The sequence below is a fragment of the Oryctolagus cuniculus genome, chromosome 8 (genome assembly GCF_964237555.1).
Source record: "Oryctolagus cuniculus chromosome 8, mOryCun1.1, whole genome shotgun sequence".
In the NCBI taxonomy this organism is placed as follows: Eukaryota; Metazoa; Chordata; class Mammalia; order Lagomorpha; family Leporidae; genus Oryctolagus; species Oryctolagus cuniculus.
Genome location: NC_091439.1, coordinates 112,114,719 through 112,186,807, shown reverse-complemented (window position 1 = coordinate 112,186,807; position 72,089 = coordinate 112,114,719).

Here is a 72,089-nt window from a genome sequence, read left to right as displayed (position 1 = left end):
AACACCACCAAACTTAGTGACTTAAAATTGCACATCTTTACCTGACTCCATACAGCATCAGAAGGAACGGATCTGCAAGAACGTGGGAAATAAATCAGTGTCATGACAGCTCACTTATATGGCTGGCAATTGGTTGTGAACATCTGTAGCTGGAAGAATTACAATCAGAAACATGTCCCGAACATTACAAATAGGCATTTTTGCCCCCAGAAAACAGGTTGGTCAATGTTTTCTAGTCCATCATTGCAAGTGGCCTCAGCTATTCTCCACGGGGGTCCCTCCGTGAGATACTTGGGCTTCCTTACACCATGGTGCATGAGACCCCTTGTGACTTTTGTCATAGGTCATCTCGGAGGATATAGCAAAATGCCTTAGGGTAGGAAGTTTTTGAACAGCACAGTTCTGGGCACTGGGAAGTCCATAATGAGAGAGCCAACAGACCACCGTCTAGTGAGGGCCTGTTTCCTGCTTCCTAATGGGCGTCTCCTCAGTATGTGTTCACATGGTGGAGGGACAAGGACAAGGTCTCTGTAAGGCCCTCTTTTGTAAGAAACCAATCCCATTCACCCAGGTCCCGGCATGCACCCTCAGCTGCTCTTGTGTACACAGCTACGGCAAAGATCTGGCCCAGAGAAAGGAATTTCATTCCTGCTGGTAATGCCGTGGTCTCCATTTTCTGATCAGTAAGAGTGAGAGGTGGGACCAGCGCTGTGGCACAGTAGGTTAGTCCTCCACCTACGGTGCTGGCATCTCCAATGGGCACCAGTTCGAGTCCCAGATATTTCACTTCTGATCCAGCTCTCTCCTATGGCCTGGGAAAGCATTAGAAGATGGCTCAAGTCCTTGGGCCCCTGCACCCCTGTGGGAGACCTGGAGGAAACTCCTGATCCTGGCTTCAGATTGGCGCAGCTCTAGCCTTTGTGGCCATTTGGGGAGTGGGCCAGCGGATGGATGGAGGACCTTTCTCTCTGTCTGTAACTCTATCTCTCGAATAAAATATTAAATGAAATCTTTAAGGAAAAAACAAGAGTTATAGGCAGCCAAACCTGCTGTGTGGCAGAGAGCAGTGGCTGGGTGCCACTGCCCACAGGCTCAACACTGCAAGGTAAGGCAGGCAGCTATGCTCACAACCCTTCCTTACTTCCTTACTACTCTGTATCTGCTGTGTGAAAGATGAAAACTCATCACTCATGGCAAGGAGACACTTCAATATAAATTGTTTTGGTAATTCCTTTAGAAGAAATATATGCACAGTGAAAAACTACCACATTGGTAATCAATATTACAAATTAGTTATGGCAGGTCATGGAAATATGTAATATTACACAGTACATATTTCTATAAAATTATATTGATATAATAATTCTGTATAATGTATATGCATTGTTTGTATAATATTATGTAGAAACTCCATATATTCATGTATTATAACATATAATGTATCTAATTACTTATATATAATATGATACAAAAACATCTAAACTACCACCTAAAATAGTAAATTATTGCAAACATTTAGGTCATTATAGTTTGCAGTTCTTTTGTGTAAACCTCCTGAAAGGGAAGAAACTGAATGATACCACCACAAGTAAAAAGAATCACAAAATCCACAAGTGACCTAAGGAATGAGGCTCTGGACAGTGGGGTGTCGCTCCCCCTCTTCGTGGAGGAGCAACACTAAACCCTGCGCTGTTCTTTCGTCCTCTCGGCCCTCCCCAGGTTTGCTGCTGGTCCTTCCCGGGTTGGCTACTATCCCTTCCACCTCCGTGGAAGGGCAGTTCCCCCTGGCCACATTCCCCACTTCTGCAGGGGAGCGGCACACTGCCGGCCGGCTTTCTCGGGGGGCTGCACAGGTGTTCCCTTAGGTGTTCCCCTTAGATGTTCCTGGTGCATGCCGTCTCTCTCCTCCTTTATAGTCCTCCTCTGCCAATCCCAACTCGGCTGCCCACACGCCGAGTACGCTGCTCTCCTCCAATCAGGAGCAAGTCCTACAGTTTATTGGCTGAACTGGAGGCAGCTGTGCAGAAGCTGTTTACTTCTCTCCCAGCGCCATATTGTGGGAGAGCAGATGCATAGAATAAGTCTTAATTCCAGTAACTCAGTCCAGTCCGGGCTGCTCCCCACAGTGGGGTCTTTGCTGGCTGTCCAGGGTCTGCCCAGACAGTCCCCATCCTCCTGAGAGGGGCCTGCTCCCACAGCCCAAGCAGGGCAGACTCAAAGGTCTGTGGCCGAGCTCTCACCTTGTCTCCCCTCCTCTCTACAGTGGGCCCAGCCCTGTTCATGATCCTGGCCTAACACCTTCTCTCTCTCCACCTGTGAAGGGTCCCACCTCCACATAGGGAGGATCCCTTATTTGTCCCCTGAACTCTTCAGCTCTGATTCTCTTGATCAGGAGGCAGTAAACACGGCTCCAAATCAGAGAGAAATGTCCTGATATTAATCCAAGTACAAACTTAAATGCAAACATGTCAAGTAGAAATGTATCTGTTTGCTCACTTTCCAGCAGTCAATTGTTGTCCAAAGAGGTCATCAACATATTTACACTTGAAATGTACGTTTGAGTGCTCTCAAATTGCTTCCTTCTGCTTTTTTTTTTTTTGACAGGCAGAGTGGACAGTGAGAGAGAGAGAGAAGGTCTTCCTTTTGCCGTTGGTTCACTCTCCAATGCCCGCCACGGCCAGCACACTACAGCCAGCGCATCAAGCTGATCCGATGGCAGGAGCCAGGTACTTATCCTGGTCTCCCATGGGTGCAGGGCCCAAGCACTTGGGCCATCCTCCACTGCACTCCCTGGCCACAGCAGAGAGCTGGCCTGGAAGAGGGGCAACCAGGACAGAATCCTGGTTATTAATTAATAATCCTGATATTAATCCAAGTACGGGGCGGAGCCAAGATGGCGGAATAGTGAGGGCACGCACCGATAGTCCGGGAAAATTTCGTTTAATAAAATGGGAGTTACGGTAGCCTCAGAAAAAAGAACCAGGAAAATATTGCAGAGGAAACTCTTCTGGATCGAGTGGCTGTGAATCGGAGGACCTACTGGGAGAACAAGGTCGCCCACCACGCGGAAGCCGAGCCGCGGACCGAGCCGCGGGTGCTGCAGAAGCCGCAGGGTCTGCGCGCCAGTGCAGGAAGGGGAGTGCATATCACACAGACAACAGCGGGGAGAGTTGGGACGTCCAGGGCTCCGAGTCCACACATTGGCGCTGGAAGGGGAGGTGAGCTCAATAACCCGAGACATTGGCGGGGAAACGGGGGTCAGAATCTAGAGGGGGGCCGGAAAATGCATCAAACTCACTACCAGAAAGAAGGAAAAAAAAGCTTGGGGGTTTCTCTTTCCCCTAACCTTGGAAAGGTTGCAAGGCGGCAAGGCTGGAAGAATTCCCAAGAGACAAAGTGCAGGCCTGCTCTCTGGATTTACATATCAACAGGGGAGAGCTAAGGAACTGAGTCACTACAATTCAGTAGCCTAGGCAACCCAGTGGGAGTCCAGAGGAGCCTAAACAGACTCTGGGTAGAAGGCAGAGACTGGAAGCTAAACACCATCAATTCTGCACAGCCGTGCCATGCGGTGTTACTTACCCCCTGAATAAATAAAATAAATAAATAAATAAATAAAAAGAGAGAGATTTACCACGCATTACCTAAGGGTGTCACCTTTGCACACCCTTAACCAGGAAGAACCAAGCAGAGCTCTCAGGCAACACCCATCTCAAGCCTCCAAGGCTCCTCCAAGACAGTCCACTTAACAGGGACATAGTATAAAATAAAAAAAAAATGCACAGTGACGAAAGAAGAATTAACAATGCCAAGTAACAAACACAGAAATAGAGGGAACAAGATCAACGATGACACTATGATGCCTCCAAATAAACAAAACACCCCAAGCCAAGATTATGAAGATGATGAGATAGAAGAAATGCAAGATACGGATTTCAAAAAAATTATGATAAGAACATTTAGAAGTCTTCAAAAGCAAATCCTTGAACTACAGAAATCCTTATTGGACAAGGTTGAAAATCTCTCTCGTGAAAATGAAATTTTAAGGAAGAATCAAAATGAAACTCAGAAACTAGTAGAACAGGAAAGTGTGATAGTGAAGAGAAATCAAAATGAAATGAAGAGCTCAATAGATCAAAAGACAAACACATTACAAAGCCTTAAAAACAGAATGGGTGAAGCAGAAGAGAGAATATCGGACTTAGAAGATAGAGCACAGGAAAACATACAGTCAAACCAAAGAAAAGAAGAGGAAATTAGAAATCTAAAAAATATTGTTGGGAATCTACAGGATACTATTACAAAAACCAACATTCAGGTTCTAGGAGTTCCTGAAGGCATGGAGAGGGAGAAAGGATTAGAAGGCCTTTTTAGTGAGATACTAGCAGAGAACTTTCCAGGTTTGGAGAAGGACACAGATATCCTAGTATAGGAAGCTCATAGAACCCCCAATAAACATGACCAAAAGAGATCCTCACCACGACACGTGGTAATTAAACTAACCACAGTGAAACATAAAGAAAAGATCCTAACATGTGCAAGAGAGAAACGTCAGATTACTCTCAGAGGATCTCCAATCAGACTCACAGCAGACTTCTCATCAGAAACACTACAGGCTAGGAGGGAATGGCGAGACATAGCACAGGTGCTAAGAGAGAAAAATTGCCAGCCCAGAATATTATATCCTGCCAAGCTCTCATTTGTGAATGAAGGTGAAATAAAGACCTTTCATAGCAAACAGAAAATGAAAGACTTTGTGGCCACTCGTCCAGCCCTGCAAAAGATACTTAAAGATGTGCTACACTCAGAAACACAGAAACACGGCCATCAATATGAAAGAAGGGAAAGGAAGAACACCTACCAGTAAAAGAGCATGGGAAGCTCAAAGCATATACTAGAAAATATTTCCGGGAAAATGGCAGGGCAAAGTCACTACGTATCAATAGTCACATTGAACATTAATGGTCTGAATTCTTCAGTTAAAAGACACCGTTTGGCTGACTGGCTCAAAGAACACAACCCAACTATTTGTTGCCTACAAGAAACACATCTCTCTAACAAAGAGGCATACAGACTGAAAGTGAAAGGTTGGGAAAAGATATTCCATGCCAACAGAAACCAAAAAAAAAGCAGATGTAGCGATATTAATATCAGACAAAATAAACTTTAATACAAAAACTGTTAAGAGAGACAAAGAGGGACACTATATAATGATTAAGGGTTCAATTCAACAGGAAGATGTAACTATTATAAATGTATATGCACCTAATTACAGGGCACCGGTCTATTTTAAAGATATGTTAAGGGACTTAAAGGGAGATTTAGACTCCAATACAATAGTACTGGGGGACTTCAATACTCCACTCCCAGAAATAGACAGATCATCCGGACAGAAGATCAACAAGGAAACAGCAGATTTAATTGACACTATTGCCCAAATGGATCTAACAGATATCTACACAACTTTCAACCCTACATCTACAGACTTTACATTCTTCTCAGCAGTGCATGGAACCTTGTCTAGGATTGATCACATACTAGGCCATAAAGCAAGTCTCAGCAAATTTAAAATAATTAGAATCATACCATGCAGCTTCTCAGACCACAGCGGAATGAAGCCGGAAATTAACAACTCAGGAAACCCCAGAAAGTATGCAAACACATGGAGACTGAACAACATGCTCCTGAATGAACACTGGGTCATTCAAGAAATCAAAAGAGAAATGAAAAACTTTCTGGAAGTAAATGAAGACAACAACACAACATATCAAAACTTATGGGATACAGCAAAAGCAATATTGAGAGGCAAATTTATAGCAATAGGTACCTATATCAAGAAATTGGAAAGGTACCAAATAAATGAGCTTTCAGCGCATCTCAAGGACCTAGAAAAACTGCAGCAAACCAAACCCAAATCTAGCAGGAGAAGAGAAATAAATAAACCAGAGAAGAAATTAACAGGATTGAATCCAAAAAAACACTACAAAAAATCAGGCAAGCAAGAAGCTTGCTTTTTGAAAAAATAAACACAATTGACATCCCATTGGCCCAACTAACTAAAAAAAGAAGAGAAAAGACCCAAATCAATAAAATCAGAGATGAAAAAGGAAACGTAACAACAGACACCACAGAAATAAAAAGAATCATCAGACATTACTACAAGGACCTGTATGCCAGGAAACAGGAAAACCTATCAGAAATGGATAGATTCCTGGACACATGCAATCTACCTAAATTGAACCATGAAGACATAGAAAACCTAAATAGACCCATAACTGAAACAGAAATTGAAATGGTAATAAAGGCCCTCCCAACAAAGAAAAGCCCAGGACCAGATGGATTCACGGCTGAATTCTACCAGACATTTAAAGAAGAACTAAACCCATTTTTTCTCAAACTATTCAGAACAATCGAAAAATAGGGAATCCTCCCAAATTCTTTCTATGAAGCCAGCATCACCTTAATCCCTAAGCAGAGAAAGATGCAGCACTGAAAGAAAATTATAGAACAAAATCCCTGATGAACATAGATGCAAAAATCCTCAATAAAATTCTCGCCAATAGAATACAACAGAAAAATCATCCACCCAGACCAAGTGGGATTCATCCCTGGTATGCAGGTATGGTTCAACATTCGCAAATCAATCAATGTGATTCACCGCATTAACAGACTGCAAAAGAAAAACCATATGATTATCTCAATTGATGCAGAGAAAGCATTCGATAAAATTCAACACCCTTTCATGATGAAAACTCTAAGCAAACTGGGTATAGAAGGAACATTCCTTAATATAATCAAAGCAATTTATGAAAAACCCATGGCCAGCATCCTATTGAATGGGGAAAAGTTGGAAGCATTTCCACTGAGATCTGGTACCAGACAGGGATGCCCACTCTCACCACTGCTATTTAACATAGTTCTGGAAGTTTTAGCCAGAGCCATCAGACAAGAAAAAGAAATCAAAGGAATACAAATCGAGAAGGAAGAAGTCAAACTATCCCTCTTTGCAGACGATATGATTCTTTACATAGGGGATCCAAAGAACTCTACTAAGAGACTATTGGAACTCATAGAGGAGTTTGGCAAAGTGGCAGGATATAAAATCAATGCACAAAAATCAACAGCCTTTGTATACACAAGCAATGCCACGGATGAGAAAGAACTGCTAAGATCAATCCCATTCACAATAGCTACAAAAACAATCAAATACCTTGGAATAAACTTAACCAAGGACATTAAAGATCTCTACGATGAGAATTACAAAATCTTAAAGAAAGAAATAGAAGAGGATACCAAAAAATGGAAAAATCTTCCATGCTCATGGATTGGAAGAATCAACATCATCAAAATGTCCATTCTCCCAAAAGCAATTTATAGATTCAATGCAATCCCAATCAGAATACCAAAGACATTCTTCCCAGATCTAGAAAAAATGATGCTGAAATTCATATGGAGGCACAAGAGACCTCGAATAGCTAAAGCAATCTTGTACAACAAAAACAAAGCCGGAGGCATCTCAATACCAGATTTCAGGACATACTACAGGGCAGTTGTAATCAAAACAGCATGGTACTGGTACAGAAACAGATGGACAGACCAATGGAACAGAATTGAAACACCAGAAATCAACCCAAACATCTACAGCCAACTTATATTTGATCAAGGATCTAAAACCAATTCCTGGAGCAAGGACAGTCTATTCAATAAATGGTGCTGGGAAAACTGGATTTCCATGTGCAGAAGCATGAAGCAAGACCCCTACCTTACACCTTACACAAAAATCCACTCAACATGGATTAAAGACCTAAATCTATGACCCGACACCATCAAGTTATTAGAGAACATTGGAGAAACCCTGCAAGAATTTGGCACAAGCAAAGAGTTTCTGGAAAAGACCCGGGAGGCACAGGCAGTCAAAGCCAAAATCAACTATTGGGATTGCATCAAATTGAGAAGTTTCTGTACTGCAAAAGAAACAGTCAGGAGAGTGAAGAGACAACCGACAGAATGGGAAAAAAATATTTGCAAACTATGCAACAGATAAAGGGTTAATAACCAGAATCCACAAAGAGATCAAGAAATTCCACAAAAACAAAACAAACAACCCACTTAAGAGATGGGCCAAGGACTTCAATAGACATTTTTCAAAAGAGGAAATCCAAATGGCCAACAGGCACATGAAAAAATGTTCAAGATCACTAGCAATCAGGGAAATGCAAATCAAAACCACAATGAGGTTTCACCTCACCCCGGTTAGAATGGCTCACATACAGAAATCTACTAACAACAGATGCTGGCGAGGATGTGGGGAAAAGGGGACACTAACCCACTGTTGGTGGGAATGCAAACTGGTCAAGCCACTATGGAAGTCAGTCTGGAGATTCCTCAGAGACCTGAATATAACCCTACCGTTCGACCCAGCCATCCCACTCCTTGGAGTTTACCCAAAGGAATTTAAATTGGCAAACAAAAAAGTGGTCTGCACCCTAATGTTTATTACAGCACAATTCACAATAGCCAAGACCTGGAACCAACCTAAATGCCCATCAACGGTAGACTGGATAAAGAAATTATGGGATATGTACTCTTTAGAATACTATACCGCAGTAAGAAACAACGAAATCCAGTCATTTGCAACAAAATGGAGGAATCTGGAACACATCATGCTGAGTGAAATAAGCCAGTCCCAAAGGGACAAATATTGTATGTTCTCCCTGATCGGTGACAACTGACTGAACACCAAAAAGGAAACCTGTTGAAGTGAAATGGACACTATGAGAAACGGTGACTTGATCAGCATAGCCCTGACTGTTAATGAACAACTTAATACATCATCCCTCTTAGTAGTTTTTTTTGTCTGTTCTACTTAATATGACTGGTTTAATTCTGTAATTAATACACAGTTATTCTTAAGTGTTGAAATTTAACTGAAATGTGATCCCTGTTAAACATAAGAGTGGGAATAAGAGAGGGAAGAGATGTACAATTTGGGACATGCTCAAGCTGACTTGCCCCAAATGGCAGTTAGAAACATACCAGGGGACTCCAATTCAATCCCATAAAGGTGACATGTACCAATGCCATCTCACTACTGCAAGTGATCAATTTCAGTTCACAATTGATCATAATGAAAGGACTAAGAGTCAAAGGGAGCACATAAACAAGTCTAGTATCTGCTAACACCAACCGATAGAATAAATAAAGGGGAGAGTGATCCAACATGGGAAGCGAGATACTCAGCAGACCCATAGAATGGCAGATGTCATAAATAGCACTCTGGCCTCAGAATCAGCCCTAAAGGCACTCGGATCTGGCTGAAAAGCCCATGAGAGTATTTCAGGCATGGAAAGCCAAGACACTCAGGCAAAAAAAAAAAAAAAAAAAAAAAACAAACCACCTAAATGAAAGATCTCTATGAGTGAGATCCCAGTGGAAAGAACAGGTCTTCAAAGAAGGAGGTACCTTTCTCTGAAGAGAGGAGAGAACTTTCACTTTGACTATGACCTTGTCTAAACAAGATAAGAGTCGGAGAACTCAAAAGGCTTCCATAGCCTTGGAAACTCATGACTGGAGCATAGGGAGATTACTGATGCCATGAACAGGAGTGTCAATTTGTAAAGTCAACAACAGGAGTCACTGTGCACTTACTCCTCATGTAGGATCTCTGTCCTTAATGTGCTGTACATTGAGATTTAATGCTATAACAAGTACTCAAACAGTATATTTCACTTTGTGTTTCTATAGGGGTGCAAACTGTTGAAATCTTTACTTAATGTATACTAAACTGATCTTCTGTAAAAAAAAAAAAAAAAAGAAAAGAAATTATCAATTCCCAACTTGACTCTCACTGGGATTAAACATGACAATAGGTCTGATCTGATTTCATCATCATTTAAAAAATCATCTATTATTTTTCACTTTATGTTTCTGTGTGGGAGCAAACTGTTGAAATCTCTACTTAATGTATACTAAACTGATCTTCTTTAATTAAGAGAATCGAAAATGAATCTTGATGTGAATGGAAGGGGAGAGGGAGTGGGAAAGGGGAGGGTTGTGGGTGGGAGGGACGGTTTGGGGGTGGAAGCCATTGTAATCCATAAGCCATACTTTGGAAATTTATATTCATTAAATAAAAGTTAAAAAAAATTATCACAATCTAGAAGTTGGAACACTCCCTTCCAGAGGAAAATGGATTCTTAGCATGACAGTTTTAACACATTTGGTTGGAACAATGCTGAAAGGTTTTGTGCTTTTATTTTAATTGTTTGAATTGTAATTAAAATTGTTATTATTCCAGACGATTCCTTCAGTTAAAAACTGATGTACAGTAACACCAAACTGATCATGCACACTGAATTGTGGAAACATAGCAAGAATATTGAGCAACTGCTACGTTTCTTGTGTTTTTTTTTTTTTTTTAAGATTTATTCATTTATGTGATTGGCAGATTTTCAGGGAGGCAGCGTTAGAAACAGATAGAGAGGTTCTTCATCCACTGGCTCACTCCCAGAATGGCCCGGACCATGCTGACCTGAAGCTAAGAGCCAGGAGCTTTATCTGGCCTCCTGCATCTGTGTAGGGGCCCAAGGACTTGGACCATCCTCCACTGCCTTCCTAGGCTATACCAGAAAGCTGGATCAGAAGTGGAGCCACTGGGACTCAAACCCGCATCCGTATCGGGTGCCAGCACTGCAGACAGTCTTTACCTGCTATGCCGCAGTGTTGGCCCCAAGGAAGCAATTTGTAGAAAGATGGAGGGAAGGTGCTGGACATCAGTGTTCAGACTTAGAAAAAGTTTTATCTTGCTTATAAGAATTGAACTCAGATTTTCAGGTTAACACTGAATGTTTCCACCATAAGAACTGATAAACGTTGGAGAAGGCAGATATGTTGGATTCAATTGAACATTAAACAATGTATTCATGCATGCAAACATCACATGGTGCTTCATTAATGTTCAATCTTTATGTATCAGGTAACAATACGGATTTTTTAAGGAAAAAAAGTTTCAAATGGAGAGAACTATCTACTCTGCTTGCTTTTAGTCCTGTTTCCTTAGTTCTCATTTCCTGTGATTCTTTTCTGATTAACACAACATGACCAATTCTGCTTGGCATCTCTATGTCCCACTTTCTACAAAACATAGCTTCTGTTGTGGATTTCTCTGAAAATGGAGTTTCCCATCAATATGTCCATGCTCAAAATCACGCCAAAAAAAATTAGTCAGATGCTAAAGCCCAACAGCTCTGTGTCAGTGGAATATCCCAATGCTGACACAGAGCATTAGTTTCAGAATCTCACAACACAGTTTTACAGTAATATTCCTATGACACACCTTCTTTGTTAGATGGAATAGCCTCTAGGTATCATATACATTAGTGTAAGAACATGGGTGTGTAGGTACAGACAGGATAAGGCAATAGGATGACCCTCTCACATTTGGTAGCTTTGATTTTCCTAGAAACAGAAAGCACCTTTCTGTCATTAACGTACTGGAATCTCACTGTTCTGGTCTCTTATCATTTCCTTTCTGTATCGAGGTGAAGGCGTATTGGGTGGATGCACATTTAACGTTGTTATTTTCTTCTGTTGAATTAAATCCTTCATCATTATATAATGACCTTCCCACCTCTTTATACCAACTTAATTTGAAATTTATTTATCTGGTGGAAATCTGATTATTGCTTTCCTTTGGAATCAACCTGTGTGGAATATCTCATGGTATTTGTCACTTTCAGTGCCCATGTGCCCCTAGATGTGGAGTTATGTTGTAAGCAGCATAGAATGAGTGCTTTCATCAATTCACTTAGTCACTTGACATATTTATAACTAGAGATTTTACTCCATTTACATTCAAGTTAACTGTTGATACACAGTGGCTCACTCATGTTGTCTGGTATTTCTTTTCTAGTGCCATTTCCTTCACTTTCATCTCAGAGAGTTTGGGAATGTTGGCACACTTGAGTATATTGATGAAAAACTCAATATGCTTTGATATACAAAGAGGTCAGATATCACATTATGGGAAAGTATTAGTGCACACTAATGTGTACATTTGTTGACAGTAGTTAGATTTGGACAGAACCGTAGCTGAGTTCAGGGAAGGGATCTCATCAAACATGTTTTTTTAATTTTTTTAATTTTATTTTTATTTTTGACAGGCAGAGTGGACAGTGAGAGAGAGAGACAGAGAGAAAGGTCTTCCTTTTGCCATTGGTTCACCTTCCAATGGCCCCCATCGCCAGCGCACCTAGCTGATCTGAAGCCAGGAGCCAGACACTTCTCCCGGTTTCCCATGCGTGTGCAGGACCCAAGAACTTGGGCCATCCTCCACTGCACTCCTGGGGCACAGCAGAGGGCTGGCCTGGAAGAGGGGCAACCGGGACAGAATCTGGCGCCACGACCGGGACATGAACCTGGTGTGCCGGCACTGCAAGGCAGACAATTCGCATATTGAGCCGCGGCACTGGCCTTCATCAGACTTTTGACATTTGACTTTGTCCTTCTACGGATATAAAATTTTCCAAACATAAAAGTTTTAGGCCACCGAAAATGTTAAGGATAATGGTGTTCATTATTCTGCTATCTCTCAAAGCAGAAGATGTATCTGGATCATCCTCCGTGTGATGTGCTCAGATATACGTATCTCAGGAATGAAAGTGCCTCTGAACAATTTGAACATCTCTCTCCCTAGAAGCCTCCTGAGCTAGTGACAATGACAAAATGAGGACAGCATTTTTCCCCTCACACTGGCACAAATGGACATAACACCCCACAAACTCACTCCTCCTCCAAGGGGAGGGCTACACCCTAGAACATGTTAAAGAATTTCACTCCTCTGCATTGGGCTCCAGGTATGGCTTCAGTGTCTAAAACAAAAATGGATACCAGGCTCCATGTTTGGAAAATAACAAACTTTGCTCCCAGAAATTAACAAATGAAATGACTCTTCGTTTTCTTTTTATTATTCTGAAGTAAATATTCAAGCAGATGGGAATTGGAGGGAAATATCCAGTCCTTTATCTCGATTATCAGCATGAAGCATAGATGGAGGGAAAACACACAGATGCCTGCCATAATGCAGACGGTGAGAACAGAGCACCAGCAGAGGCACTTTGAAGGCATGGCAGCCCCCCCCCCCCCCCGGATCAAATACAGCCCGTCTCTAACGGCAGCCTTTGTCACAGAGCCTGCTCCTAGCACTATATAATCAAGTCTTGTCTTCACTCACAGCACACTCAGAACCCTGCTCTTCCTGCCTCCAGCTCACTCCCAGACATGAGGACGTTCGCCCTCCTCACTGCCATTGTCCTGGTGGCACTCCAGGCCAAGGCTGAGCCTGTGCCACCATCAGATGAAGAGATTCAAGACCAGGAGGGGACAGATGTGGGTGGCCAGGTCATGGCCATCTCCTTTGCTGAGGATGAAACCTCTGCTCTTCAGGATCCAGGTGAGAGAATCCAACATGGAAGAACTACCGAAACTGAAGAGGAAAGGTTGGAGGAAGGCTCTGGGGTTGAGTCTTCAAAGGTCTTAGTGACTCTGCTGAATTTACTTAGGTTCTCATAGCCTTGAGTTTTTTCCAACAGGGTTCAGTTCAACAGGTATGTCCAGCTAGTAGTTCCTAGTGTTCCCCACCACAGCAGGGCAACCATAGATCTGAATACTCTGGCATTTCCTATAGAGAGACTGCAAAGCAGGGAACATTCAACAAAATGGTTCAAGTGTGGACTACAGAGGTTACTAGCTGATTGGATCCAAGTACACTCTGTGCTTTGTTAAGGTATTGTGTATACCCCAAGAGGTACAAATGTATTAAGAGTTAATACTAAATGTTACAAACAAATAGAATGAAATAGAATAAACATTGAAAGTCAAAAACCTCAAAGAGATGTTCCTCACAAAAGACTGTGTATTCCAACATATGTCTTTGGAATAGCCTTGTCCAAATTTGGAGAGTCTTAAGGGAAGTCACCCTGGGTCAAATGTGTAATCCAGTTATGAGGACAGCATTTGACACTGCTTAGTAGAGAAACGTTGAGAACCTGGAGACCCAGCTAAAGCTGTGTTCAGATGTGTTTGACAAGGTCAGGAGCACAAAGACTCGGACAAAGGAGAAAGGGTCTCAAATCGTGTTTGTGACCACACTTGCTGTGTCTGTTCCTTCCAGTGGCTGGGTGCTCTTCCTGCTGCTGGCTGTGATGTAGTCCATATGAGACCCTCTCATCTAAGTGTGGAATGGTCCTGGCTTTTCTTGATCCTTGTATTCATAGAAGGACCCCTCTCTCTACCCTAGTTTCGCCGCTGAGAAGCCAGAAAATGCCCTGTTCGTGCAAAAAATACTGTGATCCTTGGGAGGTGATAGATGGTAGCTGCGGCCTATTTAACTCCAAGTATATCTGTTGCCGGGAAAAAGTCAAAAATGAAGAATGAACTCATCATTGCCTCCACACATTGGAGAGAACCATCTTTACTCCAGAATCTTGCCATTAAGTTTTTTTTTCTGTATCTCATATAAAGTCCTGGCAACCAATCTCTGTGTCAACATCTCTTTCCTATTTGCTATGCTTTTGGGTCACACTGAACTGCAATTAGCACTGTGGGGAAATCACACACTTTCCAAAGGAAAAACTACCTCCAAGTTCTAGGAATATCAAGCATGAACACATACTTCAGAAAATAAAAGCTGCTAGGGAACGTCAAGTCCTGATTTTGCTCTATGTGTCCCCCTGGATTGTCTGCTCAGGTACCAACACTGAGCGGAGATTCACTCTGAAGAAGAGTTCACATGTGTTAAGACAAAGCATTTGTGTCTGCTTCAAGTTTATGGTCACCCCATGATTACATCTTTGGAAGGATGACCATCCCTACACTCATAGCACGGGGCATTGACATGAGACCTGGGGTCACAACAGCTGCACTGATCTACCTTGAATTCAGGTGGGAAGGGGCAGTTCATAAACACCATGGAGGAGAGCAACAAGCACAGGAGCCCACCCTGAGATGGACTCATTTTCAGTAGCACCTCCCCAGGCCCAATACACACTTGAGAGTCAATCCCCCACATCGGTCTCCTGAGTGTCCATAAGCTGTGGTGACCCTAACACTGCTGTGAAGTGTTGCTGAGGGGGCACCACTAGAAACTGTGAGGGAGAAAGCAGGTCTCCAGCAGTGGGGAGTCCATGGTAATTTTGGTGCAGATGTTCTCATACTGAAAGTCACCATGTGCATCAGTGAGCGAGGTGAAGGTCTACCTGATCTCGCTATATGACAGCACCCATGCTGGCCTGTGCACAGCACACATGGAGTCTGCACTGAGGATGCAATTTTTCCCTCCCTACTCTGTCCCCAGATCGTGCTCACACAAACACGTGAATCACAAAGCCTGCACTCTCCCTAGGCTGTCTGCCTTTTCCCTACCACTCACTCATGTTGCTGAGGTGCACTGTCTCCCATGGGCCCTTAAGACTTCTTAGTTTTTGTGTGTGGGGGTCTGCATTCTGAACCCTTTCCAGCACCACATGCCCACAGACCTATGGAAACTAGACAAATACGTTCCTTGAACAGTACTTAGTCAAGGCACAAGGTGCTGGTGGGCTCTCTTTGTGACCCTAGACTCCTCATATGCTCTGGATAAGTGTTTCCATCTGGTAATCTCACAACACCTGTTCGGAAAAATAATATGTAAGTTTAAGCCACAGCTATTTTAATGCACAATCACTGGATGCTTGAGCAAGATAGCCGTTTTAAGAATTAACATTTGGGCCTGTGCCGCGGCTCACTAGGCAAATCCTCCGCCTTGCGGCGCCGTGGCACACTGGGTTCTAGTCCCGGTTGGGACACTGCATTCTGTCCCGGTTGCCCCTCTTCCAGGCCAGCTCTCTGCTGTGGCCTGGGAGTGCAATGGAGGATGGCCCAAGTGCTTGGGCCCTGCACCCCATGGGAGACCAGGAGAAGCACTTGGCTCCTGCCATTGGATCAGCGTGGTACAGAGGCCGCTACGCACCAGCCGCGTTGGCCATTGGAGGTTAACCAACGGCAAAAGGAACACCTTTCTCTCTGTCTCTCTCTCTAACTCACTGTCCACTCTGCCCGTCAAAAAAAAAAAAAAAAAAAGAGATGACATTTGATAGAAAGAAATTGTGCTTCAAGTCGTGTTACCCTTCTCCATTTTGTATTCAAATAATCCAATACACCCAGACGACAGTTTGAACACCAGCACCAAGAAAAATGATCAAGATCCAGAAATTGGAACACTCCCTTTCTGGAGGAGAATGGAGTCTCAGCGTGACAGCTTTAACACATTAAGTTGGAACACTGCTGAAAAAATTTGTGCTTTTATTTTAAATGAGATGTAGTTAACATTGATATTGTTCCAGATGATTCCTTCAGTTAAAAACTAAGGTACCATAACAGAAAAGTGATCATGTGCAGTGGATTTTGGAAACACAAAAAGCATGTTGAACACCTGCTAGGTTTTTTCTTTTTTAAAAGATTTTTTTATCCCACATTAATTTTATTTTTTTATTCTTATTTTTTATTTTTTTAACTTTTATTTAATGAATATAAATTTCCAAAGTATAGCTTATGGATTACAAAGGCTTCCCTCCCCATAACTTCCCTCCCACCTGCAACCCTCCCTTTTCCCTCTCCCTCTCCCCTTCCATTCACATCAAGATTCATTTTCGATTCTCTTTATAAACAAAAGATCAGTTTAGCATACATTAAGTAAAGATTTCAACAGTTTGCACCCACATAGAAACACAGAGTGAAAAATACTGTATGAGTACTAGTTATAGTATTAAATCACAATGTACAGCATATTAAGGACAGAGATTCTACATGAGGAGTAAGTGTACGGTGACTCCTGTTGTTGACTTAACAAATTCACACTCTTGTTTATGGCATCAGTAATCACCCTAGGCTCTTGTCATGAGCCGCCAAGGCTATGGAAGCCTTTTGAGTTCACCAACTCTGATCATACTTAGATAGGTCGTAGTCAAAGTGGAAGTTCTCTCCTCCCTTCAGAGAAAGGTATCTCATTCTTTGATGAGCTGTTCTTTTCACTGGGATCTCACATGTGCAGATCTTTCATGTAGGTTTGTTTTTTTTTTTTTTTTTTTTTTTTTTTTTTTTTTTGCCAGAATGTTTTGGCTTTCCATGCCTGAAATACTCTCATGGGCTGTTCAGCCAGATCTGTGTGCCTTAAGGGCTGATTCTGAGGCCAGAGTGCTGTTTAGGACATCTGCCATTCTATGGGTCTGATGTGTATCTCCCAAGGAAGCAGTTTTTATAAAGATGGTGGAGAGGTGATAGACAACAGGGTACAGACTTAGAAAGAAGTTTGATCTTGCTTAAAAGGATTGAACTCAGATTTTCAAGGTTAACACTGAATGTTTCCACCATAAAGAATTTTTTTTCAGACCTATTTTCATGTTTAATCCCAGTGAGAGTCAAGTTGGGAATTGATAATTTCTTCTTCTTCTTTTTTTTTACAGAAGATCAGTTTAGTATACATTAAGTACAGCTTTCAACAGTTTGCACCCCCATAGAAACACAAAGTGAAATATACTGTTTGAGTACTCGTTATAGCATTAAGTCTCAATGTACAGCACACTAAGGACAGAGATCCTACATGAGGAGTAAGTGCACAGTGACTCCTGTTGTTGACTTTACAAATTGACACTCTTGTTTATGGCCTCAGTAATCTCCCCATGCTCCAGTCATGAGTTTCCAAGGCTATGGAAGCCCTCTGAGTTCTCCAACTCTTATCTTGTTTAGACAAGGTCATAGTCAAAGTGGAGGTTCTCTCCTCTCTTCAGAGAAAGGTACCTCCTTCTTTGAAACCTGTTCTTTCCACTGGGATCTCACTCACAGAGAGCATTCATTTAGGTGTTTTTTTTTTTTTTTTTTTTTTGCCAGAGTGTCTTGACTTTCCATGCCTGAAATACTCTCATGGGCTTTTCAGCAGAATCGGAATGCCTTTAGGGCTGATTCTGAGGCCAAAGAGCTGTTTAGGACATCCGCCATTTTATGGGTCTGCTGAGTATCTCGCTTCCCATGTTGGATAACTGTCCGCTTTATTTATTCTATCGGTTAATATTAGCAGGTGCTAGACATGTTTATGTGCTCCCTTTGACTCTTAGTCCTTTCATTATGATCAATTGTGAACAGAAATTGATCACTGGGACTAGTGAGATGGCATTGATACATGCCACCTTGATGGGATTGAATTGGAGTCCCCTGGTATGTTTCTAACTCTGCCATTTGGGGCAAGTCAGCCTGAGCATGTCCCAAATTGTACATCTCTTCCCTCTCTTATTCCCACTCATGTTTAACAGGGATCACATTTCAGTTAAATTTCAACACTTATGAATAACTGTGTATTAATTACAGAATTAAACCAGTCATATTAAGTAGAACAGACAAAAGAACTACTTGAGATTTAATGCTATAACGAGTACTCAAACAATATATTTCACTTTGTGTTTCTATGGGGGTGCAAACTGTTGAAATCTTTACTTAATGTATACTAAAAAAAAAAAAACAGGAAAACAAATTATCAATTCCCAACTTGACTCTCACTGGGATTAAACATGACAATAGGTCTGATCTGATTTCATCATCATTTAAAAAAAATCATCTATTATTTTTCACTTTATCTTTCTGTGTGGGAGCAAACTGTTGAAATCCTTACTTAATGTATACTAAGCTGATCTTCTGTATATTAAGATAATCGAAAATGAATCTTGATGCGAATGGAAGGGGAGAGGGAGTGTGAAAGGGGAGGGTTGTGGGTGGGAGGGACATTATAGGGGGGAAGCCATTGTAATCCATAAGTCGTACTTTGGAAATTTATATTCATAAATAAAAGTTAAAAAAAAAAACTACTAAGAGGGATAATGTATTAAGTTGTTCATTAACAGTCAGGGCTATGCTGATCAAGTCACCGTTTCTCATAGTGTCCATTTCACTTCAGGAGGTTTCCTTTTTGGTGTTCAGTCAGTTATCACCGATCAGGGAGAACATATGGTATTTGTCCCTTTGGGACTGGCTTATTTCACTCAGCATGATGTGTTCGAGATTCCTCCATTTTATTGCAAAAGACTGGATTTCATTGTTTCTTGCTGCAGTATAGTACTCTAAAGAATACATATCCCATAATTTCTTTATCCAGTCTACCGTTGATGGGCATTTAGGTTGGTTCCAGGTCTTGGCTATTGTGAATTGTGCTGCAATAAACATTAGGGTGCACACCGCTTTTTTGTTTGCCAATTTAAATTCCTTTGGGTAAATCCCAAGGAGTGGGATGGCTGGGTCGAACGGTAGGGTTATACTCAGGTCTCTGAGGAATCTCCAGACTGACTTCCATAGTGGCTTGACCAGTTTGCATTCCCACCAACAGTGGGTTAGTGTCCCTTTTTCCCCACATCCTCGCCAGCATCTGTTGTTGTTAGATTTCTGTATTTGAGCCATTCTGTATGTGAGCTCACCTCCGCTTCCAGCGCTGATGTGTGGACTCGGAGCCCTAGGCGTCTCTCCTCTCCCCGCTGGTGTCTTTGTCACATAGACTCCCCTTCCTGCACTGGCACTCAGACTCTGCGGCTATCGCAGTTCAGTTTCCACGTGGTGGGTGACCCTGCTCTCCCAGTAGGTCCTTTGGGTCACAGCGAATAGCTCCGAAAGAGTTTCCTCTGCAATTTTTTCCTGATCCTTTTTCTGAGGCTACCGTAATTCCGCTTTTATTAAACTAAATTTTCCCAGACTATCGGTGCGCGCCCTCACTATTCCGCCATCTTGGCTCCGCCCCCACCATAAAGAATTGAGAAACATTGGATAGGGCAGATGTGTTGGATTCAGTTCAACATTACACTATGTATTCATGCATGAAACATCACACGGTGCTTCATTAATGTTCAATCTTTGTGTACCAGTAAACAATCAAGATTTTTTAAAAGAAAAATTTCAAATGGAGAAAATATCTAATCTATTTATTTTAGTTGTGTTTTGTTTGATTTCTCACTTCCTGAAGTTCTTTTCAGATTAACACAACATGATCAATTCTGCTTGGCATCTCTGTGTCCCACTTTCTACATAACATAGCTTCTGTTATGGATTTCTCTGTTAATAGTGTTTCCCATCTAAATTTCCATGGTCATTATAACCCCAAGAAATAAAATCAGACAGATGCAAAACACCCAACAACTCTGTGTCAATGAAATATCCCAGTGCTGAAACAGCATGTTAGTTTGAGAATCTTACAACACATTTTTAAAGTAATATTCCCAGTACACACCTTCTTTCTTAGATGTAATAGCCTCTAGGTATCATATATTTTAGTCTAAAAACATGGGTGTGAAGGTACAAGCAGGATAAGGCAATAGGATGACCCTCTCACATTTAGAAGCTTTCAACAGAAAGAAACTTTCTGTCATTATTGTACTGGAATCTCACTGTTCTGGTCTCTTATCATTTCCTTTCTGTATTGAGGTGAAGGCATATTGGGTGGATGCACATTTAATGTTGTTATTTTCTCCTGGGGAATTAAATCCTTCATCATTATATAATGACCTTCCCACCTCTTTATACAAACTTAATTTGAAATTTATTTCTCTGGTAGAAATCTGATTATTGCATTCCTTTGGACTCCATCTGCTTGGAATATCTCATGGAATTTGTTACTTTCAATGCCCATGAGCCCCTAGATGTGGAGTTATGTTGCAAGCAGCATAGAATGAGTTCTTTCATCAAATCACTTAGTTACTTGACATATTTACAAGTAGAGAGTTTACTCCATTACATTCAAGGTAATTATTGATACACAGTAGCTCACTCATGCTGTCTGACATTTCTTTCCTACTGCCATTTCCTTCACTTTCATCTCAGAGAGAGAATGGAAATGTTGGCACACAGGAGTGAGATACTCATTAGGCCCTGATACACAAAGTGATCAAGATATCGCATTAGGGGAAAATATTAGAGCAGACTAATGTGTACATTTGTTGACAGTAGTTAGATTTGAGAAGAACTGTACTGACAACAGGGAAGGGATCCCATCAGACTTTACACATTTGATTTTGTCCTTCTACAGGTTTTAAGACTTTCCAAATGTAAAAGTTTTCAGTCTCCAAAATGCTAGGGACAATGGTGTTGATTATTCTGCTATCTCTCAAAGCAGAATATGTATCTGGATCATTCTCCATGAGTTGTGCTCAGACATACGTATCTCAGGAATGAAAGTGCCTCTGAACAATTTGAACATCTCTCTCCCTAGAAGCCTCCTGAGCTAGTGACAATGACAAAATGAGGACAGCATTTTTCCCCTCACACTGGCACAAATGGACATAACACCCCACAAACTCACTCCTCCTCCAAGGGGAGGGCTACACCCTAGAACATGTTAAAGAATTTCACTCCTCTGCATTGGGCTCCAGGTATGGCTTCAGTGTCTAAAACAAAAATGGATACCAGGCTCCATGTTTGGAAAATAACAAACTTTGCTCCCAGAAATTAACAAATGAAATGACTCTTTGTTTTCTTTTTATTATTCTGAAGTAACTATTCAAGCAGATTGGAAATAGGGGAAATATCCAGTCCTTTTTTCTTGATTATAGGTGGGAAGCAAAGATGGAGAGAAAAGACACAGATGCCTGCCATAACACAGACCTTCAGAACAGGGCACCATCAAAGGCACTCTGAGGGCAAGAGAAGCCCTCACTTCCTGATCAAAGGCATACCATCTCTAATCACAGCTTTGTCACAGAGCTGCTCTGAGAACTAAACCTACAAGTCTCACCCTCACTGACAGCATACACAAAATCCTGCTCATCCAGCTTCCAGCTCACTCCCAAACATGAGGGCCTTCACCCTCCTCACTGCCATTGTCCTGGTGGCACTCCAGACCAAGGCTGAGCCTGTGCCACGAATGGATGATGCGGTTCCAGACCAGGAGCAGACAGATGCAGAAGACAAGATCATGGCCATCTCCTGTGCAGAGGATGAAACTTCTGCTCTTCGGGACCAAGGTGAGAGACTCCAACATGGAAGAACTATGGAAACTAAGGCAGGAGGATTGAAGGAAGGCTCTGGAATCGAGTCTTCAAAGTCTTAGTCACACCACAGCAATTACTTAGCTTCTCATAGCCTTGAGTTTTTTCCAACAGGGTTCAATTCAACAGTCACATCCAGCTAGTAGTTCCTAGTGTTCCCCACCACAGTAGGAAACCATAGATCTGAATAATCTGGCATTTCCTATAGAAAGACTGAGAAAGTGTGAACGTTATTTACACAATGGAAGAAGTGTGTGGGCCACTCCAGAGGCTGAATGCTGATTGGCTCTAAGTACACTCTGTGAATGCATTAAGTTAATGTGTATACCCCACAGGGTACAAATGTTTTAAAAGTTATTAAAAATGTTTCAAACAAATAATTTAAAATAGAACAATATTGGAAGTCAAATGAATCTAAGTGATGTTCCTGCTAAAAAGACTATGTATTCCAACATACATCCATAAATAGGATTCTTCAAATTTGGAGAGTCTTAAGAGAAGTCACCCTGGGTCAAATGTGTAATCCAGTTATGAGGACAGCATTTGACACTGCTTAGTAGAGAAACGTTGAGAACCTGGAGACCCAGCTAAAGCTGTGTTCAGATGTGTTTGACAAGGTCAGGAGCACAAAGACTCGGACAAAGGAGAAAGGGTCTCAAATCGTGTTTGTGACCACACTTGCTGTGTCTGTTCCTTCCAGTGGCTGGGTGCTCTTCCTGCTGCTGGCTGTGATGTAGTCCATATGAGACCCTCTCAGCTCAGCTGGAACAGTCCCTGCTTTTCTTTGAACCCTGTGTTCATTGCCAGACCCTCTCTCTGTATCCTTGTTTGTCTGCTGAATCCGCCGATTCTGCCCAGACCCCCGTTAAAACCGAGAACCCTATTACCGCCCAGACCTCTGACCCCTGGGACCAATGAGACCACAGAGCCTCCCATAACAGCCAAGACTCCCGGACAGTCAGGACCATCAAAAGAGACCTTCAGTTTCTAAGACGCTGTGATCCTTGTGAAGAAGTATGTGGTATCTGCCACGAGTTTCCTACACTCATCTATTTCTGTTGCAGAAGAAGACACAGAGATGAAGAATGAATTTGTCATTTCCTTCACCCATTGAATAGAACCACCTTTACTCCAGAACCTTGCATTAACTTTTTTTCTCTATCCCATTTAAAGTCCTTGCAACCAATTTCTGTGTCAACATCTCTTTTTTCTTTGCTATGTTTTTGAGTCACACTGAACTGCAATTAGCACTGTGGGCAACCAAACACTTTCCAAAGGAAAAACTACGTCCAATTTCTAGGAATATCCAGGAGAAACTCATACTTCAGAAAACAAAAGTTGCCCTGGAACTTCAAGTCCTGATTTTGATTTATGTGTCCCCCTAGATTGTCAGTTCAGGTACCTACACCTAGTTGAGCTTCACTCTGAAAAAGTGTTCACACGTGTTAAGACAAGCATTTGTGTCTGCTTCAAGTTTATGGTGACTCCATGAGTATATTCAGGAAGGACCACCATCCTCATACACACATGTCTGGAGTATTGACCTGAGACTTCTGTTACCCATCTACCAAGACTTGGGGTCACAACAGCTGCAATGATCTTGCTTTAATGCAAGTGGGAAGGGGCAGTTCTCACACAGCATGGAGCAGAACACTGAACTCCGTGCCCACACTGAGATGACTCAATTTCACTAGCATCGCCCAGGCCCAGTACAAACTGGAGATTCTATCCCCCACGTCAGTCTCCTGAGTGTCCATGATCAGCAGTGAACCTAATACTGTTGTGAAGTTCAGCTCAGTGGATGCCCCTAGGAACTATGAGGATGAAAGCAGGTCTCCAGCAATGGGGAGTCCATGGTAATTTTGGTCCAGATGTTCTGATACTAAGAGCAACCATGTGCATCAGTGAGTGAGGTCAAGGTCAACCTGGTCTCACTATAGGACAATATCTTTGCTGGCCATGTGCACATACAGTCTGCATTGAGACAGCCATTCTTCCTCTCCCTGCACTGTCTCCAGCTCCTGCTCACCACAACACATGCACCACAAAGCCTGCATTTTTCCTGAGCCTGGCTGCCTTGTCCATTCCATTCCCTCATGGTTACCAATGTGCACTGTCTCTCATGGGCCCTTATGACTTCTTAGTTTTTGTATGTGAGTCTGCATCTTGTCTCAACCCTTTCCTGCACCACATGCATACAGCCTGAAGATACCCAACAAATATGTTCCTTAGACAGTATTAAGTGAAGGCACAAGGTGCTAGTGTGGGGTCTGATTGTGAGCCCTAGAACCCTCCTGTGTTCTGGATAAGTGTTTCCATCTTGTAATCAATCTCACAATCCCTGTTTAGAAAATAATATGTAAGTTTAGCCATGATATTATAATGCACAATCACTGGAGGTTTGTCCCTAGAAAGCCACCGTGAGAGAAGACATTTGAGAGAAAGAAACAGTGCTTCAAGTCATGTTACTATTCTCCAATTTTTATTAAAATAATCCAGTATCCCCAGATGACTGGTTGAACACCAGCACCAAAAAAATTATCAAGATCCAGAAATTGGAACACTCCCTTCAGGAGGAGAATGGAGTCAGCATGACGGCTTTAGCACATTTGGTTGGAACAATGCTGAAAGGTTTTGTGCTTTTATTTTAATTCTTTGAATTTTAGTTAAAATTGTTATTATTCCAGATGGTTCCTTCAGTTAAAAACTGATGTACAGTAACACCAAACTGATCATGTACAGTGAATTGTGGAAACATAGCAAGAATATTGAACAAATGCTAGGTTTCTTGTTTTTTTTTTTTAAGATTTATTCATTTATTGTATTGGCAGATTTACAGAGAGGCAGCGTTAAAAACAGATAGAGTGGTTCTTCATCCACTGGCTCACTCCCAGAATGGCCCGAGCCATGCTGACCTGAAGCCAAGAGCCAGGAGCTTTATCTTGGTCCCCTGCGTCTGTGTAGGGACTCAAGGACTTGGACCATCCTCCACTGCCTTCCCAGGCTACTCCAGAAAGCTGGATGAGAATTGGAGCCGCTGGGACTCAAACCCACATCCATATGTGGGTGCCAGTGCTGCAGTCTTTACCTGCTGTGCCACAGTGTTGGCCCCAAGGAAGCAGTTTGTAGAAAGATGGAGGGAAGGTGCTGGACATCAGTGTTCAGACTTAGAAAAAGTTTTATCTTGCTTATAAGAATTGAACTCAGATTTTCAGGTTAACACTGAATGTTTCCACCATAAGAACTGATAAACGTTGGAGAAGGCAGATATGTTGGATTCAGTTGAACATTACACAATGTATTCGTGCATGCAAACATCACATGGTGCTTCATTAATGTTCAATCTTTATGTATCAGGTAACAATATGGATTTTTTAAGGAAAAAAGAAGTTTCAAACGGAGAGAACTATCTACTCTGCTTGCTTTTAGTCCTGTTTCCTTAGTTCTTGTTTCCTGTGATTCTTTTCTGATTAACACAACATGATCAATTCTGCTTGGCATCTCTATGTCTCACTTTCTACAAAACATAGCTTCTGTTGTGGATTTCTCTGTTAATAGTGTTTCCCATCTATATGTCCATGGTCATTTTTGCCCCCAAAAATAAAATCAGTCGATGCTAAAGCCCCAACAACTCTGTGTCAGTGAAATATCCCAATGCTGACACAGTGCTTTAGTTTCAGAATCTCACAACACATTTTTAAAGTAATATTCCCTGCACACACCTTCTTTGTTAGATGGAATAACGTCTAGATTTCATGTATGTTAGTCTAAGAACATGGGTGTGTAGGTGCGAAAAAGATAAGGGAATAGGATGACCCTCTCACATTTGGTAGCTTTGATTTTCCTAGAAACAGAAAGCACCTTTCTGTCATTATCGTACTGGAATCTCACTGTTCTGGTCTCTTATCATTTCCTTTCTGTATCGAGGTGAAGGCATATTGGGTGGATGCACATTTAAAGTTTTTATTTTCTTCTGGTGAATTTCATACTTCATCATTATATAATGACCTTCCCTTCTCTTTATACCACTTTTAATTTAAAATTTATTAATCTGGTAGAATAAGGCTATTGCATTCTTTTGGACTCCATCTGCTTGGAATATCTCATAGTATTTGTTACTTTCAAAGCTCATGTGTCCCTAGATGTGGAGTTATGTTGTAAGCAGCATAGAATTGAGGTTTTCATTAACTCACTTAGGTACATGACATATTTATAACTAGAGAGTTTACTCCATTTACATTCAAGGTAATCGTTGATATATAGTTGCTCGCTCCTGCTGCTTGACATTTGTTTCTTACTGTGATTTCCTTCAGTTTATCTCAGAGAATATCAGAATATTGGCACACTTATATATACTGATGACAGAACTAATATGTCTTGATATACAAAGTGATCAAGATATTGCATGAGAGGAAAATATTAGTGCAGACTAATGTGTATATTTGTTGACAGTAGTTAGATTTGGACAGAACCGTAGCTGAGAACAGGGATGGGATCTCACCAGACTCTCTGCATTTGAATTTTTGTCCTTCTACAGGTTTTAAGATTTTCCAAACGTAAAAGTTGCAGTTTCAAAAACGATAGAGGTAATGGTGTTGATTCCTCTGCTATCTCTCAACATAGACTGCTGTATCTGGATATCCTCCAAGTGCTGTGCTTAGACATATGTCCTGCAAGAATGAAAGTGCCTCTGAACAATTTGAACACCTCTCTCCCTAGAGGCCTCCTGACCTGGTGACAACAACAGCATGAGGACAGCAATTCTCCCCTTCACACTGGCCCAAAGGGAGTTAACACCCCAAAAACTCATTCCTCCTCCATGGGGAGGGCTACACCCTAGAACATGCTAAAGAATTTCACTCCTCTGCATTGGGCTCCAGGTATGGCTTCAGTGTTTAAACCTCAAATTGATAACAGGCCCATGTTTGGAAAATAAGAATCTTTGCTCCCAGAAATTAACAAATGAAATGACTCTTTGTTTTCTCTTTATTACCTTGCAGTAAATATTCAAACAAATGGGAATTAGGAGGAATATCCAGTCCTTTATCTTGATTATCAGCATGAAGCAAAAACGGAGAAAAAACACACAGATGCCTGCCATAGTACAGGCGGTGCGAACAGAGCACCATCAAAGGCACTGGTGGGCATGGCAGCTCTTAATTCCTGTTCAAAGACACCCCGTCTCTAACTGCAGCCTTTGTCACAGAGCCTGCTCCTAGCACTATATAATCAGGTCTCGTCCTCAGGCATAGCACACTCAGAATCGTGCTCTTCCTGCCTCCAGCTCACTCCCAGACATGAGGACATTCACCCTCCTCACTGCCATTGTCCTGGTGGCACTCCAGGCCAAGGCTAAGCCTGTGCCACCATCAGATGAAGAGATTCCAGACCAGGAGCAGACAGATGTCGGAGACAAGGTCATGGCCAACTCCTGTGCAGAGGATGAAACTTCTGCTCTTCAGAACCTAAGTGAGAGACTCCAACATGGAAGAACTATGGAAACTGAGGCAGGAGGATTGAAGGAAGGCTCTGGAATTGAGTCTTCAAAGGTCTTAGTCACTCTGCTGAATTTCCTTAGCTTCTCATAGCCTTGAGTTTTTTCCAACAGGGTTCATTCAACAGGTACGTCCAGCTAGTAGTTCCTGGTGTTCCCCACCACAGCAGGACAACCATAGATCTGAATATTCTGCATTTCCTATAGAGAGAGTGAAAAAAAGCGGACGTTTGATACAAAATGCAACAAATCTATTCCCTGCTGCTCCTCTTCCAGTCCAGCTCTCTGCTGTGGCCCAGGAAGACAGGGTAGAATGGCCAAGTGCTTGGGCACCTGCACCCACGTGCTAGACCAGGAGGAAGCACCTGACTGCTGGCTTTGGATTGGCACAGTGCATGTCATAGCGGCCAATTGGGGGGTGAACTAACAGAAGGTAGATCTTTCTGTATGTCTCTCTCTCTCTCATTCTCTAACTCTATCTGTCAAATAAAAAAAATAAAATAAAATCGAATATATATTGGAAGTCAAATGATTCTAAGAGATGTTCCTCCTAAAAAGACTGTGTATTCCAACATACGCTGTGAAATAGCCTTGTTCAAATTTGGAGAGTCTTAAGGGAAGTCACCATGGGTCAAATGTGTACACCCAGTTGTGAGGACAACGTTTGACACTGCTTAGTAGAGAAACGTTGAGAACTGGTAAACCCAGCTAAACCTGGGTTCAGATGTGTTTGACGAGCTCAGGAGCAAAAAGAGTCAGACAAAGAAGAATGGGTCTCAAATGGTGTTTGTGACAACACTTCTTGTGTCTGTTACTTCCAGTGGCTGGGTGCTCTTCCCACTGCTTGCTGTGATGTAGCCCCCATGAGACCCTCTCATCTCAATGTGGAATGGTGCTGGCTTTTCTTTGATCCCTGTGTTCATTGACAGACACTCTCTCTGTACCCTAGGTTGCCCACAGAATCTGAAACCATACTGTAACTGCAAATGGCGCTGTGACGTTGGAGAGGAGATAAATGGAATCTGCAATGAGATTCTTATAGTCACCTATGTCTGTTGCAGAAGACCTTGACCCGGACATGAAGAATGAACTCATCATTGCCTCCACACATGGAACAGAACCACCTTTACTCCAGAATTTTGTCATTAAGGTTTTTTTTTTTTTTTTTTCTATCTCATATAAAGTCCTTGCAACCAATTTCTTTGTCGACATCTCTTTGTTATTTGCTTTGTTTTTGGGTCACACTGAACTGCAATTAGCACTGTGGGCAACCAAACACTTTCCAAAGGAAAAACTACTTCCAAGTTCTAGGAATATTCAGGAGAAACACATACTTCAGGAAACAAAAGTTGCTAGGGAACCTCAAGTCCTGATTTTGATGTATGCGTCCCCCTAGATTATCAGTTCAGGTACCTACACTTACTTGAGATTCACTCTGAGAAAGAGTTCACTGTGTAAGGCAAGCATTTATGTCTGCTTCAAGTTTATGGTCACTGATGAGTATACCTCAGGAAGGACCAACGTCCTCACACCCATAGCACTGGGGCATTGACATGAGGATCATGTTATCCATCTACCAAGACCTGGGGTCACAACAGCTGCACTGATCTACCTTGAATTCAGGTGGGAAGGGGCAGTTCATAAACACCGTGGAGGAGAGAAACAAGCACAGGAGCCCACACTGAGACAGACTCAATTTCAGTATCACCACGCAGGCCCAGTATAAACTGGAGATTCTATCCCCCACGTCAGTCTCCTGAGTGTCCATGAGCAGCAGTGAACCTAACGCTGTTGTGTAGTTCAACTCAGTGGATGCCCCTAGGAACTGTGAGGGTGAAAGCAGGTCTCCAGCAATGGGGAGTCCATGGTAATTTTAGTGCATGTGTTCTGATACTAAGAGTAACCATGTGCATCAGTGAGTGAGGTCAAGGTCACCCTGGTCTCACTCTAGGACAGCACCCATGCTGCCCTTGTGCACACACGAGTCTGCACTGAGGCTGCCATTCTTCCCCTCCCTCCCTGCTCTGTCCCCAGCTCCTGCCAAGCATACACTTGCACCACAAAGCCTGCATTCTTCTGAGCCTGCCTGACCTTTCCCTTCCTTTCACTCATGGTTACTGATGGGCACCATCTCCCATGGTCCTTATGACATCTCAGTTTTTGTATGTGAGCCTGCATCCTGTCTCAACTCCTTCCTGCACCTCATGCCCACAGCCCCATGGACACCTGAAGAATACATTCCTTAAACAGTACTAGGTGAAGGCACAAGTCCCTGGTGTGGGGTCCATTTGTGAGCCCTAGACCCCTCATGTGTTCTGGATAAGTGTTTCCATCTTGTAATCAATCTCACAACACTTGTTTGAAAATAATATGTAAGTTTAGCCATGGATATTATAATGCACGGTCACTGGAGGTTTTTCCCTAGAATGCCATTGTGAGAGAAGACATTTGAGAGAAAGAAACAGTGCTTCAAGTCATGTTACTATTCTCCAATTTTTATTCAAATAATCCAGTATTCCCAGATGACTGGTTGAACTCCAGGACCATGAAATTTTATGAAGATCCAGAAAATGGAACACTCCCTTCCGGAGGAGAATTGAGTCTCAATATGACAGTTTTAACACATTTGGTTAGAACAATGCTGAAAGGTTTTGTGCTTTTCTTTTGTTCTTTGAGATGTAGTTAACATTGATATTGTTCCAGATGGTTCCTTCAGTTAAAAACTAAGGTACAGTAACACGAAACTGATCATGTAGTGAATTTTGAATACACAACAAGGGTAATGAACACCGGTTAGCTTTCTTATTTTTTTTAAAGATTCATTTATCTATTTGAAATGCAGAATTACAGAAAGGCAGATGCAGAATGAGAGAGAGAGGTCATCCATCCGCCGGCACACTCCTAAAATGGACGGAGTGGTGCGAATCTGAAGCCAGCAGCCAGGAGCTTTCCAGGCCTCCCATGGGGATGCAGTGGCCCAAGGACTTGGACCATCCTCCACTGCCTTCCCAGGCCATACCAGAGAGCTGGATCCGAAGTGGAGCAGCCAGAACTTGAACCAGTGCCCATATGGGATGCTGGTATTGCAGTCAGAGGCTTTCCCTGCTTTGCCACAGTGCCGATCCCAAGGGAGCAGTTTTTATAAAGATGGTGGGAAAGTGCTAGTCATCAGTGTATAGACTTAAAAAGAAGTTTTATCCTACTAAAAGAATTGAAATCCGATTTTCAATGTTAATACTCAATGTTTCCACTATAAAAAAGGCAATATGTTTATTTCAATTGAACACTACACAATATATTCATGCAGGAAAACGTTACACAGTGCTTCATAAATGTTCTCTCTCTTTTTATGTGCCAGTTAACAATCTGGATTTTTTTGAAAGGAAAATAAGTTTCAAATGGAGAGAAGTATCTACTCTATTTGCCTTTAGTCCTGTTTCCCTAGTTCTTGTTTTTTTTTTTTTTTTTTTTTTTTTTTTTTTTTTTTTTTTGTCTTTGTTTTTTGTGATTCCTTTCTGATGAACACAACATGATCAGTTCTGCTTGGCAGCTCTATGTCCCAGTTTCTAAAAAATTTAGCTTCTGTTGAGGTACCTTTCTCTGAAGGGAGGAGAGAACTTCCACTTTGACTATGACCTTGTCTAAACAAGATAAGAGTCAGAGAACTCAAAAGGCTTCCATAGCCTTGGAAACTCATGACTTGAGCATAGGGAGATTACTGATGCCATAAACAGGAGTGTCAATTTGTAAAGTCAACAACAGGAGTCACTGTGCACTTACTCCTCACGTAGGATCTCTGTCCTTAATGTGCTGTACATTGAGATTTAATGCTATAATGAGTACTCAAGCAGTATTTTTCTCTTTGTGTGTCTATATGGGTGCAAACTGTTGAAATCTTTACTTAATGTATGCTAAACTGATCTTCTGTATATAAAGAGAATCGAAAATGAATCTTGATAAGAATGGAAGGGGAGAGAGAGCGGGAAAGGGGAGGGTTGCGGGTGGGAGGGACGTTATGGGGGGGAAGCCATTGTCATCCATAAGCTGTACTTTGGAAATTTATATTCATTAAATTAAAGTTAAAAAAAAAGTTTAGGGGGCTGGCACTATGGTATGGCACCACCTGCACCGATGGCATCCCATATGGGCACTGGTCCGAATCCCGGCTGCTCTACTTCCGATCCAGCTCTCTGCAATGGCCTGGGAAGGCAGCAGAGGATGGCCCAAGTCCTTAGGCCCCTGCACCCACAGGGGAGACCTGGAAGAAATTCCAGGCTCCTGGCTTCGGATTGGCGCAACTCTTGCTGCTGCCGCCATTTGGGGAGTGAACCAGCGGGGAAGACCTCTCTCTGTCTGCCTCTGCCTCACTGCAACTCTGCCTTTCAAATAAATAAAATAAATCTTTAAAAAAATTTAGCTTCTGTTGTGGATTTATTTGTGAATAGTGTTTCACATTCCATACGTCCAATGGTCAAAATCACCCCACAAATAATTCAGTCGAATACGAAAGCCCCAGCAACTCTGTCTCAGTGAAACATTCCAGTGCTAAAAGAGCATTTTGTTGGAGAATCCCACCAGACATTTTTAGAGTAATGTTCCTACCACACACCTTCTTACTCAGATGGAATAGTCTCCAGATTCCATATGTGTTATTCTGAAAATCTGAGTGTGTAGGTGCAAATAGGATAAGGCACTAGAATGAACAATATGACTCTCCAGTATGGAGAGTTCATGGTACTTAGGAATTCTCATGTTTTCATACCCAAAGTCATCATGTGCATCAGCGAATGATGTCAAGGTAAACCAGTTCTTACAAAAGACAGCAACAATGCTGCCCTCCACACACACACTGAGTCTCTGCTGGGGCAGTCATAACTCATCCTGCTGCTCTGTCTCCCATCCCTGCCCACCACAACATTGGTACCAAAGCACTGTATTCTTTCAGCTTGTCTTAAGTTTTCCTTCCTTGAAGTCGTGTTTACTGATAGGCACAGTCTCCACTGGGCAAGTCTCACCTGTTAATTGTTGCTGTGTTAAACTTTCTCCTCTCTGAATTATTTCCCTCAATCAGATACCCACTAACTCATGGACACGTATCAGACACATTCCTTAAACAGCAACAGGTCAGGGCCACAAGGCTCCAATGAGGAGTCCAGTTGTGAGCCCTAGACCCCTTTTACTTACCGTGGATCTAGATTTCCCAGGAAAATCTAAGTGCATCTCTGTTTATTGTAATGCACAGTCGCTGGTACATTCTCCCAGTAAGGCAACACAGTGAGAGAAAACTACATTTACAAAGACAGAAGCAGTGTTTTAAGTGTGATTATCCCCCATTCTTGGTTCTAACAATGCAACAGACACAACGTGCAGACACCAGCACCAAGAACAATTACCAAGATGTCCAGAATAGAGTCAAAGCCCCCAGTACTCTATGAGAGGGGTCTGAAGGAGGCCTGCCCAAGGGACCAGGACCCTACTGAGACCCATTAGGACTGGGGAAACACAGCCCAGACTCCAGGGAGAGGAGTTCATCGTTGAGTCTGACCTAGAAATGCACCAGTTCTTCCCCAATTTGTAGAAGGTGCAGTTTAACTACTGGAATTTTAGATGTGAAGGTCAGGAAGTGCTCTTCCAATTTCTCTGACTGCCACTGGCTTGAAGTGTTGTAGACTATATCTAAGTCTTCACATTTTTCAAATCTGTCCAGCGGGTCAGGCTGACTTCATGCATCCGCACTGAACCCAGCATCCCTCAGGCTTGCTCCCCAGCTCCTCCAACCACTGGTAACATCTCCCCTTGTCACTGGGGGATTTTCAGGTGCAACATTGCAACATGTCCACAACCCAAATGCATATTTCTAGAGATTTTTAAATCACCTAACATGCTACACATTTTCATTAATTATTCTATTTAAAAATCTGCCTTTCTACACTAGAATTTAAGCCTTGTGTTTTCTTTATCATTGTTTCCTGGTGCCTAGATAACTGCCTAACACACAGTAGTGATCAATGAGTCGATTTTGATTAATTTATTGATTTGATCCAATTTTCATATATTGATACAAAATTACTTCATTTTTGTCAAACTGCACAGAAGAAAACTGAAATGACTAGATTTAAGTAAATCCATGTATCCAGTTCATGACAATATACTCTTTACAAATTGAATAGAATCGGGCCAGCGCCGCACCTCACCAGACTAATCCTCCTCCTGCAGCGCCCGCACCCCAGGTTCTAGTTCCGTTTGTGGTGCCAGATTCTGTCCCAGTTGCTCCTGGTCCAGTCCAGCTCTCTGCTGTGGCCCGGGAGTGCAGTGGAGGATGGACCAAGTGCTTGGGCCATGCACCCGCATGGGAGACCAGGAGAAGCACCTGGCTCCTGGCTTCAGATCTGCATAGTGTGCCAGCCACAGTGCGCTGGTAGTAGCTGCCATTTGGGGGGTGAACCAACAGAAAAGGAAGATCTTTCTCTCTGTTTCTCTCTCTCTCACTGTCTAACTCTGCCTGTCAAAAAAAATTGAATAGAATCATTAAAAGCTTTAGCATTTGCGGATTAAGACATCCATGTGACATCATGTAGCCAGAGCACCTCAGAATGAAGGAAGACAATGTGAAGGAAAGACTTGCGATGCCTCTTTTTAAAGATTTATTTATGTATTTGAAAGTCAGAGTTACAGAAAGAGAGGTAGAAATAGAGACAGAGAGAGTGAGCTTGCATTCACTGGTTCACCTCTCCAATGGCCTCAATGGCTGGGCTGGGCCAGGCGGAGGCCAGGAGCCAGGAGCTTCCCCTAGGTCTCCCATGTAGGTGCAGGGACCCAATCACTTGGGCCTTCTTCTGATGCATTCCAAGGCATGTTAGCAGGGAGCTGGATCAGAAGCAGAGCAGTCAGTTCTTGGACTGTCACCCATATGGGATCCTGGTGTCACAAAGTTTGCTTTACCTGCTACATCACAGTTCCAGCCCCTGTGAAGCCTTTTAAACTGAAATATAGCAAAGGTTCAAACCTGGAATAGCTGAGGAGAACAGATAGAGCAGAACGTTAGGGGACAGCATGATACAATGGCAAGGGCCAGACAGAGTCATGATCTGACTCCCTCAGAGGAGAAGGGTGAGTTGCCACACAGGCAGATGGAAGCGAATTGAAAGCAGGTGTGCTGAGCAGCAAGTGTCAATTAAATGAAAAGAAGTGGATGAGGAATATCCTGTCTGTGCCTCACAGCTCTCACCACTACTATAACTTTCCTTGGACAAATGATACATGTAAAACACGGGGACACAGTTGCTGCCGACGATGTGTAAGCACCTCCAAATGAACAGTGAAAATTTGGGGGCTTCAGATGTGCCACAAATCTCATTCATGAGGGCCGGCGCCGTGGCTCAATAGGCTAATCCTCCACCTTGCGGCGCCGGCACACCGGGTTCTAGTCCCGGTCGGTGCGCCAGATTCTGTCCCGGTTGCCCCTCTTCCAGGCCAGCTCTCTGCTATGGCCAGGGAGTGCAGTGGAGGATGGCCCAGGTGCTTGGGCCCTGCACCCCATGGGAGACCAGGAAAAGCACCTAGATCCTGGCTCCTGCCATCGGATCAGCACGGTGCGCCGGCTGCAGCGGCGGCCATTGGAGGGTGAACCAACGGCAAAGGAAGACCTTTCTCTCTGTCTCTCTCTCACTGTCCACTCTGCCTGTAAAAAAAAAAAAAAAAAATCTCATTCATGAGATGAACATGAGCTTTGTGTTTACTGAAGACCCACAAGACATTTTCTTCCTTAAATACATTGCTTGTGAGGTAGAATAGCGCAATAAAGAACAGGTCAAATGTGGATCCATTGCCTTGACACATAGCTGTCCATGGACATAGAACTCCTATGTTTTGGGGGCATTGGGAGTCTTACCTGAGTGAATGCTCATTAGCAAGCACAGAGGGCTTAATCACATTGACCAGCCTCCCCTCTGACATCCTCTCCTGCTTTCCACCAGCCCACTCTGCAGGTAAATGCTCTCCTGCCTTTAGTTTCACAATGTTTGAATCCAACCTCTCTGTTGTGATTTTGAATCACCTTGCCATAGTCCTTGCATGGAGTCTTAAAGCACTCAACTATTATGTTGTAATCTCTGTTTCTTCTAGTCTCTCAATATTTGTTTACATATTGGGTACACATATTTTATGTATGTATATTTAAAGACAGTATGGCGATACCTCAGAAATCTGTAGGTAGACCTACCATATTATCCAGCCATCCCACTGCTAGGAATTTACCCAAATCATAAGAAATCAGCACATGAAAGAGTGATCTGTATCCCCATGTTCATTACAGTTTAGTTCACAATAGCTAAGATATGAATTCCACATGCCTTAAGGGCAGATTCTGAGGCCAGAGTGTATTACAGGCATGGAAAGCCAAGACACTCTGGGAAAAAAAAAAAAAAACCCTACATGAAAGATCTCCGCGAGTGAGATCCCAGTGGAAAGAACAGGTCTTCAAAGAAGGAGGTACCTTTCTCTGAAGCGAAGAGAGAACTTCCACTTTGACTACCACCTTGTCTAAATATGATCAGAGTTGGTGAACTCAAAAGGCTTCCATAGCCTTGGCAGCTCATGACAAGAACCTAGGGTGATTACTGATGCCATAAACAAGAGCGTGAATTTGTTAAGTCAACAACAGGAGTCACTGTGCACTTACTCCTCATGTAGGATCTTTGTCCTTAGTGTGCTGTACATTGTGATTTAATGCTATAACTAGTACTCAAACAGTATTTTTCACTTTGTGTTTCTATGTGGGTGCAAACTGTTGAAATCTTTACTTATTGTATGCTAAACTGATCTTCTGTGTATAAAGAGAATTGAAAATGAATCTTGATTGCCGGCGCCGTGGCTCAATAGGCTAATCCTCCACCTTGCGGAGCCGGCACACCGGGTTCTAGTCCCGGTTGGGGCGCCGGATTCTGTCCCGATTGCCCCTCTTCCAGGCCAGATCTCTGCTATGGCCAGGGAGTGCAGTGGAGGATGGCCCAGGTGCTTGGGCCCTGCACCCCATGGGAGACCAGGAAAAGCACCTGGCTCCTGGCTCCTGCCATCGGATCAGCGCGGTGCGCCGGCTGCAGCAGCGGCCATTGGAGGGTGAACCAATGGCAAAGGAAGACCTTTCTCTCTCTGTCTCTCTCTCTCACTGTCTACTCTGCCTGTCAAAAAAAAAAAAAAAGAAAATGAATCTTGATGTGAATGGAAGGGGGGAGGGGGAAGGAAAGGGGAGGGTTGCGGGTGGGAGGGCAGTTATGGGGGGGGGGAAGCCATTATAGTCCATAACCTGTACTTTGGAAATTTATATTCATTAAATAAATGTTAAAAAATAAAATAATAAAAAAATAAAATAAAATAAAATAAAATAAAAAGTTGTGAATTCAACCCAGATGTCCATCAGCTGAAGACCACATAATGAAATCATGGGATATATACACTACGGAGTACTACTCAGTTGTAAAAAAGACAAGAGAAAGAAGAGAGAGAGAGAAAGAAAGAGATAGAGAAAGAAAGAGAGAGAGAAAGAAAGAGAGAGAGAGAAAGAAAGGGAGAAAGGGAGAAAGGCAGGCACGAAAGAAGGAAGGAAGGAAGGAAGGAAGGAAGGAAGGAAGGAAGGAAGGAAGGAAGAGAGATAGAGAGAGAGAGAAAGAGAGAAAGAAAGAAAGGAAATCCTGTCTTTTGCAACAAAATGGATGCAACTGGAAACCATTATGCTGAGTGAAATAATCCAGTCCCAAAAAGACAGATATGTTTTCCCTGATCAGCGGTAACTAATAGAGCACCTAAAATGTAATGGAGTGAAATTTTGAGATTCAATGATGGTTTACAGCCCTTGTCTCTTCCGTTTGGAACAGTGTTTTGTTGTTGTTGTTTTTTTTTTTTCTTCACACTTTTTGTTGAATTCTTTTAGCTAAGGTAGGGTTAACCTTACAGTCATTAAGTAAACTGAAAGTAGGTCTCCGTAAAAATTAAGAGTGGGAATGGGAGAGGGAGAAGGAAGAAGGGTTGGAGCATGGGCAGAAGAGAGGGAAGTATCACTATGTTCCCAAATCTGTATATAGGAAATACATGAAACTGGTATAACATAAATAAAGTTAAAAACTAAAGTTGTTATTCAATCTTGCAGAATTGAATCCTTCATCATACTATAATAACTTGCCTTGTCTCTTCTGACTACTTTTGATTTAATATGTATTTTATGTGATATATGAATAGCCATACATAGCATATGCTACCTTATTCTATCCTGTCATTTTCAGCTTATCTGTGTGGTTAGAGGTGACTATTCTTGTACTCAACATGTAATAGGCTCTTTTTTCATTCAGTCAGTCACTTGATATGTTTCAGTTAGAGGGTTTAATCCATTATTTTAAGGTAATTATTGATATATAGCACCTCACCATTGCCATGGCACCGACCTGTCTAATTGCCTTTTAACATATTAATGTACTTTTTTTAATAATCTTCTTCTTTACTCTTCATATTAAAGATAAGAATGTATATGTGCTATTTTTACAAAATTAAAGCATTCTAAATTTTTCTGTATAGTTTACTCCACTTACCAGTAGGTTTCATACCTTCTGATATTTTCCTTACTATTTGGTGTCTGTTTCCCTATTTAACTATGGAGAACTTCCTTTAAAACCTCTTTGAGAAGTCTGTTCGTGATGAAGTCAACTTTAGTTGGTAGCATCTTTTTTTTTTTTTTTTTTGACAGGCAGAGATAGACAGTGAGAGAGAGAGAGAGAGAGAGGGAGAGAAAGGTCTTCCTTCCGTTGGTTTACCCCCCAAGTGGCCACTATGGCTGATCCGAAGCCAGGAGCCAGGTACTTCCTCCTGGTCTCCCATGCGGGTACAGGGCCTAAGGACCTGGGCCATCCTCCACTGCCTTCCCGGGGCACAGCAGAGAGCTGGAATGGAAGAGGAGCAACCGGGACTAGCACCCAGTGTCCTGAGCCACAGGCAGAGGCTTAGCCTAGTGAGCCACAGCACGCCAGCTGCAGCGGCCACTTGGGGGGTGAACCAATGGAAGGAAGACCTTTCTCTCTCTCTCTCTCTCTCTCTCTCGCTCTCGCTCTTGCTCTTGCTGTCTCACTGTCTACCTCTGCCTATTAAAAAAATCTTTATTTGTTCACATTTTTGTGTTTTTATTTTAATTAGTTCACAATTAATGTTTTACTTGTTTATTTCAAAAACATTTTATGATCATTTACTTATTTTTAATACATTTCAATAACATTTGTTCCTTAAGTAAAAGAAACAACTTACTGTGATTTCAGAAGCATGTCAATTTAAATCTGCCATTTAATTTGCTGTTTTCTGTTCTTACACCTATGTTGCCTTGCTTCCTTTGCACCCTGTATTTCTTCATGTTGTTGGACTTTTCTTTTTCTTTTTTAACTTTTATTTAATGAATATAAATTTCCAAAGTACAGAATATCGATTACAATGGCATCCCCCCCTTAACGTCCCTCCAACCCACAACCCTCCCCTTATCAACTCCCTCTCCCCTTCCATTCACATCAAGATCCATTTTCAATTCTCTTTATATCAGAAGATTAGTTTAGCATACATAAAGTAAAGATTTCAACAGTTGGCTCCCACACAGAAACATAAAGTGAAAAATACTGTTTGAGTACTAGTTATAGCATTAAATCTCAATGTACAGCACACTAAGGACAAAGATCCTACATGAGAAGTAAGTGCACAGTGACTCCTGTTGTTGACTTAACAAATTGACACTCTTGTTTATGGCATCAGTAATCACCCTAGGCTCTTGCCATGAGCTGCCAAGGCTATGGAAGCCCCCTGAGTTCACTGACTCTGATCATATTTAGACAAGGTAGCAGTCAAAGTGGAAGTTCTCTCCTCCCTTGAGAGAAAGGTATCTCCTTCTTTGATGACCCATTCTTTCCACTGGGATCTCACTCACGGAGATCTTTCATTTAGTTTTTTTTTTTTTTTTTCCCCAGAGTGTCTTGGCTTTCCATGCCTGAAATACTCTCATGGGCTTTTCAGCCAGATCCGCATGCCTTAAGGGATGATTATGAGGCCAGAGTGCTGTTTAGGACATTTGCCATTCTATGGGTCTGCTGTGTATCTCACTTCCCATGTTGGATCATTCTCTCCCTTTTTGATTCTATCAGCTAGTATTTGCAGACACTGTTCTTGTTTATGTGATCCCTTTGGTTCTTAGTCCTATCATTATGGGCAATTGTGAACAGAAATTGATTACTGGGACTAGTGAGATGGCATTGGTACATGCCACCTTGATGGGATTGAATTGGAATCCCCTGGTATGTTTCTAACTCTACCGTTTGAGGTAAGTCAGCTTGAGCATGTCCCAAATTGCACATCTCTTCCCTCTCTTATTCCCACTCTTATATTTAACAGTGATCACTTTTCAGTTAAGTTTCAGCACTTAAGAAGAATTGTGTATTGATTACAGTATTCAACCAAAAGTATTAAGTAGAACAAACAAAAAAAAATACTAAGAGGGATAACATATTAAGCTGCTCATCAACAGTCAGGGTGAGGGCTGATCAAGTCACCATTTCTCATAGTGTCCATTTCACTTCAAAAGGTTTCCTTTTTGGTGCTCAGTTAGTTGTCACCTATCAAGGAGAACAAGTGGTATTTGTCCCTTTGGGATTGGCTTATTTCACTCAACATAATGTTTTCCAAATTCCTAACAGGGATCACTTTTCAGTTAAAATTTAAACACCTAAGAATAATTGTGTGTTAATTACAGAGTTCAACCAATGGTACTAGAACAAAAAAAAATACTAAAATGGATAAAGTATTACATTGTCCAACAACCGTCAGGACAAGAGCTGATCAAGTCACTGTTTCTCATAGTGGTGTTTTCTGTTCTTACACCTATGTTGCCTTGCTTCCTTTGCACCCTGTGTGTCTTCATATTGTTGGACTTTTCTTTGGCATCATATTTTTCTATGTATTTGAAATTTCCATGATCCATAAGGATTGTTTGTAAGTTGTAAAAGAAATTTCAGGGTGCTCTTCCACTCTGGAAGATGAACACTGTCAGCTTCTTCCCTTCCATCTCAGGGAACATCAGCAGCTGCCACACTTGATGCCCTTTCACGCTCTCAATTTCTATGCTTTTTATTGGCGTGTACTTTGATTCTTTTTTTGCTTTTTCTTACTCCACAAGACACATTTCTTATTAATACTATGCATAGGTTTCCTCACATTTGTCCACAAACCCAGCCCTCCCCCCCTTTCCATTCAATTTGCATTGGAGGACTCCACTAGGGGTCTCTGACTTACCCTTCTGCTTGACTGCGTGCTTTAGAAATTCCCTTTTTTTTCCCCCTTATTCATTTATTTTATTGTGAGTGACTGTAGGTCACTCCCAATTAAACTTAACTCTTTAGGTCTTATATTCAAAGATATCTTCTTTGGGGATAGAATTTTACATGGCTGTGATTTCTTTCTAGCATGGACAGAATGTCTTCATATAGTTTCTGGCTTCGCTACAATTAAAGTTAATTGTAGAATGTGCTGCTGCTTCTTCAAATGCAATATTTTTGCCCCTGACTACTTTCAATATTTGTAAACGCCTTTATTATAACACTGTCCATTTCTTTCAAAGATTTTGGTATTCTTTTCTCCAACTTTTAAAAATGAAAATTTAATGGTATCATTAATTTTAGACATGAAGGGAAAGTTTCAAAGAATAAAGAGATTGTACTTTAGAAAGCATTTTTAAAAATCCTCATATGGACTATAGAGATGCTAGAGTCTCATCGCATAAAACAAGAATCCAAAGCATATCTCTGTCTTTCCAATTTGTATCTTTTATGGCAATATTTACATTATAGAAACGGTAGAAAATACTTTCACTGATAATGGAAATGTACACTTGTGTATCTGAGTGAGAAGTAGAGTGAGAGAAAAGGGAGAAAACAAATAGCAAGACAAAAATCACAGTGAAAGAGCTTGTGAAGAAACAAAATGAGTCCATATTTCAAAATATCTCTTCCAAGTTAAAAGCCACTCTTTGCAACAATAGCATCTCCTATGGGCACAAAATGGAGATCCTGGCTACTCCACTGCTCATCCACCTCTGAGCTATTGTACCTGCCAAGACATCAGAAGATGGCCCAGATGCTGTGACCCCTGGCATGGGAGAGCTAGATGGAGTTCCAGAGTTCTGGCTTTGGTCTGACCCAGCTCTGCTAGATGCAACAATTTAGGGATCCAACAAGGATGGAAAATCTCTCTCTCTCTCTCTCTCTCTCTCTCCAACTTTTTATGATGGTTGTACTAGTTTATGTTGTCACCATTAGTTTATTAGGGTACATTTTTTCCCACATTCTTGTGACCATTTATTGTTTTTTTTTTTTTTTTAATTTGGGGATGATAGCCATTCTAATTGGGATGAGGTGAAACATCATTGGGGTTTCACTTGCATTTCCTATATGGCTAGTAATCTTGAGGATTTTTTCATGTATCTGTTGGCCATTTGAATTTTATCCTTTGAAAAATGCCTATTCAGGTCTTTCGTCCATTCCTTTTTTAAAAACGTTATCTTATTTATTTGAAAGACAGAGTTACAGACAGGGGTAGAGACAGAGAGAGAGGTCCTCCATCCACTGGTTCACTCCCCAGTTGGCCGCAACAGCCGGAGCTGCACCAATCTGAAGTCTGAAGCCTGAAGCCAGGAGCTTCTTTCGGGTCTCCCACATGGGTGCAGGGGCCCAAGAACCTGGGCCATCTTGCACTGCTTTCCCAGGCCATAGCAGAGAGCTGGATCAGAAAAGGGGCAGCCAGGATTAGAACAGCCAGGAGCATCTTCCAGGTCTCCCATGCAGATGCACGGGCCTGAGGACTTGCCCATCTTCTACTGCCTTCCCAGGCTGCAGCTGACACCTGGATAAGAAGTGGAGCAGCCGGGACTCAAACTAGCACCCATGTGTGATGCTGATGCACAGGTAGGGGCTTTAACCTGCTGCACCACAGCTCCAGCTTCTGAGATATTTTCTTAGGAGTTATGTTTTACTAGTCAGAACTCTCTTATACATCCTCAAGTGCAAGAAGGTCTGGGACATCCATTATTTTGAGCAAAGAACTGCTCTTTTTCCCCGAACAAGGCAGGAAGAAGAGATGATGGAATTGAGTAATGACAAAGCTTTCTAAAGAACATTCCACTGCTCATGGAAGCAGGAGGACAAAGAACTATATTTTTAAAAGCCATATTGGGACAACTTCTATGGAAGGAAATGTGAAAGTATCTCCAAATATATAGCCTATGTTGTTTGACCCTGAAATTCTATTTCTAAATTTATCGTATGAATTTCATCACTTACAGGAAAGTATTTTATTATTTGAAAAGTACAAGAATAACCAAATTGTAATAACTGAGTGATATTTTATTAATAGAAAAGTAGTTGGGTGATAGTTTATACAAGCACTGGAATGGTTTAAACTTACTAAAATTAATGTAGAACTGTGTATGTTTTAATGTACAAAGTATTCATAACGTTGATTGAAGGGAAAATAAGTGCTGGATACTGCATAACTGTTAGTAGTGGTTTGATTGGCACCAGAACTGAGGGCTGAGAGCAGAGATGGGAGCTCATCCTCTTCTAATTTTTCAGTTTCTGTCCTCGTAAGTTTGTTTAAAATTTTCAAAAATTAATAATAAAATCAAAGATCTCAGAAAAATGGCTCAAGGCACATATGTCAGCTGTTTTGCTAATTCTGAAAGTGGAGGTGTGCCTCTGGACTGATGTGCTCACATTGTTCACTTGAAGTCGATTGTCTTTTGTTCAATCTGGCCATCCCTCTGCTCAGAGTCCTATTCAGCTAGTGACATCTCAATCAGGGTGAGATCATTCTTCCTCCTCACACTGGCAACAAAAGCAGGTACAACACCATATCCTCAGCCTCCTTCATGAGGTGGGCAATGCCCTGAAACATGTTAATGAAGGCACTCCCATCTCCTTTAGGGTCCAGGTCTGGCCTGAGTGTCTAGCCCTCCAGTGAGTAAGTAGTAGGGTTCATGTTTGGAAGATAAGACCTGTTAGCAGAACTCTATAAATGGAACCATTCATTCTTTTATTTTTATTTTTATTATTCAGCAGTAAATATTCAAGCAGATGACAGAAGGGGAACATATATTGACTAAGAGCCTGAAGCCTGAAGCAAGGACTGATAGTAAACACACAGGCTCCTTCTATGATTGAAGCTGTGAGAACAGAGGAATGTCAAAGGCACCTTGAATGCAACAGCAGCCCTCACCTACCTACCAAATCCACCCCATCTCTCACTGCAGCCTTTGTCACAGAGCCTGCTCCTAGAACTGTGTATAAAGTCTCCTCCTCACTCACAGCACACTCAGAATCCTGCTCTTCCTGCCTCCAGCTGGCTCCCAGACATGAGGCCCTTCACCCTCCTCACTGCCATTCTCCTTGGTGGCACTGCAGGCCAAGGCTGAGCCTGTGCCACCAACAGATGAGGAGGTTCCAGACCAGGAGTGGTCAGAGGCAGGGGACCAGGTCATGGCCATCTCGTTTGCAGGGAATGAAACATCTGCTCTTCAGGATTCAGGTAAGAGACTCCAACATGGTAGGACTACAGAAACTAAAGAGGAAGGGTTGGAGGAAGGCTCTAGAATTCAGTCCTGGATGGTCTAGGTCACTTTGCTGAATTTACTTAGCTTCTCATAGCCTTGATTTTTTTTCAAACATGGTACTAAAATACAGTTAAACAGAGGTAATCATTTCCGGTATTCCACAGTACAGTGTAGCAGCCTGAGATCATAATAAACTACTATATCCTATAATCTATTTTATCCTAATAATGGAGGAGATAAGATTGTGGGTTCCACACATGAAGAAAATGTGGGAAGTTGGAGAAGCTGATTGCCTGATGTTATCAGAGTGCATTCTGGCCATTTGTTGAACCACTGTGCTAAACCCTAAAGTGGTGGAAATGTATTGCATATTAATCAAAAACATTTTCAATATAAAAATGAACAGTAGAAAAACGGTGAATGTCAGATGAGTCTAGGAGATGTCCTCTGCACAAACTTTTACTAAAAGATACATCCGGGAAATATCTTGCTTTACAATGAGAAATCATGCAGGTGAGTTTGTCATGGATCTAATGGGTAAATGCAGTCATAAGGAGAGCATTTTATACTGTCAACTAGAGAAGCTTTTAGAAACTGATGACACAGCTAAGGCTGTGTTCAGGTGTGTTTGATGAGGTCAGGAGCACAAAGAAATGAAGACAAATGAGAATAAATCACACATCCTTGTGTGACCAGCACTTGCTATGTATATTGCTTGTGTTGATAATGCTTGTTGATGCTGCTGGCTGTAATGACACGTGACACCATCCCACCCGGTTTGTATCTTTTTTCAGTTTCTCTTTGATCACAGTATCCATTTCCTGGTACTCTCTCTTTACCCTAGGTCAACAGAGGGGGTTGGTCTGCCATTGCAGAAGATCCTGTTTTCCTCAAGACCACATCAATGGCACCTGCAATGAGAATGGTACCATGTACAGCTTGTGCTGCTTCCAAGATTCCAGAAATCAAAAATGACTTCATGATTGCTTGTAACCCTTGGGAGGTGCATGTATTTTCTGTATCTTGTCTCAAATAACATTCTTGCAACAAATCCTCTGTGTTGCTGTCACATTGATGTTTGCCATGTGTCTTACATCATGCTAATATGGAAATACCACGATCTGAAGACAAATTATTTAAAAGGAAAAAAAGAAAGTAACTCCAAATTCTAGCAATTTCAAGAATGAACACATACTTCATACAAACTTCAAGTCATGCTTTTGGTTTATCCATGTACTTCCATTGTTGGTAAAATACACCTACATTTAGATGAGATTCTCAATTTTTAAAAAAAGTTTATCATGTGTTAGGCAAAGCTTAAGTGTCAGCTTTTAGTTTATGGTAATAACATATTTACAACCCAAGAAAGATCACCCTTCTCATACTCACAGCACTGGTTTATTAGACAGAGATTCCTCTTAGACATCTCCTAATCTAGGGTTATAAAAGATCCATTGAAATCACTTTAGTTCACATGGAACAGGGTTGCTCACAAACACCTGTGAAGGAGAATAACTAGTAGAGGAAAACACGCTGAGATGAACTTATTTTTTAAAGATTTATTTATTTATTTCAGAGGTATATTTACAGACAGAGAGAGGGAGAGACAGAGAGAGAGGTTTTCCATCCTCTGGCTCACTCCCCAAATATCCAGCTGGAGCTGGGCTGATCCCAGACCTTCTTCCAGGTCTCCCATAGGGATTCAGGGGATCAAGCATTGGGACCATCTTCCAGTGCTTTCCCAGGCCATTAGCAGAGAGCTGCACCAGAAGTGGAGCAGCTGGGACTTAAACTGATGCCCATTTGGGATGCCAGCAACACATGCTGAGGTTTAACCTACTATGCTGCAGCGCTGGCCCAGTGGACTCATTTTCAGTATCATCTCTCCAGGTCTGGAAATTTTATGCACCACATTGGTCTCCCGAGATAACTTAAAGCTGCTGTGACTCTAATGTATATGTAAAGTACAGGTGCGAAGGGGCGCCCAGGAACTGTGAGAGGGTGAATGCAGGTCTGCAAGGCATGTGGAGTTCATGGTGCGGCAGGGTGCTGATGCTCTGATAACCCAAAGTAATCGTGTGCATCAGTGACTGAAGTCAAAGTAAACCAGGTCTGACTCTAGGACAGCAACCACGCTGCCCTCTTACACACACTGAGTCTGTACTGGGGCAGTCATAGCTCCCCCTGCTGCTCTGCCTCCAACTCCTGCCCACCACAACACATGCACCACAAAGATCCCATTCTTCCAGAACCTGTCTTCCTTTGCCTTCCATGAAGACATGTTTACTGACTTGCACAGTCTCTAATGGGCCCTTGGACACCTTAGCTGTTGTTATGTGAGTCTTCCTCCTGTCCCAGCTCTTTCCTCCACCAGATACCCTCTGACATATGGACACCTGGCATACATCACCCATAAACAGGAATAGGTCAAGGCTACATGGCCCTGGTGAGGAGTCCAGCTGTGAGCCCTAGACCATTTATACTTACTCTGCAATAGAGTTTTCACTTTGAAATCTGACAAAGGAAGAGAAATATGTAAGTTTAAGCCATGGCAATTTTTAATGCAGAAACACTAGTTGTTTGCCCCAAGAAGGCCAGAGAGAGAGACTACATTTGCAGAGAATGAAACTACATTATTCACCATTCTTGGTGCAAACAATCCAACAGACCCAGACATAGGTGAGAACAACATTGTCATGAAACAGCGGCAAGACATCCAGAAAAGAGAACATTCCAATTCGGGATAATAATGGAGTTGACTCTGATTTTGAGATGGGTTAGAGCCCCAGTCTGAGGATGCATTTCTGGGTAGGTCCACACAGGAGTCCAGGTACCCTAGGGAGACCCTCTATGACTGAAAAACAGACCCCAGGGAAGATGCAATCCATCAGTGAGTCAGGCCTAGATATGCACCAGTTCTTCACCATTGTGTAGTTGGTAGTGGAATTTAAATGCAGGATTTGGGATGTGATGACCAGCAAGTCTTGTTTGAATTCCTAGAACTGCCACTGACTTGAAGTGTTGGTGACCTTGATCTAATTCTTTATATTATCTCTAATCTGTCCACTGGGGTAGACTGACACTTTCTTCATGCATCTGCAGTGAACTCAGGGTCCACCTGGATTGCTCCTCCAGCACCTAGAACCTCTGGTAAAATTCCATCTTGTCACTGAGGTGAGACTTGATTTTCCTGTATTCTCTTGCAACATACTTACAACCCAACAAGTTTTTCAATAGATTTCAATTCGTCTACCATTCTATACACTTTTGTTACTTAACTTTATATGAAATTTGTCTCTCTACACTAGAATTTAAACCTTGTATTTTGCTCACATTTGTATCCTGGAACCTAGCTAACTGATGAACATATAGAAGCACCAAATAAATCTATTTTCATTAAATTAATTAATTTTATCCAACCTGAAATACTTATGTAAAATTACTTTATTGCTGGCAAACTCACAGAAGGAAAAAGAAACCTAGAGATGCAAATCAGTCCATGGATCCAGTTCATGATAATGCACCCTTATGCTTACATTTATTAGAATCATTAAGGAATTAGGTGTGTGAAAATATAACCCATCCACATGACTTCACAAATCCAGAGGATTTCAGGATCAGGGAAGAGTGTGGCAACGAAAGAGTTGTGATGAGCCTTAAGCTGAAATGTAACAAATACTGAAAAAGTGAATAGATTAAGAGTAGTAGAGCAAAAATTTAGGTTGTGATGATGATATAAGGCAAGGCCCAGGCATTGTCAGGACCTGGCTCCCTCAGAGAGGAGTGAGATTGCCACACAGGAGGCGGGAACAGAATTCAAGCAGCTGTGCAGAGCAGTAAGTGTCGATTAACGGGAAAGTAGCCAATGAGGGGTGCTCTCTCTATACATCATGTTTGCTATTGCTATTATCATTATCCTTGGGGAATGATACTTGTAAAATCTTGAGAAAAAGATGTTTTTGAGGATTCTGAGGGTCTCCAAACAAAGAGGAAAACTTGCTCAACCTCAGATATGTCAAAAACTCTCATTTGTGAGGTGCCCCTAGGCTGTACATTTGCTGAAGAACCCCAAGTCCTATACCACCTCAGAGAAACTTCTTATGAGGTAGGATAAGGAAATGAAGAACAAGTCAGACATGGATTCTTCCCCTTGACACCTAGTTGCCCATGGACATAGAACCCTTGTCATTGTGGGCCATTAGACATAGAACCTCAGTAGGTACCCATTATCAAGCTCAGATGGCCTAGTCACATCGATCCACCTCCCCTCTAACATATTCTACTGATTTTTACAGCAGCTCACTTGGGCAAATAAAAGCCCTCTTGCCTTTGGCTTCACAATGTTTGAATCCAACCTCTCCCTCTATTGCAATCTTGAACCATACTGCCATAGTCTAATAAATTACTCTTCCCATTTTAAAAAACAGTGCCTGTTCAACTTTTTTTGCTAAAGTGCCTGACATTATTTTTATTTACTTTTTAATTGGACACAAGTGATTGACCAACTTTGTGTGGCACGATGTGATATTTTGTTACATGTATACCTATGAAATGAGCAATTCTGGGTGATCTGCATAGCATTAATTTCCAATTTTCTTCTCATTTATTTATGGAGAAACATTCAAAATCTTTTTTCCTGGTTTTTAAAAATGTGTGTGCAATGAATTTTCATTATCTATAGTGAAGAACACCAGAACTTCTTTCTGCTATAAAACAGTAACTCGGTACTCACTGATCAATCTTGACTCACCCCTCCCCACCTCTGGTAACCACCATTCCCCTCTCAACTTACAGGAAATCCACATAAGAGTTATATCATGCAGTGTTTGTCTTTCTGGATCTATGGAACTATAATAGACCAATGTGTCTTCATGAGGCCTGGCTTATTTCTCTGCCCTTAATGATCTCCAGTTCCATCTTGTTGTTGCAAGTGATCCCTTGTGTATATGTATCACATTTTTCTTTTTTCATTTGTCAATTGATGGACATTTAGATTTTATTCCATTTCTTGGCTATGGGGAGTACAGTTGTCTATGACAGAATGATTTCATTTTCTTTTTGGTATTGCTTGGTCACATGGCAGTTCTATTTTTAGAATTTTAGGAACCTACCTACCATTTTATAGAGTGACTATACTAATTTGCACTCCCACCAACCATGTGCTAGGGTTCCCTTTTCTTCATGTTCTTGCCAGCACTTGTTATCATTTGATAACAACCAGTAAAACTGGAGTGAACCGAAATCTCATTGTGGTTTTCATTTGCATCTCCCTGATGATTGGTGAAGTTGAATTTTCTCATGTATTTTATAGCTGTTCATATGTTTCCTTTTCCTTTTGAAAAATTATTACATCTTCTACCCTTTTTCTTTGAATTATTTATATGTTATTTATGCTACTGAGTTTTGTCTTTATGGTTTCTGGTTTGTAGCCCCTTACAAATATATTTTTCTCATTCTGTACATTGTTTCTTTATTCTTCGTTCTTTTTCTTTTTTTTTCCTTTTTTTTTTTTTTGACAGGCAGAGTAGACAGTGAGAGAGAGAGAGAGACAGAGAGAATGGTCTTCCTTTACTGTTGGTTCACCTCCAATGGCTGCTGCGGCCGGCGTACCACATTCTTCTGCATGTGTCTACTGCAGCAGTTTAAATCTCCTGCCTTCTGCTTCATGACAATTGAATCCAACCTCTCCCCTATAGCAAAATCTTGACCCCATTTCAATACTGAAATAATTCTTGCTTTCTATATTGAAAAACGTCTGGTTGATATTTTTAATGCAAGAATCTCTGTTCTTTTAGTTGACACATAATAATTGTGTAGGTTTATCTTCCACAGTTTAAAGTTCTGTCACATGCACACCTAGTGTAAAGATCAATTCAGGGTAAATAGCTTATCCATCAACTCAAGTATTTCTCATTTCTTAGCAAGGAACCATGCAAAATCCACAGATTTTCACATATGCATTGTGTTTTTACAGACTATAGTAAAACCCCTGTGCAATAGAAGAGCATGAAACATCCCTCCTGTCTAACTGTGACTTTAGCCCCTTTGTCCAACCTGTCTGATACCCTTACTCCTCACTCCACCATCCTACCTTCTACTTGTAGGATCAACTTTTTTACATTTCCCATATGAGTGAGATCTTGCAGTCTTTGTCTTCATGAATCTGATTTGTTTTACTTATGTATTTAGCATGATGTCATCCAGTCCCATTAAAGTTGCCATGACAGACAGGATTAACCTTTTCAAGGCTGAGCAGTGCTCTACTGTGCACGTGCTGCCCATTTCCTTTATGCATTCACCCACTAGGGACACATAAGATGACTACATAACTTTGCTATTTCTATAGTGCTGTAGTAACATGAGGGCTTAGAGAACCCCTTCAACAGAGACTCCCTTTCCTCTCTCTTTGCTGTTAGTGTTTTTTGGTTTTCTGAACTCTATTGACAATCACAACTGGAGTGCAACAGATTTCAACAGTACTATGTACTTCCCTGGGCTTTTTTTCTCCTTTCCCATTCAACAACCCAGTACTCATTAAGAAACTTCAAGATCATAGGACAAGGTTTCCAATACAACAGTGTTATGCATCACCTAACCATGCTGTGATATTTGTTTCAGAAATAACATGAGAAGATTTCATTCTACCTCATCAATATTATGGAGAAACAAAACTACACACAGAATATGCACAAGTCCAGCTGTTATCCCTGAGAGAAATATGCTGTGTTCACCTACCACTGTGTATGAAAACACCACCAAACTTAGTGACTTAAAATTGCACATCTTTACCTGACTCCATACAGCATCAGAAGGAACGGATCTGCAAGAACGTGGGAAACAAATCAGTGTCATGACAGTTCACTTATATGGCTGGCAATTGGTTGTGAACATCTGTAGCTGGAAGAATTGCAGCCAGAAACATGTCCCGAACATTACAAATAGGCATTTTTTGCCCCCAGAAAACAGGTTGGTCAATGTTTTCTAGTCCACAATTGCAAGTGGCCTCAGCTATTCCCCACGGGGGTCCCTCCGTGAGATACTTGGGCTTCCTTAGACCATGGTGCATGAGACCCCATGTGACTTTTGTCATAGGTCATCTCGGAGGATATAGCAAAATGCCATGGGGTAGGGAGTTTTTGAACAGCACAGTTCTGGGCACTGGGTAGTCCATAATGAGAGAGCCAACAGACCACCGTCTAGTGAGGGCCTGTTTCCTGCTTCCTAATGGGCGTCTTCTCAGTATGTGTTCACATGGTGGAGGGACAAGGACAAGGTCTCTGTAAGGCCCTCTTTTGTAAGAAACCAATCCCATTCACCCAGGTCCCAGCATGCACCCTCAGCTGCTCTTGTGTACACAGCTACGGCAAAGATCTGGCCCAGAGAAAGGAATTTCATTCCTGCTGGTAATGCTGTGGTCTCCATTTTCTGATCAGTAAGAGTGAGAGGTGGGACCAGTGCTGTGGCACAGTAGGTTAATCCCCCACCTACGGTGCTGTCATCTCAAATGGGCACCAGTTCGAGTCCCAGCTGCTTCACTTCTGATCCAGCTCTCTCCTATGGCCTGGGAAAGCATTCTTAAGATGGCTCAAGTCCTTGGGCCCCTGCACCCCTGTGGGAGACCCGGAGGAAACTCCTGATCCTGGCTTCAGATTGGCGTAGCTCTAGCCTTTGTGGCCATTTGGGGATTGGCCAGCAGATGGATGGAGGACCTTTCTCTCTGTCTGTAACTCTACCTCTCAAATAAAATAATAAATGAAACCTTTAAGGAAAAAACAAGAGTTATAGGCAGCCAAACCTGCTGTGTGGCAGAGAGCAGTGGCTGGGTGCCCCTTTCCACAGGCTCAACACTGCAAGGTAAGGCAGGCAGCTATGCTCACAACCCTTCCTTACTTCCTTATTACTCTGTATCTGCTGTGTGAAAGATGAAAACTCATCACTCATGGCAAGGAGACACTTCAATATAAATTGTTTTGGTAATTCCTTTAGAAGAAATATATGCACAGTGAAAAGCTAACACAATGGTAATCAGTATTACAAATTAGTTATGGCAGGTCATGGAAATATGTATTATTACACAGACCATATTTCTATAAAATTATATTGATATAATAATTCTGTATAATGTATATGCATTGTTTGTATAATATTATGTAGAAACTCCATATATTCATGTATTATAACATATAACGTATCTAATTACTTATATATATTATGATACAAAAAATCTAAACTACCACCTAAAATAGTAAATTATTGCAAATATTTAGGTCATTACAGTTTGCAGTTCTTTTGTGTAAACCTCGTGAAAGGGAAGAAACTGAATGATACCACCACAAGTAAAAAGAATCACAAAATCCACGAGTGACCTAAGGAATGAGGCTCTGGACAGTGGGGTCTTTCCTGGCTGTCCAGGGTCTGCCCAGACAGTCCCCATCCTCCTGAGAGGGGCCTGCTCCCACAGCCCAAGCAGGGCAGACTCAAAGGTCTGTGGCCGAGCTCTCACCTTGTCTCCCCTCCTCTCTACAGTGGGCCCAGCCCTGTTCATGATCCTGGCCTAACACCTTCTCTCTCTCCACCTGTGAAGGGTCCCACCTCCACATAGGGAGGATCCCTTATTTGTCCCCTGAACTCTTCAGCTCTGATTCTCTTGATCAGGAGGCAGTAAACACGGCTCCAAATCAGAGAGAAATGTCCTGATATTAATCCAAGTACAAACTTAAATGCAAACATGTCAAGTAGAAATGTATCTGTTTGCTCACTTTCCAGCAGTCAATTGTTGTCCAAAGAGGTCATCAACATATTTACACTTGAAATGTAAGTGTGAGTGCTCCCAAATTGCTTCCTTCTGCTTTTTTTTTTTTTTTGACAGGCAGAGTGGACAGTGAGAGAGAGAGAGAAGGTCTTCCTTTTGCCATTGGTTCACTCTCCAATGGCCACCACGGCCGGCGCACTACAGCCAGCGCATCGAGTTGATCCGATGGCAGGAGCCAGGTACTTATCCTGGTCTCCCATGGGTGCAGGGCCAAGCACTTGGGCCATCCTCCACTGCACTCCCTGGCCACAGCAGAGAGCTGGCCTGGAAGAGGGGCAACCAGGACAGAATCCGGTGCCCCGACCAGAACTAGAAGAACCCAGTGTGCCGGTGCCGCAAGGCAGAGGATTAGCCTAGTGAGCCGCGGTGCCGGCCCCTTCTGCTTTTTTATTAACTCATTATTCAAAGGGCTAATGTGGTGGCATAGTGGATACAGCCACTGCCTATGATGCCAGCATCCCATATGGATGCCAGTTCACGTCCTGGATGCTCCACTCCAGATACAGCTCCTTGCTAATGGCCTGGGAACAGAGCAGAAGATGGCCCAAGTGTCTGGGTCCATGTACTCACGTGGGAGACCTGGAAGAAGCTCCTGGCATCAGGCTTCAGACTGGCTCAGACCTGCTCATTGTTGCCTTCAGGGAAGTGAACAGAAGATTGAATATCTCTGTCTCTTTTCCTCCCCTCTCTCACTGTGGAATTAAATCTCTTACTGGGAAATAAACCCTTCATCATTATATAATGACCTTCCCATCTCTTTATACCAACTAAATTTAAAATTTATTTATGTGGCAGAAATCAGATTATTGCTTTTTTTGGCCTGATTCTGTGTAGAAGATCTCACACATATTTTTTACTTTGAGTGCCCATGTGTCCCCACCACAGTAGGGTAAACATAGATCTGAACATCTGGCATTTCCTATAGAAAGACTGAGAAACAGAGAATGTACTGCACATTGGAGGAAGTGTGTGGGCTACTACAGAGGCTGAATGCTGATTGGATCCAAGTACACTCTGTGAATGCAGAGTTAATGTGTATACCCCACAGGGTACAAATGTTTTAAAAATTAATAAAAATGCTGCACACAAATAAATTAAAATAGAACAAATATTTGCAGTCAAATGAATCTAAGTAAAGTTCCTCCTAAAAAGACTATGTATTCCAACGTATGTCTTTGGAATAGCCTTGTCCAAATTTGGAGAGTCTTAAGAGAACTCACCCTGGGTCAAATGTGTAAATCCAGTTATGAGGACAGCATTTGACACTGCTTAGTAGAGAAACGTTGAGAACCTGGAGACCCAGCTAAAGCTGTGTTCAGATGTGTTTGACAAGGTCAGGAGCACAAAGACTCGGACAAAGGAGAAAGGGTCTCAAATCGTGTTTGTGACCACACTTGCTGTGTCTGTTCCTTCCAGTGGCTGGGTGCTCTTCCTGCTGCTGGCTGTGATGTAGTCCATATGAGACCCTCTCAGCTCAGCTGGAACAGTCCCTGCTTTTCTTTGAACCCTGTGTTCATTGCTGGACCCTCTCATTGTATCCTAGTTTGTCCGCTGAAACCGCTGATTCTGCCCAGACTCCATTAACAGAGACCCCTATTACTGACAGAACTTGAGAACACTAGCACTGAAGACCGCCAAGAACCCGGGGACCGCCGAGACTCCCGTGTCTGTCAAGACCATCAAAAGAGACCTGCAGTTCAAAAGACTCTGTGGTCCTCGAGAAGAAGTATGTGGTATCTGCCACGAGGTTCCTACACTCATCTATATCTATTCCAGAAGAAGACACAGAGATGAAGAATGAACTCATCATTTCCTTCACACATTGAATAGAACCCCCTTACTCCAGAACCTTGCATTAACTTTTTTATCTTTATCTCATGTGAAGTCCTTGCATCCAATTTCTGTGTCAACATCTCTTTTTTATTTGCTTGTTTTGGGTCACACTGAACTGCAATGAGAAGTCCATGGTAATTTTGGTGCAGATGTTCTGGTACTAAGAGTAACCATGTGCATCAGTGAGTGAGGTCAAGGTCAACCTGGTCTCACTCTAGGACAGCACCCATGCTGCCCTTGTGCACACACGAGTCTGCACTGAGGCTGCTATTCTTCCCCTCCCTCCCTGCTCTGTCCCCAGCTCCTTCCAAGCATACACTTGCACCACAAAGCCTGCATTCTTCTGAGCCTGCCTGACCTTTCCCTTCCTTTCACTCATGGTTACTGATGGGCACCATCTCCCATGGTCCTTATGACATCTCAGTTTTTGTATGTGAGCCTGCATCCTGTCTCAACTCTTTCCTGCACCTCATGCCCACAGCCCCATGGACACCTGAAGAATACATTCCTTAAACAGTACTAGGTGAAGGCACAAGTCCCTGGTGTGGGGTCCATTTGTGAGCCCTAGACCCCTCCTGTGTTCTGGATAAGTGTTTCCATCTTGTAATCAATCTCACAACACCTGTTTGGAAAAATAATATGTAAGTTTAGCTGTGATATTATAATGCATGATCACTGGAGGTTTTTCCCTAGAATGCCACTGTGAGAGAAGACATTTGAGAGAAAGAAACAGTGCTTCAAGTCATGTTACTATTCTCCAATTTTTATTCAAATAATCCAGTATCCCCAGATGACTGGTTGAACTCCAGCACCGAAAAATTATCACGATCCAGATGTCGCGGGGGGCAGAGCCAAGATGGCGGAATAGTGAGGGCGCGCACCGATAGTCCGGGAAAATTTAGTTTAATAAAAGTGGAGTTACGGAAGCCTCAGAAAAAGGATCAGGAAAAAATTGCAGAGGGAACTCTTCTGGATCTAGTGGCTGTGATTCGGAGGACCTACTGGGAGAACAAGGTCACCCACCATGCGGAAGCCGAGCCGCGGGAGCCGCAGGGTCTGCGTGCCAGTGCAGGAAGGGGAGTGGATGTCACACAGACAAAAGCGGGGAGAGTTGGGACGCCGAGGGCTCCGAGTCCACACATCGACGCTGGAAGGGGAGGTGAGCTCAATAACATTAGCGGGGAAACCGCGGTCAGAATCTAGAGGGGAGCGGGAAATTGCACCAGACTGACTCCAGGAGAGAAGGAAAAAAAGGTGGGGGGTTTCTCTCTCCGCAAGGCTGCAAGGCTGCAAGGCCTGCAAGAGTTTGCAAGAGTTTGTAAGAGTTTGCAAGAGACAAAGAGCAGGCAACCTCTCTGGATTTGTATAACAACAGGGGAGAGCTAAGGAACTGAGTCACTACAATTCAGTAGCCTAGGCAACCCAGTGGGAGTCCAGAGGAGAAACAGAGCCTGCACAGACTCTTTGGGTAGAAACCAGAGATCGGAAGCTAATTACCATCAATTCTGCACAGCCGTGTGGTGTGGTATTATTTACCCCCTGAATAAATTAAATAAATAAATAAAAAGAGAGAGATTTACCACGCATAACCTGAGGGTGTCACCTTTGCACACCTGTAACCCGGAAGAACCAAGCAGAGCTCTCAGGCAACACCCATTTCAAGCCTCCAAGGCTCCTCCAACAGCAGGCAGTCCACTTAACACATAGTATAAAATAAAATAAAAAAAAATTAAAAAAAAAGAAATGCACAGTGATGAAAGAATTAACAATGCCAAGCAACAAACACAGAAATCGAGGGAACAAGATCAACGATGACACTATGATGCCTCCAAATAAACAAAACACCCCAAACCAAGATTATGAAGATGATGAGATAGAAGAAATGCAAGATACGGATTTCAAAAAATTTATGATAAGAACATTTAGAAGTTTTCAAAAGCAAATCCTTGAACTACAGAAATCCTTATTGGACAAGGTTGAAAATCTCTCTCATGAAAATGAAATTTTAAGGAAGAATCAAAATGAAATGCAGAAACTAGTACAACAGGAAAGTGTGATAGTGAATAGAAATCTAAATGAAATGAAGAGCTCAATAGATCAAATGACAAGCACATGAGAGAGCCTTAAAAACTGAGTCAGTGAAACAGAAGAGAGAATATCGGACTTAGAAGATAGAGCACAGGAAAACATACAGTCAAACCAAAGAAAAGAAGAGGAAATTAGAAATCTAAAAAATATTGTTGGGAATCTACAGGGTACTATTAAAAAAACCAACATTTGAGTTCTAGGAGTTCCTGAAGGCATGGAGAGAGAGAAAGGATTAGAAGGCCTTTTTAGTGAGATACTAGCAGAGAACTTTCCAGGTTTGGAGAAGGACACAGACATCCTAGTACAGGAAGCTCAAAGAACCCCTAGTAAACATGACCAAAAGAGATCCTCACCACGACACGTTGTAATTAAACTAACCACAGTGAAACATAAAGAAAAGATCCTAAAATGTGCAAGAGAGAAACATCAGATTACTCTCAGAGGATCTCCAAGTAGACTCACAGCAGACTTCTCATCAGAAACACTACAGGCTAGGAGGGAATGGCGAGACATAGCACAGGTGCTAAGAGAGAAAAATTGCCAGCCCAGAATACTATATCCTGCTAAGCTTTCATTTGGGAATGAAGGTGAAATAAAGACCTTTCATAGCAAACAGAAAATGAAAGACTTTGTGGCTACTCGTCCGGCCCTCCCTGCAAAAGTTACTTAAATATGTGCTACACTCAGAAACACAGAAACACGGCCATCAATATGAAAGAAGGGAAAGGAAGAACACCTACCAGTAAAAAGCATGGGAAGCTCAAAGCATATACTAGAAAATATTTACGGGAAAATGGCAGGGCAAAGTCACTAGTATCAATAGTCACATTGAACATTAATGGTCTGAATTCTTCAGTTAAAAGACACCGTTTGGTTGACTGGCTCACAGAACACAACCCAACTATTTGTTGCCTACAAGAAACACATCTCTCTATCAAAGATGCATGCAGACTGAAATGAAAGGTTGGGAAAAGATATTCCATGCCAACAGAAACCAAAAAAAAGCAGGTGTAGCCATATTAATATCAGATAAAATAAACTTTAATACAAAAACTGTTAAGAGAGACAAAGAGGGGCACTATATAATGATTAAGGGTTCAATTCAAAAGGAAGATGTAACTATTATAAATGTATATGCACCTAATTACAGGGCACCGGTCTATTTAAAAGATATGTTAAGGGACTTAAAGGGAGATTTAGATTCCAATACAATAGTACTGGGGGACTTCAATACTCCACTCTCAGAAATAGACAGATCATCCGGACAGAAGATCAACAAGGAAACAGCAGATTTAATTGACACTATTGCCCAAATGGATCTAACAGATATCTACACAACTTTCAACCCTACATCTACAGACTTTACATTCTTCTCAGCAGTGCATGGAACCTTGTCTAGGATTGATCACATACTAGGCCATAAAGCAAGTCTCAGCAAATTTAAAATAATTAGAATCATACCATGCAGCTTCTCAGACCACAGCGGAATGAAGCTGGAAATTAGCAACTCAGGAAACCCCAGAAAGTATGCAAACACATGGAGACTGAACAACATGCTCCTGAATGAACACTGGGTCATTCAAGAAATCAAAAGAGAAATGAAAAACTTTCTGGAAGTAAATGAAGACAACAACACAACATATCAAAACTTATGGGATACAGCAAAAGCAGTATTGAGAGGCAAATTTATAGCAATAGGTGCCTATATCAAGAAATTGGAAAGGTACCAAATAAATGAGCTTTCAGCGCATCTCAAGGACCTAGAAAAACTGCAGCAAACCAAACCCAAATCTAGTAGGAGAAGAGAAATAATTAAAACCAGAGAAGAAATTAACAGGATTGAATTCAAAAAAACACTACAAAAAATCAGCCAAGTGAGAAGCTGGTTTTTTGAAAAAGTAAACAAAATTGACACCCCATTGGCCCAACTAACTAAAAAAAGAAGAGAAAAGATCGAAATCAATAAAATCAGAGATGAAAAAGGAAACGTAACAACAGACACAACAGAAATAAAAAGAGTCATCAGAAATTACTACAAGGATCTGTATGCCAGCAAACAGGAAAACCTATCAGAAATGGATAGATTCCTGGACACATGCAATCTACCAAAATTGAACCATGAAGACATAGACCTAAATAGACCCATAACCTAAATAGACCCATAACTGAAACAGAAATTGAAACAGTAATTAAGGCCCTCCCAACAAAGAAAAGCCCAGGACCAGATGGATTCACTGCTGAATTCTACCAGACATTTAAAGAAGAACTGATTCCAATTCTTCTCAAACTATTCAGAACAATCGAAAAAGAGGGAATCCTCCCAAATTCTTTCTATGAAGCCAGCATCACCTTAATCCCTAAGCCAGAGAAAGATGCAGCACTGAAAGAAAATTACAGACCAATATCTAAAACTGGATTTCCACGTGCAGAAGCATGAAGCAAGACCCCTACCTAACACCTTACACAATGATGAATATAGACACAAAAATCCTCAATAAAATTCTGGCCAATAGAGTACAACAACAAATCAGGAAAATCATCCACCCAGACCAAGTGGGATTCATCCCTGGTATGCAGGGATGGTTCAACATTCGCAAATTAATCAATGTGATTCACCACATTAACAGACTGCAAAAGAAAAACCATATGATTATCTCAATTGATGCAGAGAAAGCATTTGATAAAATTCAACACCCTTTCATGATGAAAACTCTAAGCAAATTGGGTATAGAAGGAACATTCCTCAATATAATCAAAGCAATTTATAAAAAACCCACGACCAGCATCTTACTGAATGGGGAAAAGTTGGAAGCATTTCCACTGAAATCTGGCACCAGGCAGGGATGCCCACTCTCACCACTGCTATTTAACATAGTTCTGGAAGTTTTAGCCAGAGCCATCAGACAAGAAAAAGAAATCAAAGGAATACAAATCGAGAAGGAAGAAGTCAAACTATCCTTCTTTGCAGACGATATGATTCTGTTCTTAGAGGATCCAAAAAACTCTACTAAGAGACTATTGGAACTCATAGAGGAGTTTGGCAAAGTGGCAGGATATAAAATCAATGCACAAAAATCAACAGCCTTTGTATACACAAGCAATGCCATGACTGAGAAAGAACTGCCAAGATCAATCCCATTCACAATAGCTACAAAACAATCAAATACCTTGGAATAAACTTAACCAAGGACGTTAAAGATCTCTACGATGAAAATTACAAAATCTTAAAGAAAGAAATAGAAGAGGATACCAAAAAATGGAAAAATCTTCCATGCTCATGGATTGGAAGAATCAACATCATCAAAATGTCCATTCTCCCAAAAGCAATTTATAGATTCAATGCAATCCCAATCAACATACCAAAGACATTCTTCCCAGATCTAGAAAAAATGATGCTGAAATTCATATGGAGGCACAAGAGACCTCGAATAGCTAAAGCAATCTTGTACAACAAAAACAAAGCCAGAGGCATCTCAATACCAGATTTCTGGACATACTACAGGGCAGTTGTAATCAAAACAGCATGGTACTGGTACAGAAACAGATGGATAGACCAATGGAACAGAATTGAAACACCAGAAATCAACCCAAACATCTATAGCCAACTTATATTTGATCAAGGATCTAAAACCAATTCCTGGAGCAAGGACAGTCTATTCAATAAATGGTGCTGGGAAAACTGGATTTCCACGTGCAGAAGCATGAAGCAAGACCCCTACCTAACACCTTACACAAAAATCCACTCACCATGGATTAAAGACCTAAATCTACGACCTGACACCATCAAATTATTAGAGAACATTGGAGTAACCCTGCAAGATATTGGCACAAGCAAAGAGTTTCTGGAAAAGACCCGGGAGGCACAGGCAGTCAAAGCCAAAATCAACTATTGGGATTGCATCAAATTGAGAAGTTTCTGTACTGCAAAAGAAACAGTCAGGAGAGTGAAGAGACAACCGACAGAATGGGAAAAAGTATTTGCAAACTATGCAACAGATAAAGGGTTAATAACCAGAATCTACAAAGAGATCAAGAAATTCCACAAAAACAAAACAAACACCCCACTTAAGAGATGGGCCAAGGACCTCAATAGACATTTTTCAAAAGAGGAAATCCAAATGGCCAACAGGCACATGAAAAAATGTTCAAGATCACTAGCAATCAGGGAAATGCAAATCAAAACCACAATGAGGTTTCACCTCACCCCGGTTAGAATGACTCACATGCAGAAATCTACCAACAACAGATGCTGGCGAGGATGTGGGGAAAAAGGCACACTAACCCACTGTTGGTGGGAATGCAAACTGGTCAAGCCACTATGGAAGTCAGTCTGGAGATTCCTCAGAGACCTGAAGATAACCCTACCGTTCGACCCCGCCATCCCACTCCTTGGAATTTACCCAAAGGAATTTAAATTGGCAAACAAAAAAGTGGTCTGCACCCTAATGTTTATTACAGCACAATTCACAATAGCCAAGACCTGGAACCAACCTAAATGCCCATCAACGGTAGACTGGATAAAGAAATTATGGGATATGTACTCTTTAGAATACTATACCACAGTAAGAAACAACAAAATCCAGTCATTTGCAACAAAATGGAGGAATCTGGAACACATCATGCTGAGTGAAGTAAGCCAGTCCCAAAGGGACAAATACCATATGTTCTCCCTGATCTGTGACAACTGACTGAACACCAAAAAGGAAACCTGTTGAAATGAAATGGACACTATGAGAAACGGTGACTTGATCAGCATAGCCCTGACTGTTAATGAACAACTTAATACATTATCCCTCTTAATATGACTGGTTTAATTCTGTAATTAATACACAGTTATTCATAAGTGTTGAAATTTAACTGAAATGTGATCCCTGTTAAACATAAGAGTGGGAAAAAGAGAGGGAAGAGATGTATAATTTGGGACATGCTCAAGCTGACTTGCCCCAAATGGTAGAGTTAGAAACATACCGGGGGACTCCAATTCAATCCCATCAAGGTGGCTTGTACCAATGCCATCTCACTAGTCCGAGTGATCAATCTCAGTTCACAATTGATCATAATGAAAGGACTAAGAGTCAAAGGGAGCACATAAACAAGTCTAGTACCTGCTAACTCTAACCGATAGAATAAATAAAGGGGAGAGTGATCCAACATGGGAAGCGAGATACTCAGCAGACCCATAGAATGGCGGATGTCCTAAACAGCACTCTGGCCTCAGAATCAGCCCTAAAATCATTCCAATCTGGCTGAAAAGCCCATGAGAGTATTTCAGGCATGGAAAGCCAACGAGTACTCAAACAGTATATTTCACTTTGTGTTTCTATGGGGGTGCAAACTGTTGAAATCTTTACTTAATGTATACTAAACTGATCTTCTGTAAAAAAAAAAGAAAAGAAATTATCAATTCCCAACTTGACTCTCACTGGGATTAAACATGACAATAGCTCTGATCTGATTTCATCATCATTTAAAAAATCATCTATTATTTTTCACTTTATGTTTCTGTGTGGGAGCAAACTGCTGAAATCTTTACTTAATGTATACTAAACTGATCTTCTGTATATTAAGAGAATCAAAAATGAATCTTGATGTGAATGGAAGGGGATAGAGAGTGGGAAAGGGGAGGGTTGCGGGTGGGAGGGACGGTATGTGGGGGAAGCCATTGTAATCCATAAGCCGTACTTTGGAAATTTATATTCATTAAATGAAAGTTAAAAAAAATTATCACGATCCAGAATTTGGAACACTCCCTTCCAGAGGAAAATGGAGTCTTAGCATGACAGTTTTAACACATTTGGTTGGAACAATGCTGAAAGGTTTTGTGCTTTTATTTTAATTGTTTGAATTGCATTTACATTGATATTATTCCAGATGGTCCCTTCAGTTAAAAAGTGATGTACAGTAACACAAAACTGATCATGTACACTGAATTGTGGAAACATAGCAAGAATATTGAGCAACTGCTAGGTTTCTTGTTTTTTTTTCTTTTTTTTTTTAAGATTTATTCATTTATTTGATTGGCAGATTTACAGAGAGGCAGCGTTAGAAGCAGATAGAGAGGTTCTTCATCCACTGGCTCACTCCCAGAATGGCCCGAGCCATGCTGACCTGAAGCTAAGAGCTAGGAGCTTTATCTGGCCTCCTGCGTCTGTGTAGGGGCCCAAGGACTTGGACCATCCTCAACTGCCTTCCCAGGCTACTCAAGAAAGCTGGCTCAGAAGTGGAGCCACTGGGACTCAAACCCGCAACCATATCGGGTGCCAGCACTGCAGTCTTTACCTGCTATGCCGCAGTGTTGGCCCCAAGGAAGCAGATTGTAGAATGATGGAGGGAAGGTGCTGGACATCAGTGTTCAGACTTAGAAAAAGTTTTATCTTGCTTATAAGAATTGAACTCAGATTTTCAGGTTAACACTGAATGTTTCCACCATAAGAACTGATAAACGTTGGAGAAGGCAGATATGTTGTATTCAATTGAACATTACACAATGTATTCGTGCATGCAAACATCACACGGTGCTTCATTAATGTTCAATCTTTATGTATCAGGTAACAATACGGATTTTTTAAGGAAAAAAGAAGTTTCAAATGGAGAGAACTATCTACTCTGCTTGCTTTTAGTCCTGTTTCCTTAGTTCTCATTTCCTGTGATTCTTTTCTGATTAACACAACATGATCAACTCTGCTTGGCATCTCTATGTCCCACTTTCTACAAAACATAGCTTCTGTTGTGGATTTCTCTGTTAATAGGGTTTCACATCTATATGTCCATGCTCAAAATCACGCCAAAAAAAATTAGTCAGATGCTAAAGCCCAACAGCTCTGTGTCAGTGGAATATCCCAATGCTGACACAGAGCATTAGTTTCAGAATCTCACAACACAGTTTTACAGTAATATTCCTATGACACACCTTCTTTGTTAGATGGAATAGCCTCTAGGTATCATATACATTAGTGTAAGAACATGGGTGTGTAGGTGCGAAAAAGATAAGGGAATAGGATGACCCTCTCATGTTTGGTAGCTTTGATTTTCCTAGAAACAGAAAGCACCTTTCTGTCATTAACGTACTGGAATCTCACTGTTCTGGTCTCTTATCATTTCCTTTCTGTATCGAGGTGAAGGCGTATTGGGTGGATGCACATTTAACGTTGTTATTTTCTTCTGTTGAATTAAATCCTTCATCATTATATAATGACCTTCCCACCTCTTTATACCAACTTAATTTGAAATTTATTTATCTGGTGGAAATCCGATTATTGCTTTCCTTTGGAATCAACCTGTGTGGAATATCTCATGGTATTTGTCACTTTCAGTGCCCATGTGCCCCTAGATGTGGAGTTATGTTGTAAGCAGCATAGAATGAGTGCTTTCATCAATTCACTTAGTCACTTGACATATTTATAACTAGAGATTTTACTCCATTTACATTCAAGTTAACTGTTGATACACAGTGGCTCACTCATGTTGTCTGGTATTTCTTTTCTAGTGCCATTTCCTTCACTTTCATCTCAGAGAGTTTGGGAATGTTGGCACACTTGAGTATATTGATGAAAAACTCAATATGCTTTGATATACAAAGAGGTCAGATATCACATTATGGGAAAGTATTAGTGCACACTAATGTGTACATTTGTTGACAGTAGTTAGATTTGGACAGAACCGTAGCTGAGTTCAGGGAAGGGATCTCATCAAACATTTTTTTTTTAATTTTTTTTAATTTTATTTTTATTTTTGACAGGCAGAGTGGACAGTGAGAGAGAGAGACAGAGAGAAAGGTCTTCCTTTTGCCATTGGTTCACCTTCCAATGGCCCCCATGGCCAGCGCACCTAGCTGATCTGAAGCCAGGAGCCAGGCACTTCTCCAGGTTTCCCATGCGTGTGCAGGACCCAAGAACTTGGGCCATCCTCCACTGCACTCCTGGGGCACAGCAGAGGGCTGGCCTGGAAGAGGGGCAACCGGGACAGAATCTGGTGCCACGACCGGGACATGAACCTGGTGTGCCGGCACTGCAAGGCAGACAATTCGCATATTGAGCCGCGGCACTGGCCTTCATCAGACTTTTGACATTTGACTTTGTCCTTCTACGGATATAAAATTTTCCAAACATAAAAGTTTTAGGCCTCCGAAAATGTTAGGGATAATGGTGTTGATTATTCTGCTATCTCTCAAAGCAGAAGATGTATCTGGATCATGCTCCATGTGATGTGCTCAGACATACGTATCTCAGGAATGAAAGTGCCTCTGAACAATTTGAACATCTCTCTCCCTAGAAGCCTCCTGAGCTAGTGACAATGACAAAATGAGGACAGCATTATTCCCCTCACACTGGCACAAATGGACATAACACCCCACAAACTCACTCCTCCTCCAAGGGGAGGGCTACACCCTAGAACATGTTAAAGAATTTCACTCCTCTGCATTGGGCTCCAGGTATGGCTTCAGTGTCTAAAACAAAAATGGATACCAGGCTCCATGTTTGGAAAATAACAAACTTTGCTCCCAGAAATTAACAAATGAAATGACTCTTCGTTTTCTTTTTATTATTCTGAAGTAAATATTCAAGCAGATGGGAATTGGAGGGAAATATCCAGTCCTTTATCTCGATTATCAGCATGAAGCATAGATGGAGGGAAAACACACAGATGCCTGCCATAATGCAGACGGTGAGAACAGAGCACCAGCAGAGGCACTTTGAAGGCATGGCAGCTCCCCCCCCCGCCCGGATCAAATACAGCCCGTCTCTAACTGCAGCCTTTGTCACAGAGCCTGCTCCTAGCACTATATAATCAAGTCTCGTCCTCACTCACAGCACACTCAGAACCCTGCTCTTCCTGCCTCCAGCTCACTCCCAGACATGAGGACGTTCGCCCTCCTCACTGCCATTGTCCTGGTGGCACTCCAGGCCAAGGCTGAGCCTGTGCCACCATCAGATGAAGAGATTCCAGACCAGGAGCAGACAGATGTGGGAGGCCAGGTCATGGCCATCTCCTTTGCTGAGGATGAAACCTCTGCTCTTCAGGATCCAGGTGATAGAATCCAATGTGGAGGAACTACCCAAACTGAAGAGGAAAGGTTGGAGGAAGGCTCTGGGGTTGAGTCTTCAAAGGTCTTAGTGACTCTGCTGAATTTACTTAGGTTCTCATAGCCTTGAGTTTTTTCCAACAGGGTTCAGTTCAACAGGTATGTCCAGCTAGTAGTTCCTAGTGTTCCCCACCACAGCAGGGCAACCACAGATCTGAATACTCTGGCATTTCCTATAGAGAGACTGCAAAGCAGGGAACGTTCAATACAAAATAGTTCAAGTGTGGACTACAGAGGTTACTAGCTGATTGGATCCAAGTACACTCTGTGCTTTGTTAAGGTATTGTGTATACCCCAAGAGGTACAAATGTATTAAGAGTTAATACTAAATGTTACAAACAAATAAAATGAAATAGAATAAACATTGGAAGTCAAAAGCCTCAAAGAGATGTTCCTCACAAAAGACTGTGTATTCCAACATATGTCTTTGGAATAGCCTTGTCCAAATTTGGAGAGTCTTAAGGGAAGTCACCCTGGGTCAAATGTGTAATCCAGTTATGAGGACAGCATTTGACACTGCTTAGTAGAGAAACGTTGAGAACCTGGAGACCCAGCTAAAGCTGTGTTCAGATGTGTTTGACAAGGTCAGGAGCACAAAGACTCGGACAAAGGAGAAAGGGTCTCAAATCGTGTTTGTGACCACACTTGCTGTGTCTGTTCCTTCCAGTGGCTGGGTGCTCTTCCTGCTGCTGGCTGTGATGTAGTCCATATGAGACCCTCTCATCTAAGTGTGGAATGGTCCTGGCTTTTCTTGATCCTTGTATGCATAGAAGGACCCCTCTCTCTACCCTAGTTTCGCCGCTGAGAAGCCAGAAAATGCCCTGTTCGTGCAAAAAATACTGTGATCCTTGGGAGGTGATAGATGGTAGCTGCGGCCTATTTAACTCCAAGTATATCTGTTGCCGGGAAAAAGTCAAAAATGAAGAATGAACTCATCATTGCCTCCACACATTGGAGAGAACCATCTTTACTCCAGAATCTTGCCATTAAGTTTCTTTTTCTGTATCTCATATAAAGTCCTGGCAACCAATCTCTGTGTCAACATCTCTTTCCTATTTGCTATGCTTTTGGGTCACACTGAACTGCAATTAGCACTGTGGGGAAATCACACACTTTCCAAAGGAAAAGCTACCTCCAATTCTAGGAATATCAAGCATGAACACATACTTCAGAAAATAAAAGCTGCTAGGGAACGTCAAGTCCTGATTTTGCTCTATGTGTCCCCCTGGATTGTCTGCTCAGGTACCAACACTGAGCGGAGATTCACTCTGAAGAAGAGTTCACATGTGTTAAGACAAAGCATTTGTGTCTGCTTCAAGTTTATGGTCACCCCATGATTACATCTTTGGAAGGATGACCATCCCTACACTCATAGCACGGGGCATTGACATGAGACCTGGGGTCACAACAGCTGCACTGATCTACCTTGAATTCAGGTGGGAAGGGGCAGTTCATAAACACCATGGAGGAGAGCAACAAGCACAGGAGCCCACCCTGAGATGGACTCATTTTCAGTAGCACCTCCCCAGGCCCAATACACACTTGAGAGTCAATCCCCCACATCGGTCTCCTGAGTGTCCATAAGCTGTGGTGACCCTAACACTGCTGTGAAGTGTTGCTGAGGGGGCACCACTAGAAACTGTGAGGGAGAAAGCAGGTCTCCAGCAATGGGGAGTCTATGGTAATTTTGGTGCAGATGTTCTCATACTGAAAGTCACCATGTGCATCAGTGAGCGAGGTGAAGGTCTACCTGATCTCGCTATATGACAGCACCCATGCTGGCCTTGTGCACAGCACACATGGAGTCTGCACTGAGGATGCAATTTCTCCCTCCCTACTCTGTCCCCAGATCGTGCCCACCCAAACACATGAATCACAAAGCCTGCACTCTCCCTAGGCTGTCTGCCTTTTCCCTACCATTCACTCATGTTGCTGAGGTGCACTGTCTCCCATGGGTCCGTATGACTTCTTCGTTTTTGTGTGTGGGGGTCTGCATTCTGAACCCTTTCCAGCACCACATGCCCACAGACCTATGGAAACTAGACAAATACGTTCCTTGAACAGTACTTAGTCAAGGCACAAGGTGCCGGAGGGCTCTCTTTGTGACCCTAGACTCCTCATATGCTCTGGATAAGTGTTTCCATCTGGTAATCTCACAACACCTGTTCGGAAAAATAATATGTAAGTTTAAGCCACAGCTATTTTAATGCACAATCACTGGATGCTTGTGCAAGATAGCCGTTTTAAGAGATGACATTTGGGCCTGTGCCGCGGCTCACTAGGCTAATCCTCCACCTTGCAGTGCCGCAGCACACCGGGTTCTAGTCCCGGTTGGGGAAATGGATTCTGTCCCGGTTGCCCCTCTTCCAGGGCAGCTCTCTGCTGTGCCCCAGGAGTGCAGTGGAGGATGGCCCAAGTGCTTGGGCCCTGCACCCCATGGGAGACCAGGAGAAGCACCTGGCTCCTGCCATCGAATCAGCGTGGTGCGCTGGCCGTAGCGCGCTGGCCGCGGCGGCCATTGGATGTGAAGCAACGGCAAAAGGAAGACCTTTCTCTCTGTCTCTCTCTCACACTGTCCACTCTGCCCGTCAAAAAAAAAAAAAAAAGAGATGACATTTGAAAGAAGGAATACTGTGCTTCAATTCGTGTTACCCTTCTCCATTTTGTATTCAAATAATCCAATACACCCAGACAACAGTTTGAACACCAGCACCAAGAAAAATGATCAAGACCCAGAAATTGGAACACTCCCTTTCTGGAGGAGAATGGAGTCTCAGCGTGACAGCTTTAACACATTTGGTTGGAACACTGCTGAAAAGTTTTGTGCTTTTATTTTAAATGAGTTGTAGTTAACATTGATATTGTTCCAGATGGTTCCTTCAGTTAAAAACTAAGGTACCATAACACAAAAGTGATCATGTGCAGTGGATTTTGGAAACACAACAAGCATGTTGAACACCTGCTAGTTTTCTTCTTTTTTAAAGATTTATTACTGTTTTTGAAAGACGGTTTTACAGAGAGGCAGAGGCAGAAAAAGAGAGAGATGCCAAGTCCATCCGCTGACTCACTGAGACAGGCAGGAGAAGCGCTGGTCTGAAGCCAGGAGCCAGGAGCTTCCTCGGGCCTCCCCTGTCTGTGCAGAGGCGCAAGTGGAGCAGCTGGGACATGAACCACCGCCCTTAGTGATTTCCAGTACTGTGGGAAGAGGCCTCCCTGCTATACCACAGTGCTGGTCCCAAGGAAGCATAAATTTTTATAAAGATGGTGGAGAGGTGCTAGACATCAGGGTACAGACTTAGAACGAAGTTTGATCTTGCTTAAAAGGATTGAACTCAGATTTTCAAGGTTAACACTGAATGTTTCCACCATAAAGAAGTGATAAATGTTGGAGAGGGCAGATATGTTGGATTCAATTGAACATCACACTATGTATTCATGCATGAAACATCACACGGTACTTCATAAATGTTCAAGTTTTATATACCATAAACAATCAAGATTTTTTTAAAAGAAAAATTTCAAATGGAGAGAATAACTAATCTATTTACTTCTAGTTCTGTTTTGTTTGAATTCTCACTTCCTGAAGTTCTTTTCTGATTAACACAACATGATCAACTCTGCTTGGCATCTCTATGTCCCACTTTCTACAAAACATAGCTTCTGTTGTGGATTTCTCTGTTAATAGTGTTTCACATCTATATGTCCATGCTCAAAATCACGCAAAAAAAAAAAAAATTAGTCAGATGCAAAAGCCCAACAGCTCTGTGTCATTGAAATATCCCAGTGCTGAAACAGCATGTTAGTTTGAGAATCTTACAACACATTTTTAAAGTAATATTCCCAGCACACATCTTCTTTCTTAGATGGAATAGCCTCTAGGTATCATATACATTAGTCTAAAAACATGGGTGTGAAGGTACAAGCAGGATAAGGCAATAGGATGACCCTCTCACATTTAGAAGCTTTCAACAGAAAGCACCTTTCTGTCATTATTGTACTGGAATCTCACTGTCCTGGTTTCTTATCATTTCCTTTCTGTATCGAGGTGAAGGCATATTGGGTGGATGCACACTTAACATTGTTATTTCCTCCTGGGGAATTAAATCCTTCATCATTATATAATGCACTTCCCACCTCTTTATACCAACTTAATTTGAAATTTATTTATCTGGTAGAAATCTGATTATTGCCTTCCTTGGACTCCATCTGTGTGAAATATCTCATGGTATGTGTTACTTTCAGTGCCCATGTGCCCCTAGATGTGGAGTTATGTTGTAAGCAGCATAGAATGAGTGCTTTCATCAATTCACTTAGTCACTTGGCATATTTATAACTAGAGAGTTTACTCCATTTACATTCAAGGTAACTGTGGATACACAGTAGCTCACTCATGTTGTCTGATATTTCTTTTCTAGTGCCATTTCCTTCACTTTCATCTCAGAGAGTTTGGGAATGTTGGCACACGTGAGTATATTGATGAAAAACTCAAAATTTTGATATACAAAGTGGTCAGATATCGATTATGGGAAAGTATTAGTGCACACTAATGTGTACATTTGTTGACAGTAGTTAGATTTGGACAGAACCGTAGCTGAGTTCAGGGAAGGGATCTCATCAAACTTTTTTATTTTATTTTATTTTTATGTTTGACAGGCAGAGTGGACAGTGAGAGAGAGAGACGGAGAGAAATGTCTTCCTTTTGCCATTGCTTCACGCTCCAATGTCCGCCACGGCAAGCACACCTCGCTGATCCGAAGCCAGGAGCCAGGCGCTTCTCCCGGTTTCCCATGTGTGTGCAGGGCCCAAGAACTTGGGCCATCCTCCACTGCACTCCTGGGGCACAGCAGAGAACTGGCCTGGAAGAGGGGCAACCGGGACAGAATCTGGCGCACCGACCAGGACATGAACCTGGTGTGCCGGCACTGCAAGGCGGACAATTATCTTATTTACCCGCAGCGCAGGCTTCATCAGACTTTTGACATTTGATTTTGTCCTTCTACGGATATAAAATTTTCCAAACATAAAAGTTTTAGGCCTCCGAAAATGCTAGGGACAATGGTGTTGATTATTCTGCTATCTCTCAAAGCAGAAGATGTATCTGGATCATGCTCCATGTGATGTGCTCAGACATACGTATCTCAGGTATGAAAGTGCCTCTGAACAATTTGAACATCTCTCTCCCTAGAAGCCTCCTGAGCTAGTGACAATGACAAAATGAGGACAGCATTATTCCCCTCACACTTGCACAAATGACAAAACACCCCACAAACTCACTCCTCCTCCAAGGGGAGGGCTGGCTACACCCTAGAACATGTTAAAGAATTTCACTCCTCTGCATTGGGCTCCAGGTATGGCTTCAGTCTAAAACAAAAATGGATACCAGGCTCCATGTTTGGAAAATAACAAACTTTGCTCCCAGAAATTAACAAATGAAATGACTCTTTGTTTTCTTTTTATTATTCTGAAGTAAATATTCAAGCAGATGGGAATTGGAGGGAAATATCCAGTCCTTTATCTCGATTATCAGCATGAAGCATAGATGGAGGGAAAACACACAGATGCCTGCCATAATGCAGACAGTGAGAACAGAGCACCAGCAGAGGCACTTTGAAGGCATGGCAGCCCTCACCTCCGGATCAAATACAGCCCGTCTCTAACTGCAGCCTTTGTCACAGAGCCTGCTCTGTCTTGTCTTCACTCACAGAACACTCAGAACCCTGCTCTTCCTGCCTCCAGCTCACTCCCAGACATGAGGACGTTCGCCCTCCTCACTGCCATTGTCCTGGTGGCACTCCAGGCCAAGGCTGAGCCTGTGCCACCATCAGATGAAGAGATTCCAGACCAGGAGCAGACAGATGTGGGTGGCCAGGTCATGGCCATCTCCTTTGCTGAGGATGAAACCTCTGCTCTTCAGGATCCAGGTGATAGAATCCAATGTGGAGGAACTACCCAAACTGAAGAGGAAAGGTTGGAGGAAGGCTCTGGGGTTGAGTCTTCAAAGGTCTTAGTGACTCTGCTGAATTTACTTAGGTTCTCATAGCCTTGAGTTTTTTCCAACAGGGTTCAGTTCAACAGGTATGTCCAGCTAGTAGTTCCTAGTGTTCCCCACCACA